We start from the raw sequence: 72089 nt of genomic DNA, 5'->3' as shown, positions 1-72089 counted from the left end.
GTGATTATTCTTGCCTCCCTGTGCAAGCTCCACATCTGGGTAGTGTCTGGGCACATCACATGAGTGAATGGGTTCATGACCCAGATTCTCTAATGGGATTTTAGGTGTCTAAGAAAATAGCTTTTCCCCCCTCCAACTATAAAATATGTTCTCCTTTGATGAACCAACAAGATGTTGGCAAAGGTACAATGTCAAAACATGGATGGAACATGTTATTTTGAATGACAAAAACAAGAAAAAATATCAATAGAAAACCCTTTTGTGATAGATTTTAACAGTAAACTCACAATTACTATTTTAATTAGTTTTTAAAAGCAGTTTTTTTTAATAGGGGAAAAAAATCCCTTGTATTTGAGTATGAACACACACATCGACACACATTGTGATGGTTGGGAAGCCAAGCTGTGCTGAGGGCAGTCTGTCTCCCCCCACCCACAACATCCATCTGTTATTAACAGAGATCAATGCAGATGATAGATGGTGGTTACTTGCTGTGCAGACAGAAGCACTGAGGCGGGAGTCCAGGCATGGCCACCACCACAGCGCATGGTCTTCACCCAGCAGGCCAACTCCCTGTTAGGGCTGAGGCTTAGAAGGTTAAAACAGCCAGGGATCGAATGTTTTTTCCAGAGGAAATCTAACAGGTTTGGAGCACTGAAAGTGTTGTGTGCATTTCATATATTGAGTTCATTAAAAGAGAGAACAGCAACTTTCTAAAGGGTTTAATGATAAACCATTGCAATGACATGATTTGACCTATCCATAACCAGATGAATTCCTATAAGTTCTGTTCTTTAGCCTTTGGTTATCTTTTAACTCCAATCCAAATTAAAATTTGAACCCCAAAATTGTATTTGTGTTTACCATGAGTTCCCTTAAAGACCCACTCTGATAATCTTTTGATCTATTTTCAAAGCGTTCTCAGTGGTCTTTTACCCGTGATTATGCCTGTTTAGCCTGATTGTTTTCAAATGTGTTGGTTTCCAGGACATGGATTTTGCAGGGCGGCAGTAATTGAAGATGTGGGCATGTGACATGCTAAATGCACCTTCTTAAACGTGTGTTTAGCATATGGTGTTTACACTGGACTGTCGCTACCCTACTAGTGCATGTCTGTCACCTACAGTTGGGAGAGCTTGGTTCGAAATGTCTAAGTGGTGCAAATCTGGTGAATCTCGCTCCAGGCTTTTTCTTTCACAGCTTAATTCCAATATATGAAAGACATCGTGTCAATTCCCTGCCTATGTCACTACAAAATCTGAATCCCTCATTGGTCAAAGTTTAACTAATTTAACTTTCATCGTATGTTCAATGGACGCACGTTTTGCACGTAGAGCCCAAAAATCACCGTAGAAACCTGCGTGTGTATGCAGAAGTTTTAAATGCAGACTCCCGAAATGCACATATGTGCGTGTTTACATTAACTTTTCATAGATAGTTATCACTTGAACACACGTTGTCAAGGGTGAGGTGATCTTAGCTTTGGAATTTCGCCTTTGAATTGTGGGAGGGACCTTTGGCGTGGATTAAGCCTGCTCCCACTTCCCATCATGCAATTGTTTACACTCTCTCCTGCTAGCTTACAGCAATACTGGAGCTATTCACCCGCACAAATTTGAGTCGGATACAAGTTCAAGATGTCCATGGATCTAGGCGTTTACAAAGGGGATCCATCAGAATGGAGCGGAGCATGGAGCGGAGCAGGGAGCTTGTGGCCAGCCCATTGTAGTTTCCTGTCACACTTGCAAACTTCTCCCAACAGCATTTTTAATTTTGCTCCCGATTCACAACTGTTTGAATAAAGAAATACTCAGAAGTTTAATTTTAAGCTTACATTTCTTTATAAATGTCCTTTGTCATGAGAAAAATGCTACAAGAACATGTTAAAAACCCAAAAAACAACATTTTTCAATAGTGTGAGTCTTAAAAGGTTTTTTGTGGTTGACACGGCATCATATTTTTGACCATGTCTTTAAGAATTGCACCTGAAACCAGTACCTTTTGAAATGATCTGAGGGCAAAAGAGACAGAGGAAGATGACACAAAAGACCCAAAAGCAGCATGCCAATTGTGATTACTCTCTTTCTCTGATTAATCATATAATGACACAAAACCTACACAATTACCTTGATACACTCCGCTTGATGCACATGTACTGACACACTTGCACGCTACCTGTCGCACACTTACCTCTCTTCCACACCAGGGGCAGTGGGGATTGCTTCAGAAAAACAGCACCTGCTCCTCCATTTGAAAACTATTTAGGGAGGCATCAAACTCTATCAGGGCAGGTCTGATTGCGGTCGCCTCTTCACAGTCCCCCAATCACTCAGTGAGTCAATTAGCCCCCGCCCCTACATAAACAAGCTCACAGAGACACAAGAGCATACACACACGTGAAATTTGCACAACCGAATCTCATTCTCCTCCATCCGCCGCAGGTTCCACCAGGGAATGAGTCCATCGGCGGCCTCCCAGTAACACCTGAGGCCCTCCCCCACCACCGCTGCCAGCACCCCCCCCCCCCATTCCCCCCTTCTGCTCACATACTCAGCTAATAGCTGTGCTCCAAGGGCACCCGAGCCACAATGGCATTCAATTCACCCCCATTGCACCCCTTTTACCAAGCCTCATACCAGCAGCTCAACAGCTATTTAGCAGATGATAGGAAAGGAGAGAGGGGAGCTAGTGGAGTAGGAAATGAGCGGTGCAACATTAGGGGTGATGCGCTCGCTCACCTCTGCGATGATTTACTTTGTTCACTGAGGGGAAATTTGATTGTGCTGTTTGCCGTGCATATGCCGGTGTCAGTCTGAGCAGGGGCTTTAAAGTTTCGTGTGCCCGCGGGCGCCTTTCAGGAGCCGCTTTCACCTATACAAGTGTGTGGATCCCGTGATCCAGTCCGCTCTTTGGCTTAGCAGGCGGCGCTTTCTCACAATCACTTATTTATTCAGTGCCTTTTGAAATAATCGAGTTGACACATCTGTCAGATGGTGAGAGGAGGAATGCTAAAAGGTCACCGGGCGCGGTAGCAGCTGCTCCCACACCAAACCTTTCCTGCCTCCAAATAGCACAGTCATTACACCACAACAGATGGGACTCCTACCTTTCATTTCTGCCTCACTCTTACACGCACACACAATGCGCACACACGCACACACACACACAAAGTCTGCTGCGCACCCATCACACAGCAGCACCAAGGAGCAGGCACACCAGGACACTTGTCACAGACAAGACAGGCAAACAGGCAGAGACATGTACTGTACACATCTGCAGACACACAAATACACACATTTGGTCCCTTTCTCCGTCACTACCTCTCCTGCTTTCACCTGCTCTCTCTGAACTGCTTCTCTCCAAGTCGGATTTCCACCAACAAGGTCAGGGTCAGCTGTCTACAGGAAGCGTCTCTCCCTCCTTCCTCCAGTGTGACTAAAGGAGAGGCTTTCGTTTTCCGTCTGCTTCTTTGTTCGCTGCAACTTCTTTTTGTTTCACTATATTTTGCAACAAATAATCCAAAGCAGGGGTTGTCAAAGTTTTGATAGGGCCAATTTAGAAGGAAGTCAGTGTTGGTGAAAAAGCATCGTCTTTTTTTTTTTGCTTTACTTTCGCAGTCTCGCGCGAAATCACTGTCACTGAATGGCTTCCTCCGTCTGGCTATTTCTCGAGCTCCCATGAAGCTAGTTTTTGTCAGAGCTTCACTGGATTTTGACATCATCTGCTGTACAGCAGAGCCTTTTTTCAGTTCAAGTAAACTTGTGCGCTCCTGGTCAATAAATTTGTTGTTGTTTTTTATGATTTGTAATATAATGTGACTTATGTTCAAATCCCTGAGGGTTGCGTTAAACTTCTTACAGATCAGGCGTATTATTTTATTTGACCCACGAGGTACAAAAAAGTATGTGTTCGTCCGCTAAGCTTGAAAATGCCTTTTTCTCCTCGCCAACATCCTGTTTTTTTCTTTAAGGAACCAGCTCAGTATTCAACTTTGACTCCGTAGTTCCATTGTCCTTTCAATTCCAGGGGACAAAGTGATGTCATCTACCCCCCAGTGGTGACATAACAACACTGGACTGTAAACCTCCTGGATTAATTATTGCGTATTCCTATAGATATTGACAACCAACACAAATCAGAGATTTGTACTTTCCAAGCACTGCAGAGTTGCAATAATAAAACCATTTTTTATTGATTTATTTTGTTGATATTTATTTAATATATTCACACGGGCCACCATTTCCCTGCAGGCCACACTTTGGGTAACTATGATGTAAAGCTACATTCACACCGGCTCTGTGACGCGTGTTCAAGAACGCGCTAAACAACAATTCTTTAACACACTTTAGGCATATGGTGATCACACTGGACTAGCAGAGGGTGGCAGAATAACATTCTGTTCTTAAAAAGACCACATGGGGAACTAAATTCTGTTTTAAGAAAGGGGTTTCCTAATGCTGTTGCAGAGCAGAAAAGGCCGGATCTATTACAAGTGATGGGATTGTGCAGCAATCCAGAATGCATGACTATGTAAAAAGCAGTGGAAAGCAGGATCCTCTCAAGACTAATAATGCCTAAATCACATAAATGCTCCATTAGGACACAGTCTGTGATTTTCATGGCTCCGTTTACGCAGGACATTTTTCATGTGCAGCTTGTACAGCAGACTGAAGCGCTGCATTTTCATGCCTGCTCTGTTTGTGAACACTGCAGCGCCGTAAACCTCATACCTCTCCAGGCGGGCATTACACATGCTGTTGTTAACGGTTGTGTATTTTATCCTTTACATTGACTTTTTTGCACAAAGTCTGTGCGGTTTAAAAACATCTCTAAGGCCCCAGACAAAGATAAACAAACAACCTTGAAACCATAAATGTTTTACGGGAAGTTTTTGAGGAGGCAGGATAAAAATCGAACAATCTCAAATCTCTTTTTCATTTGTGAAAGGAGAATGAGGTGCACACTGCAAAAACACAAAATATCACAAAGTATTTTTTTGTCTAGTTTCTAGTGTAAATATGTTTATACACTTGACATAGGACAGAAACATGCCAGTGATTTTTCAGTAAGCTAGAACTACTTGTTTTAAGATGATTGGAATATTTTATCGAGTCATTTGATCTTGAAAACCTCTTATTTTAAGTAATATCCCATTCATTCATTCTTTCCTCTTCTATCTGGCTTGTTTGTAGGTGAACAAATACCTATTTTCCATCATAATTTACAAATAAACTCTTAAAAAATCAGACAATGTGATTTTCTTTCTTATTTTGTCTCTCATAAATGAGGTTTACCTAAGATGAAAATTAAAGCCCTCTCATTTTTTTAAGTGGGAGAACTTGCACAGTTGGTGGCTGACTAAATACTTTTTTGCCTCACTGTATACACATACCAAATTTAAAAATGCAATTTTTTGGAATAATACAGGCCTATTTTAGGATACAATATTTCTAATTACCAGATTCATATATGTAAGTATGAATGTTTATGTTCAGTGATTATATTAGGACAACACATCATTTTTTATACTTGTCACTTAGACAAACTAATATTATTCTACTATTGAAACAAAATCTAGTTTTTTTAACTAGACAGAAGATGAACTCTTTAATGAAGATTGCATTTTACATAATGTGAAAACCTGTGTTTTTCTACAGCTATGCCAAAAATGAGATCAGCCAAGAGGGTCTGTGTTAAGAAAACACATCCTATTTCTGTACTGTGTCAGCTGTGTCATTTTGACACTATTTTTTTTTGTCTGTCATGCCCATATGCGTCCTATTATGATAACTATCAGAAGCAGTCTTGGAGGGAGACTTGAGCCGCTCTCGATTCACACATGTCAAACTTCTACATGTTAAAATCATGAGAGAGTGTGTGCGTCAGAACCCCGAGGACAACAATCAAACGGGACTTGACAGATGACTGTGTGCTCCGTGTGCTTCAATGCTGTGTCTCTTTTCACGACGCTTGTAATAGGCAGCTGCCATTATTGATAATCATTGCAGGTCCCGTTTTAAGCTTCCCATTTTCACCCCCCGCGGCTGTGTATTCGTGCCCCTCATTTACATATGCAACGTGATTAATGCCCCATCCCTCACTTTCGTACTTCACCCTTTGAGATTTAGTGCTCCACTGCCCCATCCCCGCTGCAGTCCTCCCCGTAAACATAAAGCTGCCAATTTACTTTATGCCGCTTGTGCCCTGGACCTGTTTGTGGATTTATTGCAATTTTTTATTTTATTTTATTTTTTATGCATTTGCTGATACCAGAATGCAGTTATGATATAGATGGACTTGGGCAGCAGCTTGAATAAGATCAAACCAATAGAAAAAAACAGAAAATGAGATTTAATTAATTAATTTTTCCTGATCAAACTATAGTTTTGGATATGAAGGACAAGTTTTAGGATAAGCAGCGTCCTAAAATAGCTTGCATGAAAGTCGTATTCTTTGCAACCTCGTCCAAAATGTTGTGGAAGATTAATTCAGTTAGTTTGTTACAAACATCTGTTGAAATGTAGGTGTTTATGTATAGATCTTGTGCAAAAGTTTCATCAAAAAGAAAATTAAAATAGTTTAGACCTGGATATTTTTCAGACATCTTGCTGTAGACTCATATCTGGCTTTTGTTAGAAAAGTTGAACAATTCTGTGACTACCTAGTTAAAATTACAGAAGAAAACCCCAAATGATGATGTTACCATCGCCTTGCCTGACAAAAATAATCAGCTATTTGTGCTGATTTATTTGTAATGCTGCCATAGTGTTTTGTTTTCTTGCTCTTTTCAACAAAATACATTTTTTTGCAAGAGACAACTTTAAACAAGCTGTAGCTTACTGTAACAAAACTGTCAGAAACTTAGGTGTTTGCTCAAGCCTTGACCTTCATCAACTAAGTACAAAGCAAGGGAGCCTCTTATTTGAGACATGATCCCATTAGGGTTCACCATAGCCAATCACCAGCCTCCTCTTTATCTTCCATGAATCACATCAACCACCCTCATGTCCACCTTCATTGCATCCATGATCCTCCTCTTTGGTCTTTCTCTAGGTCTGTTGGCAGCTCCTACATCCTCACTGTGCCTCGTTCAAAAGACTCCAAACCATTTCAATCTGCTGCCCTGTATCTCCAAAACATCTATCATGATCTGTTCCTCTGATGGATTGATTCCTGATCCTTCTGCTATCTGTCTCTAAACCATCAATATGGCTGCTCTCAGCACAGATTTCTACAACCTTCAAACCTTCAAACCTTTCAATCATGCTGACACTCTGTCCTACAGGACATCACACCAGAAACCCTTCCTCCACCTGTTACAACCTTCTTGCACACGCCTTTTCAACTCTTTCTGACACACTGTTGTTCTGGACTGTTGACCCAAAGTACTTAAAGTCCCTTACCTCTGTTCCCTTTACCCTTACCGTTCCACTATAGATAGAGTTCCTGTCATTTACACACAGATCCTCCTTCTTGCTGCCACTGAACCTTCATAGCTCTTCTATCCAGAGCAAAAAACATTGTTTGTTTAGGATTATATCCGATTATTAACCTGGGAGCCAGTTTAGCTCGTGCTGGTTTGCAGCACCTTCCATCCATGAAACCAGGGTTCAAGTCCAGGCTGCTCCCTATTCCCTTCTCTGCTCCTGTGCCGGTTCCAAGCTCGGATAAATTGAGAGGGTTGCGTCAGGAAGGGCATCCGGTGTAAAACATTGCCAAGTTAACCATGCAACTCATCCTCGACAGAGTGGTTGATTCACTGTGGCGACCCCTGATAGGGAAAGCCAAAAGGGAATGAAGAGCTCATTCTGTTACAGGCCACAAGTGCCCCGTCAGCACCTGATTGCAAAGTAATGCCGCTTGTTTTGCACTTTTCATTGACCAAAACACCTTTAAACACTGTTTACAGGTGCAGGGTTTTTTTCTTCCACATTTAAGCTATACTAAAAAATTTCTTGTGCACTATCCTTTTCAAACTCTTAATTTAGCAACTTATTCAAATGAATCCATCAGTTTATGGTATAATTCAAACAGAAAAAGTTGGGAAGGCATCCAACATGTCTTCCTCAATCTGTGCATCATTCGTCCTTGTTGTTTTTCAAATTAAAATCAACCAAAAATCAAGCTTTGTAAATTCACTTTTTTAAAGAGTCTTTAAAAAAGTGAATTTATAAAGCTTGATTTTAATTTTTATGTTAAGAAATAAAAAATTTTATGCTCTTGCGGGCCACATAAAATGACATGGAGGGCCACATTTGGCCCCCGGGCCTTTAGTTTGACACGTGGTGTAGCAGACGATCTTAATCTTTTCCTGAAGGTCATAGAACCTCACTAAACAACTTCCGGGTGACCTTTGTGTCCCAGACAAAATCACAAAAAGCCATTTAAAGGTTCATTGCTCCTTTTATGATTAAATATAGAAATGAGAAAATCAAAAAAATGACCCAATATTTGTAGTTTAGAAATTGGTAATTAAAACGGCTGTTTTTGTTTTTTCTTATTGTTGATTTTAATTTGAAAATGAATAAAGGATACATACATTTTCCTCCTTCTTTAAACACAGATTTTGCTAAGATTTCTTAACATTTTTTGATAAAGTTATAACTCGTTCATATAGCGAAAAACCATCATTTTTAAACATTAGTCTCTCGCGATTTGAGCATATTTTGTTTTTTTCTATAATAAACAATTGTTTCAGTCGTGCTGGTCTGATCCTACAGTTTACTGTGTTTTTTTCCCTCTTTCCTTGTATGTGTTCACCGTTTTACTGAATGGTTGTAAAAGCTGTGTAGAGTTGTGACAGAGAATGGTGCTAAAATACATTTACATAATGGCTCCCTAGTGAATAATTTGGCACAGAGTGAATAAAGAATGAAAAGCTCTTTCATATTCTGCCATTTTTAATTAAAAAACCAAGTCTGATCAACCAGAACAGCATTCAGAGAGGGGATCTCTAGTCACCAGATAGATGGATGCATTGATCTATAGATGGAAAGATAATTTAGTCTTTATTGTTAAAGATAATGTTTTAAATAAAGCCTAATAGTTTAGAGTTTAAAATGGTTTTAAGTATTCCATGAAGTGCTTAGTTTCTTGTTTATCTAATACATTTAGCTTCTTACAACCTTCTGTTTCTGATGTTTAGGACTTTAGTACAAAAAAATTGTTCAGAGAGATCCAAGAAACAACTGTGTTGCTTTTTATTTTTTTTTTTTGCATTGAGAACTCAATAGTTGGTCTGGTTAAAAATTTTTAGAGACATTTTTGTGAATGATTGTTCAAATCAATTCTCAGAGATGCTGTAGGGCATGTGCCAATCTTTGCACCCATCTATGATGTTTTGATAGAAAAATACAGTTTTCTGCACTGTTGTGTTAGATAGGAGCCTGATTACTTATGTGCTTCAGGGATTAAACTCACTCCTGAGGTCTGCCACTGGTTGGAAGACTATCAGGACTTCGGGATCCTATTACGAGCAATCACTCAGGCTCGCTCTGATACACAATGACAGTTATTAAGAGCAAACTGCCTTCAGCTGTAAGTGTTTTGAACAGCAGTTTAAAGTTTACATGCTGCAGTCTCCAGCCTGTCGCCACTTGAGTTACATGAAACTGCTTTGTTGTTTGGACACATTGAATCTCTGAAGGACATCCACATATTAAAGAAATGTGTTTTTGCTCTTCACTTTTCAATTTTGACAAGTATCCTGTCAACGAAAACCGCTCCGTATGGTCTCTGTCATGCTCCCTTGTGAGTCCATTTTATTGCAATTTTTCCCTTTCACCCTGTCCTTCATGAAATCAAGACAGCGGCAATAATCCTCTCTAATAGCAGATGACAGCACCACATAACTTCTGACATTAGCTTTTAGCCATCATGTTTTTACAACCCCCCCTGGTACAGACAGCAGATTTTCCTGTCGACGTTTCAGTGCTGGCATTGGCAGTGTGGTATTGTGTCTGTGAGCACACAGATAAAATATATATATTTTTTGTGAAAATCATTTAATATCTAGTGTTTTTTCAATAGCCATCCTATCCAAAACAATCACTTTTAAGTTTTGCAATCGACTCTTTTATTTTATGTTATTACATTGTTATAAACAAATTCAGTATATAGACCTATAAAATACATATAATTCAAGATTTATGAATGTTTTTGAAGCTCAAAAAAACCTCAACACATCTTAAAAACAGTTTATCCATAAGATATTTTTCTGATTCATTTTCTGCAAGAAATTTGATTAAGCCTCCAAACTTTAAAGGTTTAACTTACCTCTATCCAAAATTTGACTTTTTTCTTCCTATTTGTTCAATCCAGCAGCTGAGCAGGCATTAAAAAATAAACGGACTGCCTTTTACACATGATTGGATTGTTGGAATTTGAACTTTGTTTGTTTCATGCTCTTTGCACAAACTGAGTGCACTTTTGTAGTTGAAGCTGAACTTTATTTTGGAGAATGACATGAGGTGCATCAGGCAAAAAAAGAGGGGGAGAATGAAGAATATTTAAGAAGAGGAGTTGAGAAAACATAGGGAGGAGAAGAGGGAGGCGGTAAAGTGAGGGTAGGGATTTTTCCAAAAACACAAAAAAATAAAACAAAATTGAGAGAAAGAGGAAAGAGAGCATCAAAATAGACGGTGAAAGTTGCTTGAGGCTAAATGTTGTTATTGTCATTAATAAAACTTCGCAGACAAATCTACACAAATGCAAACAAACACACTTATAACAAGTGTCTGTACAAACCTACACACACATGCAGATTCACATACAATGCCACACACTGAAACAAAAAGTGTGTTTGTTATACCTGAATATTATACCCTGTTTTGGAAAAGGGATTAGATGTCCGACCAAAGTGACAATGGTTGCAGGGTTGAAAACTGGTTTTAGATGAGCAAAACCCAAACCCATGGGTCAAACAAGTGATGGATAGATTCTGTAAATATTATTTTGTAAAAAGAAAAAGAAATCCCGGACCCACTGTAGGTTCTGAATAAAGCCCATTGACTATGTAAGAGAACTGGACTGAAAAAATGGCTTACTTACTCTAAGCAAATGAAGATTAATTTACTACCATATCGCCATTTTTTGCGATATGGACTCCGCTATGTTGGTGCCAGACAAGGAGTGAGCTTGTTGAAAGTTGACTACTACCAAAAAAATATGAAAACACATTAGGATTAGCAAGAAAGTTTTTTCTTTTCTTTTTTTAATTTAACCTTTATTTTATCCAGAAATCTCAATGAGAAGTTCTCTATTCCAAGGGAGACCTGGGCCAAAAGGCACCATTGCAAGAGAAACTCAGTTTAAACAATAGTATAGGAATAAAAACAATTTAAGAGTGTTAAAACGTGTTAAAAAAAGGATCAGAGCAAGATATACTCACTGAGTAATAGCTGTTTATTTCTCTATAGAAGTCTATAGGATTTTGGCGTCTTGAAACCAGCAGGTACTTCCTGTTTGGAACACCAGGGGGAAGAGGTCACTTAGTCAATGGTATAAACTGACTTGGCAGCGCACAAAGAATTCCCTTTCGAGATCCACATTTGAAACCCCTTATTCATTTGGGGTTTGAAGCCCCTTTGAGCACAATAATTCTATATCCTGATGAAATTTGAGTAGCATTTATATTTTGCTCAAATTGCTTTTTTCTGGTGTTTTTTTGTTCCGTATTGTTTGTCTCCTTCAATTTGCAAACCATTTTTTTTTTTACTGAAATCCCTTTTGTTTCTTTATTAGAAAGTTTCAATAGAACAGGTCAACCATAGTTTGAGTTTTTGTTATTTAAAATTGAATCTAGTACATTTTGAAGCATGAGTTTATGACCAATGTTGTCTCGAGGTGCTAAACAGAAGGCTGAAGAGACAAGGTTCAGATTTTCAGTTTTAGTTCAATTTAGCCTAAATAATTTAATCAAGACCAAAACATAAATGCTATATCATTTCAGAGGCATTGCAGACCTTCCCCTTACAGTTTATCTGAAGTTTTGCCCTTTACACTGTGACATGTAACACTGTTCAACCATGATAATTAAGGTATTAAAAGTATTTTTATTTACATAATTAGTGACCAAAAAGTCCACCTAAATGAGTATCTTTAATCTGTATAAGGAACTTTACTGCTCATTTTCCATCAATTAGCTTAAGTTAATGAAAGAGAATTTAGTACTCAGCGAAGTAAGTGTCTTGTGTACAGTATGTTTTTGATCCTGAAGGCTGAGAGCTGCATTTAGAGCTTTTAGTGAAACTCCAACTGGGGGGATGAAACAACAGGAAGGAGTCTGGAGGAGCGCGGGGTAGCCATATGGCTGCTGACAGCGAGAGGGGGCAAAGCTGTCAGGGCAGAGCGAGCTGGGATGGCAGGCGGGAGGTAAAAGGAGGAAATCACCCTGGAAGGACAACGCGCTTCCCTTCTGCCAAGACACAAGACAGCAGTGGCCTGTGTGTGCGTGAGTGTGTGTGTGTGTATTGTTGTCTACGTGCAGTTGACTGACAACAATGCTGATTAAATCCAACATGGAGGCTTGTGTCCTGACAGCACTGATGCCATAAGTCCGGACAGGACCTGGAGTGTTTGAGTGATGTGAGAGCTAGATGGAAGAAAGTAGTTTGTGCACTTCTTTGTTCAGTGCTTTGTGTGTGAGTGTGTATGTGTGTGTGTGCTCAGCGTGGGTGCAGGCCAGCCAGCACCCACTGTGGGTCTTTGGAGCTTCTGTACCAGCTGGGTGAACCAGGTGCTTAGCTGCCCCCTGATGCCCCCCCCGGCCCTCCCATTACTGCTGCCCCCCAGGCCCCACTCAGTCAACTGCCACTTGCTACCAGATCAATATTATGTCACACAGAGGACAACATGTCATTCCACCAGTGAGGGTCAGACCACACACACTGTCAGGCAGCATCAGGTAAAGACTGTTGGCAGAGCTTGGTGCCTCATGATAACCAGCAGACCAAAGCTCAACTTTAATTTAATTAACCACAGAAGCCTTTTTTTTTATCAGGATGATGAAAGCCTAAAAGAGGCATCCTAGTAAACTAGCTTCACTTCCTGATATTAATATAAATTTTACAGCCTTTGACACCAGAGAATCAAATTATATCCTAGTCCAGTTTAAATTTTTGTTTCTCAGCCTTTTTTGTATTTTTTTCATAAATTATTCTTCCACCAAAAGTTGTGTGATCTTCATGACAATGAAAATTACATACAAATCTAAGCTCCATATGAAATTAAAAAGTAAAGCAATAAGTAATATAAAAGTAAGTGCCATTCTATGATATTTGAAATTATATTAGAAAAGTTATATTTATTTTATTTTGTTTTGATAATCCTCTTTATTACCTAATTTCTATTTTAGTTACCTACATCACATTTGTTTTAGAAACACATTGAATGTTAGAGCAGTCGTCGTTAAGGTCAAAAACGTATACATTGTATGAACACTAGAACCCATTGTTTGATGTTTATGTAGTTCATAGAAGATTTGTTGTTGTTCAAGGTTTTGTCATTAAAAAACTAAAGATGGATGGAGAAGCAACATGTTTTTTTTAGCTTGTGTGGCAACTTCGGTAGCTGTCCAAAAGCCTGAATATTTGTGTTGTCCATATGTTTTAGGTCAAACTTAATAAGTGAGAGAAAGGAACAAGAAAAAAAAAGATTAACCTCTACAATAATTGTGCCTCCAACACACACAACCAGTCTTTATTAATGTTTAGTTTTGGTTTGATGTGAGTCTGGTAAACATTAGTAAATGGGAAATTGATTATCTTTTGAAACCAGCCTCTAGTGGTTATTTAAGGAACTGCAGAATTTGATTCTGTTCAGAAACTGTAGCCGTTGTCAAAAAAAATATGGCAAAAAAATGTAATAAGACTCAATCTAAAAATCCTAAGGCATATTGGAAAGAAAAGTATTTTTCTGTAGAATCTCATCCTTGGGTCACTAATGGAAACTAAATTCCAAGAGGAACCTGAAAATTGATTGAAAGCCATTGGACAGACCTCTGACAGATCTCAACCAAAATTTGGGGGGAAAAAAGTCAACTTTGTCTAAAACCAGAGAAGATCCTTTTTCAGAAGTCTGCTCGTGAATAACTCACTTAAAAAAAAATCAAGGCAGCCTATTTGAAAAAGAACTTTGCAGTTTTTTCAAATTGTTTTTGAAGTGTATCAAACTAGAAAATGAAACACTACTGGGTTTTTGGCCAGATTACAGTTGTGCCAGATGTATGCAGGTACATTAGACCATTTTCTCCCGTTGCTAAGCTAATGACCGTTTACTGATATATATATATATATACTGATATATACTATGATATATATATATATATATATATACAGGCTGATATAGGCTGATTTTTTTTCAAGAACTGTAAAATATTTACTGAAATAAAATTTGATAATGCACCAGTGGGCTGTGTTAATTTCCGACAAATAAAATGTGCTGTCATCAATTGGTCTGATTGTATTCCTTATGCAACTGCCAGACAGGCTTCCATAACCCACATGTTTAACCTTTGTGCTATCTTATATGACCCCACCCTTACTTTCACGTGTTATCCCTACCATGACAAAAGTGGATCAAGGTGGAAAGATTTCATGTACATGGACACCAGTGAGGTTCACAAACCATTGAAGACAAAAGGTTCAGCGCACTGTCTAGTGGGTCTAGATGACCCAACTCCCAATGTTAAAGTGCCTAGGATAGCACGAGGGTTAGGGTGATGACTGAGGCAATGACAGCTGTGTTCATGCACTACAAAACTAGTCAGGGCTTAACACAGAGCTGACGATTTATTGATTTTCAACACACATTCATAGCCAATTTGCACTTTCAATAATAGTAAACCCAATGAGAACATCCAGCGAGAAGCCATTTTGCTGACAAAGCTTGAAGGACACTGAGGAGCATGGATGCTGAGTGTGCACGCCACCAATTTTCCACTGTAATTCTGAGATTGTTTTCATTCCTGCTTAAGTAGGAGCACAAAAGTGAGATGTTGGTAATGACTTTTAATCACCTAAAATCCCACGAACATATCAACAGTAATCAATGGCCTTGGCTAATGTTTCTGAACATCTGCAGGAGGCTGATCATTTCATCTGCCTCATATTGAATGATGGCCTGTTGTACCACGGCATCCAACTCCTAATAGCGGCTCGACACCTTTTCATGTGTGGGTTGACTTTAGAGTCGTCTAATTCAAAACAGGGATTCTCAATTATGCAACATCCCATTTACATATGCTAATTAGGATCATATTAATTATCTTGAAATTGGGTAATTAGCCAATCTCAATTAAGGCATTGTTCATTACACTAAATGCACAGGAAAGGTGTTTGAAGTTTTTTCCCCATGCCTTCATTGCCTTCATTCATTTCTGCAAGTCTGTGTGTTGCGCTGTGGTGTGTGTGTGTGTGTGTGTGTGTGTGCGTGTTACAGAGAACTGGGCTGGCTGCCACATCTGAATCAAGCCTCAGTGGTGTGTTTAATAATTTAAGCATCCCAGCTCCTACAAGGGATGCACCCACAGCTTTCATCGTTACCAAGCATATGCTTCTGTAATGAGACTGCTTGCTTGTAAAAAAGTAATGCCAGGACCGAGGAGACAACAGCCAGTCCTTTTTCTCTTTGTAGCCACTCTCTCGCTCTCCGCGGTGCCAGTGGTGGCCGGCGCATTACATGAGCTTGTTTGGGTTCCCATGTTGCGAAGTTGACACCGGGGAAGGCAAATTTACGCTAAACATGAGAGGAAACAGAGTACAGTCATGGCAATTACAGAAGCAGCTAAACATATTTTTATATTACCTCAGTGGAGACAGGATTTAAATGCTGTTTTGAATTGGCAGGCGGCTGTGCCAGTTTACTGCAAAGGAAAACGTGTCATCACCGAGTGATCTTTAGTGAGCCACATGACTCGAATTTTTGGGAAATGGGGGTTAAAACATGGTATGAAATTGAATCGGTTAGTGCAAAAGGGGCCCAAGTCCAAAAGGTTTGTTTTTCCAGGAAATGAATTTAGTTGCATAGCTTAAAGGGAGGCAAAACCAAATGATTAATACTTTATCCAGATTCAGCACCAGTTCATAGCTTACAAATGCTATAATATGAAGCACCTCACTTTTATCATATCAGAGGACTAGCAAACTAAAGTCTCTGGACTTGGGCTCTTCTTTAATTAAAGAGGGTCGCTGCCATACTGGATAACTAGTGCTGCCATCTATGGGATAAAGCAAAACCCATGCAAGAGAGGCCCAAGTCCATGAATTTTGCATTACTGCATTTTAAATGTCAAGCATAGTCCATACATTACAACGGACTTGGGACTTTTTTGCACATAATCAGATAGATTGTCCCTTGAAGACCATTGAACATATAATATCTCTATTTTGAAAAATTGCTGAACTTGGGCCCCTTTTGTACTAACGGATTCAATTTCATTGTGCAGCTGCCCCCCAGCAAAAAACCTTGTCCCGTGTCTCATTTTGCCACCCTTCCAAAGTCGTCCACCCCACTCCCGCCCCCTAATATTTGTTCTAGCGTTGACACTGTTCCAGTTTCTTCGTGCCACATGATCCTAATGGGCTTCTGGAACCAGCTAGTCTGCCCAGTTTAGTTTATTCTGTTTAGTTAGTTCAGTTTAGAATTTTCCTATTGAATTCTATGTTTTCATGATCCTTATAATTTTATGTTTGCTTTACAATTACCGGTACAAAGCCCATTGAGATGACTGTTGTTGTGATTTTGGGATATGTTAACAATATTGAATTGAATAGTCTGGAAATGTTTAAATTCCGAGACATTTTGGAGACATAATTCCATCCTCTCCTAATTGGTGGGAGGCTTTTGCTTTAGTCCAGAGAGCTGCAGAGAATATTATCTTCTCAGTGCTGAGATGGTCAAAGTTCTTGAATTGCAAATGACCATTTATTTAGAAAGAAGGTTTTACTTTGGTGAAGGACACACAAATTCCTGATTTTGATCAAATCAAGTGGCTTAACCCTTGTGCTATCCTAGGCAGTTTACCATTGGGAGTTGGGTCATCTAGACCCACTAGACAGTGCGCTGAACCTTTTGTCTTCAATGATTTGTGATCTTCACTGGTGTCCATGGATTACATGAAATCTTTCCACCTTGATCCACCTTTGTCATGGTAGGGAGAACATGTCAATGTAAGGGTGGGGTCATTTAAAATAGCACAAGGGTTAGATGACATGTGACTGTTGTGATATAACTTCATGCCATTGTCAGTATTGACAATATATAGTATGTCAGTAAAGCCCAATGAGCCCTGATTAGAGCATCATAATGACAAAACATACACCCAGATGCAAAAATATTGTAATAAATGGATCATTTCTGTTTGTAAAGGAATTTTTTTCATACTAACTATTATAGTAAGGAAAACAAAAGTAATTCCAGATTTATTTACTGCTACTATTTGATTTTTATTTGGAATAACAACATAAAGCTGTTCTGTATAACCCCCCCCCCCCCACACACACACACACAAACACGCACGAACACATTCCTTTTTTTGTTTGTCAAAGCTTTCCTCTGATCAGCTGTAGCTCCTCTGTTTGTCTCTGTGTTTAGCTCCAGAACCACTTTGGTGTCACGCCCCAGGGCAGGCTGATTCCCAAGTAAAGTGGAGACGCCCGCTGGCATTTTCCACCATCTTTTGAAGAGCTCGTGTGCGGCATTTACCTCTGTAGATAAATTATTTTATTTTTTGATGAACCCGGTTAATTAAAAATGAGAATAAAGTATATTGAGACCACACAGCTTATCCTTTAGCTCATATTTTGCAAACTGTAGAGTTTGAAATCACACACTGAGGGAGAAAATGGAGTAAACCCAGTGCCTTTCAGTTTTTTTAATTCCACTAGGGGGAGCTGTGGTATACCATGTTAAATTCCTTTTGAATCTGGCATAGCAGGCAATGATGTGCTTGTGACATAACATAACACAAATGTATTGTAAATTATAGGCATGTGAAAAGTACTTAAAGATCTCTAAACGGTGCAGCATTTTACCTCAACCCCTAAATGAGGCCGTTCCCAAAGTTTCAGTTCACGGAAATGTTTGGGGCTTGTTGCTTCTTGGAAGTGGTCTTTACATTGCTTTTTCTGTAGAGCCGCACTGCAATAGTGGCCCAGTGTTTACCTCTTGATATGTGGGTTTAACAATAGAAGGGGGAATAGGTGGGGAACTCAGAGGTGGCACTTTTCAGCAGCAGTCTGTTGTTCACCTGATTGACTTCATGGAGAAAAACGACCAGTCTCCACTGGGGCGACGCTTGAGTGCCTCTGATCTTCATTTTCCAACGCCCCTGTTATTTTTTTCGTCTCTCCCTCCCTCCTTCTCTCGGTCTCTTTGTCTCCGTCTTGTCCCTCTCATTTCAGTGGACTCGGATCTCAGCACATCTCTAACCTTTCATTATGACAAGACAAAGCTTTAATATCTCACAAGCCATTTCCCCTTGTGACAGACAGTGTGGGCGCTGACAGCAGATACACACCGAGGTTGTGTACACACTATATCCACAACCGATCCCGGGTAAAGTGACACAAAGTGACAAAACAAGAAAGAGGAAGGGATGAAGACAAGGTGATGCTACTGTTGTAAGATGGCAGCAGTTGGTGTTTGTAACAACAACAACAACAAAAGCTGCTTTTGACTTTAAAGGATGATTAAAAAAAATCTAAAATATCCCACAGCAGCACAAATAAGGAATGGATATAAAAGGATATGAAAGAAGTTTTAAAATGTCTTCAAATCCTGCTTTTATTTTTGTAACCCTTGTGCTATCTTAGATGACCCCACCCTTACTTTGTTGTGTTCTCCTTACCATGACAAAGGTGGAAAAAGGTGGAAAGATTTCATGTAATCCATGGACACCAGTGAAGATCACAAATCATTGAAGAAAAAAGGTTCAGAGCACTGTCTAGTGGGTCTAGATGACCCAACTCCCAATGTTAAAGTGCCTAGGATACCACAAGGGTTAATTCATTTTAAGTCTTTGTTTTTAATCTGCAAAGCAAAAGTTAATACATTTAAAGCCTAAAAACACAGAACGCAATAAAAATTTTGATGAAAAAAAATATTGATGAACTTGGACTGAATAAACCCTTTCAAAATAAAACAGCATTACAAGAAACAAACTGTCTGTTGGAGTTTTGAAGAGGCCCTTTTAAATGAAATGGTTTTTGTTATAATTACTATAAATATTAAAAGAAAATGACTGAAATTCCAAAAAAAAAAGAGGTAACACATTACTTAACCTGAAATAAGACAACTTGGAAATTGGAAATACAGTTAAATAAACGAATGCTTACAATTCAAATGTTTTTTAAAGTATTTTTCACAAAGAAAACTCCATAGTTGAAAAGAACCCAAGTTGGGTCGTTGATATTGCTCCAAAAAGTATCCCAAACATATATCCCTGCATGAATAACCCAAGAAGTATTTTTTTCATTCTTTGCTCCTTGTTAACTTCCTTTATATATTTTTTAATTTGTTAAATTCAGTCGTGCACCCCTAAGAACATTCTCTCAGGGCAAAGGAAACTTAAGGCTTTTAGGGAAATGATTAAAATGCCCCCCCCCCCCCCCCCCCCCCCCCCCCAACTGGTTAAGTTCAAAGCGTTTTGTGGAGGGGCGGTATCTGCAGCTGTGTAACCATTACATGTGCATCTGAAACATCAAACAGGAAACGGTCAGTCTAACAGTGTGCCATCCTGTCCCCAGTCTGCCCTGCTCCTTATTTTGCATAGCAGCAATGAGAGCCACACTTCATAGGGACTTCATAATCATACCCCCTGCTGAGATGACAGCCTGATTGGATATCATAGGGGGGCACTCGCATTTATTTGCATACTAATTTACAAAAATACTCCCCCTCCCTTTCCCTTCTTATCCTTTTGTCTCCGTCTATTATTTAGAAAGTTAAATGTCAAAGCTGAGCAGGACAGGATGTCATACTCTAGTTTTATCACCAGCTGCTCAGTTTCTCTTTACTTTCTTTGAAAAAATGTATACCGTTTGGAAAGATTACAGCTGTTTCAAATCTTTCTGCCATTTTACAGGTCTGGAAAATTGAGATTTCAAAATAAATAATAAACGCTCATACCAGTCAGTTTGGAAAGTAGTTTTGGCTCATTTACAGTAATAACAATGATTCAGAAGAAGGAAATAAAGTTTCCAGAAATCTACTTCCCAGAAAGGTCAGTATGTGTCAGATTTTTCTGTATTCCGACACTTGAAGTTTTTGAAAATGCTTTTTTTGGTAAAATGCCTCCATGAAAAAGCAGTAAAACATACTTATTAAGTTCTTATAACAACAAAGACTAAAAGATTAGCTTTCAAGTCCAATGGAAATCCAGATTTTTGAGTTCTTGACATGTACGTGCGGCATTAATCTTAAAAATGAAATCAAATGTAATAAAAATTATTTAATTTTGCATTTCTGAGTATTTCTCCTTTTAAATCGCTGTCAATCAAACTGTTGCAAAGACGCTCGGTTTGAATTAATGATCTGTTGTGATGTCACAACAGCCAAAGAGCACACGCACAAGCTCCCTAATCTGCCCCGTCCAACGTGCACAAGCCCAGGTGCAAGAAAAGAGAATCTGGCATATTGCTGCATTGCCCGCATGTATTTTAAGATCATTTTTTTACACTTTAACACTTCAGTGTAAGGGTGGGGTCATCTGAGATAGCACAAGGGTTAATGTTGTTTGAGAGAAGAGTTTGTGGGCGGCAAAGAGAAATACGGTGTGACGCCAGGGCCGGATCTAGCCACTCCCCTGGGAGGTTGAGGTTTAAAATCCTTGCAAGCCCCAAAAATACATAAAAAACAATGCTAAGTGTGCTATAACTATTGCCTCCTGTGATCCACTTGACTTTTCTTCAAGGTTTTACGTGGGATCCCATTCCTGACACTACCCTTTGCATTTACCCGGGCTTGGGACCGGCACAAATATGACACTGGTGTCATGGTTTCAGTTTGTTGTGTCTTGTTTTTCGCTTTAGTTCTTGTCCTGTCTTGTTTGGTTCTGTTTCCTGTTTTATTTTGAAAGGTTTCCTGTCTTGTCATGTTTCTTGAGTTTTACTTCCTTTGGTCCCCATCCGCCCTAATCGTGTTCACCTGTGTCTTGTCTGCCCTGTCTGTATATAAGTCTTGTCTCTGCCTTCCTCCTGTGTTGGTCCATTATCCCTGTCTGGTGTTCATGTCATGCCATGTTCCTCGTTTCTTGTCCCTCGCCACGCCACAGTGAGTTTTGGTTTGTTTTTGTCATCCTGCTCTGCAGCGCCTTTTGTTTGTTCGCATTAAACCCCTTGCCCTTGAACCGTGTGCCTCCGCCTCTGCATTCTGGGTCCTACCGACTCTCAAGCCACCCCGCACACATGACAGAATGGACCAACCTTATTTTCTGGACCCAGCAGAGCGGGACATGCGGCTTTTAGAGGCCTACTGCCTGGAAGCAGAGCAGACCAGGACATTCTGGGTTTTGGACCAGGCCCAGCTCTCCTCTTATCCCTGGAGTGGGAGCCTCCAGGATTTTACTGGGAGCCGGCTTGCCCTGAGGGGGGGTCGTCGTCGCCGCCACCGTCCCCGTCCACGTCCAGTGGTGGTCCCGGACGCACTACAACTTCGTCCAGTGGTGGTCCCGGACGCACCACAACTTCGTCCAGTGGTGGTCCCGGACGCACCACAACTTCGTCCAGTGGTGGTCCCGGACGCACCACAACTTCGTCCAGTGGTGGTCCCGGACGCACCACAATCTCGTCCAGTGGTGGTCCCGGACGTTCCCCGACCCGTCCCGGCTCCCAGGGGGGTGCTGCCTGCGCCCCGACCCGTTCCTGCTCCCAGGCGGGTGCCGCCTGCGCCCCGACCCGTTCCTGCTCCCAGGGGGGTGCCGCCTGCGCCCCGACCCGTTCCTTCTCCCAGGGGGGTGCCACCTGCGCCCCGACCCGTTCCAGCTCCCAGGGGGGTGCCGCCTGCGCCCCGACCCGTTCCTGCTCCCAGGGGGGTGCCACCTGCGCCCCGACCCGTTCCAGCTCCCAGGGGAGTGCCGCCTGAACCCCGACCGGTCCCCGCTTCCACTGGCACGCCTGGCCCGCCTGAGCTCGGCTCCACGCCTTACCCGCCTGAGCTCGGCTCCACGCCTGACCCGCCTGAGCTCGGCTCCACGCCTGACCCGCCAGAGCCTGACTGCTGGCCCGACCCGCCAGAGCCTGACTGCTGGCCCGACCCGCCAGAGCCTGACTGCTGGCCCGACCCGCCAGAGCCTGACTGCTGGCCCGACCCGCCAGAGCCTGACTGCTGGCCCGACCCGCCAGAGCCTGACTGCTGGCCCGACCCGTCAGAGCCTGACTGCTGGCCCGACCCGCCAGAGCCTGACTGCTGGCCCGACTCCTCCAAGCCTGACTCCATGCCCGACTCCTCCAAGCCTGACTCCATGCCCGACTCCTCCAAGCCTGACTCCATGCCCGACTCCTCCAAGCCTGACTCCATGCCCGACTCCTCCAAGCCTGACTCCATGCCCGACTCCTCCAAGCCTGACTCCATGCCTGACTCCATGCCTGACTCCATGCCTGACTCCATGCCTGACTCCATGCCTGACTCCATCACGCCTGACGGATCCACGCCTGACGGATCCACGCCTGACGGATCCACGCCTGACGGATCCACGCCTGACGGATCCACGCCTGACGGCTCCACGCCTGACGGCTCCACGCCTGACGGCTCCACGCCTGACGACTCCACGCCTGACCTGCCTCGCCGGACCGCTCGGCCCCCCGACCGTCCTCCGGACCTGCATCGCCGGGCGGCGCGGATCCCCATCCGGACTCTGTGGACTATTATGCCCGTCGAAGTTTGTCCTCCGGGCATCCCCCCCTCAAGTGACTATTGGAACCCCTGAGCGGTTCCTTGAGGGGGGGGTACTGTCATGGTTTCAGTTTGTTGTGTCTTGTTTTTCGCTTTAGTTCTTGTCCTGTCTTGTTTGGTTCTGTTTCCTGTTTTATTTTGAAAGGTTTCCTGTCTTGTCATGTTTCTTGAGTTTTACTTCCTTTGGTCCCCATCTGCCCTAATCGTGTTCACCTGTGTCTTGTCTGCCCTGTCTGTATATAAGTCTTGTCTCTGCCTTCCTCCTGTGTTGGTCCATTATCCCTGTCTGGTGTTCATGTCATGCCATGTTCCTCGTTTCTTGTCCCTCGCCACGCCACAGTGAGTTTTGGTTTGTTTTTGTCATCCTGCTCTGCAGCGCCTTTTGTTTGTTCGCATTAAACCCCTTGCCCTTGAACCGTGTGCCTCCGCCTCTGCATTCTGGGTCCTACCGGCTCTCAAGCCACCCCGCACACATGACAACTGGTTTATGCCCTGTTGAGGCTATATATATATATATATATATATTTAATGTATTTATTTTTGAGCGAGTGATTGTTAGTTACTTTTATTTATTTATTTTAAGCATGACTGTCTGTTTATCCATCTCTGTTCTTTCTTTTATTTTTTAACATCTTGTTTATTCTTTATTACATACTTCAACTTTAGTTGAGTATTTTTTTTGTCTTTTTCAGTATTTTTTGTATTTTTGTCACTTTTTTAAAACTTATTTTAAAGTTTATCTGTCTATTCTTTTGAGTTTTTTTTGTCTTTTATTTCTTATGTTTTTTGTCACTTTAGCCACACAGCGTGGCTTATATCAGACATCACAGCATTAGTCATTTGTTTTGTTGTGCAAAATTCCTAACAAATAAGTCCATATCCAGGCTTTCTGTGAGCTAAAATGACCACATTGTATTGTCCTTCATGTAGTACGGTGCAGCGGGAAGGAGTAGGAACTCAAGACAAAGTAGAGAAAGAGCTTTGACATTATGCAGATGATACACCAATCACAATGGAGGTCACACATACGATGGAGCTGAGGAAAGGCATTCGTATACTCAATATTTTCAAATAGTGGCGAGGTCTACAAACTCTACATTGCCGCCAGCATCAGTCTTTTTGAACTATTTTTCCAAATCAATTTTTGCGACAAGAATCTCGTTGGAAAGTTTGTCTTTGTCACTTACTGCCATTTTCTGCAGAGGACTAAACAAGGCATCAAAGATGAGGAGATAGAGGTTTAAGACAATTAACTGCTATCATGAGGTAGAATTATTTTTATTTATTTACTTTTAAATCTTGTCTTCATCTCTGCAATGCCTGTGTCCAAAATGTTAAGAGCTCTCTTTAGAGCCTGGCAAGGAGTCAAGGACTCTTCTGCATGGCCTAAAGTGGACATAACAGCACTACCTGTGAGCACTGAGCTCATTGTTCTCTTTCTTTTAGCAGCTGGTGCAGGCATGCTGGCTAATGTCTCCCTCTCCTCATCCCTCATCTGCTTCAGAGCCTGCAGAGATGCACTGATTATTTCTGAAGCACCGCACAGGTCAACAGAATGAGCCAGCAGCATGGCATTTGCAGACTTTAAGAAACCCAGAGCTTTAGGATGAAACTTTTCAAAGTATCGAAGTAATTATGCCTCTTTAACATCATCAGTAACCCTGATGCTTCTGTGCAGATGTCAACAGCAGCAGCTCTGTCCTATAACCTTCAACATGATACTCATGATAGCATCCTGATACTCCACAAGGCACTTGGTCACATCATGATGGCTTGTCCACCTGATCTCCGTTTGTCCACCTGATCTCTCTCCCTAAAACCGTTGTTTCAGGGAGGGAACATCATAGTTCTCTGACACAAAATGAGTGTGGGGATCCTGATAGGTCCAAAAAGGTTTTTCCACATGGCTCTGCCTGCATTGCTTGGACCATTTCCAAATGCAGTTGGTGGTTATAGCAGTGGATATAAAGTATATCTTTCCCTACCTTCTTTTGCAATAAAGCCTGAATACCACCCCTGACCCCACTCATAACAGAAGCTCCATCTGACAATTTCAGCTCCACTATAACCTGAAACAGATAGATGCTCAATAATTAGGCTGGTAATAAATTCTGCATTTAACTGACTGAGGTCAAGCAAACCAATCAGGTGTTCCTCTGGAATCCCTTTACAGACAAATCGAATCATGACTGACAGATTCTCCACATCACATCTGTCTCTGGTTCCATCACTTTTGATGCTAAACCCAGCATAATCTGCTGTGTCATAATTATGCTTGATTTGATTTTCTACCATTTTACCAATGTTTCAATAATTTTATTTTGGATGTTGTAAGAGGTGAATTTTGAATTTTGGTGTATGTGTTTGTTTATTTCCTTAAATGTGAGGTCCTTTGTCAGTGCTTATACCATGGTCTGGGTGAATACTCCATTCTGATTGGCTGCTGGGTGTGCTTTAAAACCTGATAACCTCACGGTGAAAAAAGAAGTTCTGGTCACCTAGCTTAAATGTTTTGTATCACTTCTTTAAAACAACCTTTTGCTTCATCATTTGGACAAAAAAAAAGCGGTAAGAGGTGAACTTTCTCTATGAACTGATGCTTGATTCAACCCATCGGAAAGATCAGCATATATATATTGCCGAATCTTGACTGCAGCGGTGGTGCGGCGTGACGCGGACCATTTGTTACTATTTGTTATGCGGACTATTTGTTATGCGGCGAACAGCGATGGAGAAGCTTCCATGCACTGCTTGTAGTTTTTGTGTCTTGAAGGAGTATGTTGTGACCCTATAGGAATGTATGAGGGGAAAAAATGAGATGATTTGAACACAATAGAAGCTGTCCGAGATAATCCTGAGGCACGTTGGAATGGGAATTAAAGCAAAGGAGATGTGTAAGCAAAAAGCAAATGACATCAGGGGAGAAAGAGGGCTCATTTGGATTTTTTTCTTTTTTTTGCTGATAGAAGAACTAAAAGTATAGGGAACATATTGGGAAGGTGTTAGGACAGCAAAATAAGGCGCCCTGAGACTGGACACCAACACTCGCCCAACTGACATGCACATGTGCAGAATTCCTCTGTCCTTACACAGACAAAGGCTACACTATGAGTTTTTAACACACATTCCAGCACTTAGTGTGCTGAGCTAAATGTATAAATAGACCCAATTATAGTGTTCAGTTAGGCCCTAAATCTGTGATGCTCTGCAGCCTCTGGCATCATGATCAGAAAAATATGCAAGGAGCAAATTAGCTGTTTGACGATCTGGAGCAAGGCCGGCTTACCATTAAATGATTTTTTAATCAAGCAAGTTGCTTCAATTACAAAAACAAAGGCACTGATTGAGGAAACAATTGTCATTTTACTGGTGAGGTGTAGAATTACAGAACAATTATCGTGGTTTTATTATATTATCTTTCAAATCAAAATTGTTCATTCACTGAGGCCATACATACAACAACATGTACATTCCCTTAATTTCCAGCTTGAAAATATATGGCCACATGCTGCAAGGATCTGTGCACAATTCTCGAAAGCTTGAAAAATCCCAGGTCTTGCTTGTCAGACATGTCACCCATTGAGCATGTTTGGGATGCTCTGGATTGGCGTATACGACAGCGTGTTCCAGTTCCTGCCAACATTCAGCAACTTCGCACAGTCAAAGAACAGGAGAGAACCAATATTCCACAGGCCAAAACCACAACCTGATCAACTCTATGAAAAGGAGAAATGTTGCACTTCATGACTGGTTCTCCGAGTTCCCAGTTCTGAGTTGCACACACATATTTTAAGCGCGTCCAAGTTTAAGTGTTGTTGTTTGTCGCACCAATTAACCAAACCCCAACCTTAACCCTTCCTCCAGCTCCATGCAGCCAAGAAAAAAAGTTGTATTCAGGAAGTTACATGCAAATATTCCCTTTCTTAGCTGAATGCAAACTATTGATGACATGCCAACAGCAATGCTCAGCGTGAGCAAACTTCAGGCAAAATCAAGTCCAAAGTTTACAGCACGTGTCCCAAAACCGAGATAAAAGAGACACTTAATCCAGCCTACTGTCATCTGTGGAAGTCAACAGAAACTAAACCCTCTGTGTCATTCGATTTGTTGACTTCCATAAAGAAATGCATCTGTTACAAACCTTTGTTGTAAACAAAATCTGACGAGGGTTTTCCTTTTCTCTACTCGCATGTCTTTTGTTAGCAGTTTCACAGCTACACTGCAAATGGCCTGTTCTGTGACCATGAACGACACAACTGCTTCCGCAAGAGCCAGCATTGCACACAAATAGCCTTAAGTCGCAGACAGGCGGTGTGGAGCATTGTTTCAGGCTTTCTGCCAGCGTCCTGTTCTACTTATGAAATAGAGCTGCAAAATGGTTTGGAGCAAAGGCAAAATAAAAGAGAGTCGGAGCGAAACTTAGAGAAGATTTCATTTTTCACCACAGGCAAATGGTTATAATAAAAAAAGGCCAAAGCCTTAATGACTTCATTTAGACGTTTAATTAGTTGAGCACTTATCATTTTGGCTTCTGCCCTGCATAATCTGAGTTTCCTTTTTTCTTTCTTCCTTTTGTTAGACTTTTCTTTCTAACTTCTCCCTTTTTCTCATATCTCTCTGGCTTCATCTTTTTTCTTTTTCAAACCACATAAATAATTCCCATTGCCTTTCTAAGCATGCACACACCAATAGAGATGAAATATGTATGGATACAAGCCATGGTGCTTTTGAAAAGAACTGTTTCAAAGGTGCTGGTGCCTGTTGAAATCTTCATGAGTGCCTCCTTTCCCTCCTTCCCTGTCAGACAGAAGAATTTCCCGACAAGACTTCACCACTCTCAGCACCCTGGATAGTTAGCTGCAGGAGATAAAAAAAATAGGAGCCTGTTGTAGCTCATTTTTGCGATAAACTAGTAAAGAATTATGTGAAATGGTTCCCAGGTCTGAGAAAACTTTACTCAAAACTGTTGAAAACAAGTTTGCATGCTTTACTGTCAGGTCAAACTAAGTGAAACCGATGTTTCAAGTGACTTAAGTTTAAAAGTAAATAAAAATTGAAGAAGAAAAACAAAAAAATTAAAATCAAATAAAAATCTAAAGTAAAAATTTATTAAAGTAGATCCTATTAAATTTGAGAGAAAATGAATTTCATTGAGTAAATAAAAAATAAGAGAGGAAATGGAAGTGTAAGTCGGTGGTGGGCGAGGTGTCAATCAAAGTTCCAGCTGTGCGCACTGGAGCTGATTTGGATGAGGCACATGCGTAGCGCCAGATTAGACGGAGCTCGAAAGATTTATGATCCATTTCAATCTAGTTACAAAGCATCAAAACCACGGAGGCAGCCGTAAAGATTCTAGTGCGGGGCATGGTTATGGTAATCCACTGCGCGCTTTTCGCGTCAGCGCAAATGTTTGTTTAGCCTTTCATTGAATGTTTTTTATAAGAACTCTGCTATTTATGAAATATATTTACTTGTTGCTGTATTGTCAATTAATTCTCGTAGTTATGAAGTTAACTTTTAATAAATTAATTGTCTAAGTTCAGTTAATTATGGAGACATGAAGTTAACTCTTGATTAGTGCTACAACAGATTTATTGTCATATTTATTGTTGTAAATTGATCAAATATTGTGTCTTGCTCAGGTTTTTCACCATACGTGATCAGGTACCTCGCCATTACAAAACAGAACCAAACGGAGAAGTGTGTCTGGATGGTGTGTGGATTCCCGCTTGGAACACTCTGTGGATGCTTTCCCCTTTGAAGTGGGGCATAATAACTTCACATTTCTTAAGGTCCCAAAATGTGATTGCAGGAGATTTACTAAAACTGGTTGGAATAAAAAGCACAAACCATAGATTTAAATGAGTATTTAGTTTGTGCTACAGATAAAAATGCAGTGGAGCGTAGAAAATAAGCAAGGAAATTGCGAGCAGCTGAAGCAAATGGAAAAAACAGCGATAGAAGATGGTCAGACAGTTATTACGGACAAGGCAGCTGGTCAGCCTCTGTCTGAGCTGACGACGGCCAACAATATTGTCCTTGCAAGAGGGGTTGGAGGTGGGGTGCAAGTGAGTTTGAAGCCATCTGTCAGCAGTGGAGACACTGAGAGGAGGAGGAGCGCACCAGTGATAAAGAAGAGGAGCGCGCTGTGAACAAAAGAACATAGGTAAACATTAGGACTTCAAAAATAAAGGGAAAAATACAAAGAAATAACGCATTTTATATTTAATGGCTTGTTTAATATCAGCTCTAAATGCATTTCTAACTGTCGCCATAACTTTTATCAAGTACATCAAATTATATATGTAAAAAAACAACTTGTATTCCTGAAATTGGTTTGATAAATCACATTGCTTAAGCAAATTTTAATCAATTTGCTTATATTCAACACAAATTCTTTTTTGCATGTCGCCCAATCCTGCACTAACCCTAAACATCTAACCATAACCCTGGGTGCCTAAATCATTAGAATGTCTAAAACTGGCTTGAACCTACGTAATGCCAATCTACACAAATTCACATTCAAGTTCCACTTAAATCAACTTTTCATCCATTGTTCCCATTCATTGCGTACCCAGTGGTCTTTTAATTATGATTATACCGCTTTTTGCCCACCAGCCAACAAGGCCAAGTGGGCCGCATATGAAATGTAAGCATCAAATGAGTTTGTCCATAGTTTCCTTGGTGGCCCCACTTGTGTTTGCCCACATTGGCTTACATGTGGGCGCCGCTCTTTACTAGCCAGGCGCCTGGCGGACAGTGTAGAGCTCTGCTGGGCGGCATTATATCTTAGGTTGCTGGATAGAGTGTAGCACAGCATTCTTACATTTTCTGCCCACTTTTAAACCATCTGTGGCCCACTTGGTCTTGCTGGCTGGGTGAGCAATATTGGAGCTGTCCCAGCCATACAGTTTTGAGTCAGATGTTGGCTCAGACGAGGAAAACTAAGACTTTAATGTATCTATTTGTCTACAAGCAGATGCATCAGAATGGAGCAGGGACCTTGTGTTCTGCTGATAGCAGCTTCTACATCACAACTACAAGCTTTTTCAAATGTAATGTTTTTTTTGTCTGCTTGTGTTTCACAATGATTTAAAAGAAATACTCAAAAAGGCAATTTCAATCCTAATTTTCTATATACATGTCCTGTACCAGAACATGTATAAGAACATGAACACCAAACAGAAAATTTTCATCGGAGTGGGTCTTTAATCCTGATTTTTGTCATTGGTCGGTTTTTACACTTGCAACACTTTGGCATCAGGGGGCTTGTTACATAAGAAAGTCAATCTCCAAGTTAAATGGTCTCGGTTTGTGGCAAAAACTAAACATTTTAAAGCTTTATTTCTACATGGCCATGTTGTACATTAACAGTTGTGCTTTGGTTGTACAAATACTACATACTACACAAATACATACTAATTTAACATCAAATCTCAAATTCATTTAAGGTTTACCAAAGTCATCATTGTTACACTTGTCCTTTTATGTCTTTGTGGATCAACCAAACCCACATTCATCTGTTGACATCATTTTTCTTTCTCTATTTTATTATTATACAGCAGTAAAGTAATATTTAAAAGAAAAACACTGAAATAGTAAAAAGGTGTTGAAGCTTGATGCAGCAGTTTCTGTCTGTGCTGGGGAGTGCGGCGTCCTTGACCCGCAAACCAAAAGAGGAGACACAATCAGGAGTAGAAAAGCAACACCTTTAACAAATTTACAAAAAGCCTTTGACAAATGGACACCAGCTAAAGTAGCCAACATTTTTTGTTGTCGAAAACAGGCCTGACGGTATGGAGCGATTGGTGTAGTTGTAATGCTTGTGAGCGGAATAATAAAGATTTCCTGGGTCATAGGGGGACTTGTGGAAGCGTGATGAATTTTAATGGGGCCCTCTGACTTGGCTGCAGGTAATGCTGCAGGGCGACGTCCTATCCACATTGCTAAGATAGAATATATAGCATGTGTGTGCTTGTGTGCTTGTTTGCGTGTTTTCGTGTCAAACCTTGATCTCGGTTTTGTGTTATTCATGTCTCTAAGCAAGTTGTGGACAGTTAGGTTAAAATATTTTTATTAATGAGACATCTTCTAGCCTTCAGGATCAGCTGCATTAATATACCTGCACATTTAAATTTAGTAGATGTGACGTGTGAGGAACACAAACAAGACATTTCCAAGGAGACATGATTTCACTCCTCCGGCTCCCTATTTACCACACCGGAGGAGGTTGTAACTCTCCCAGACATAAGACACAAATTTATGAAAAAGTGATGTTTTCTTGATGCAAAACGGGTTTTATGCCACATTTCCTTCAACAATTGTCACTTAAAGACGGCTGCAGAATAATATACCATTCATAAACCAAAGTCTTTTTTAAAAGACTCAAAGATTTTTTTTAAATTGCAAATCACATTGGAGCTGCATTATCTTCTTGATTCTCAAGGAAAACATTTAGCACTCCAGCACCTTGGTCTTTGATATGTTGATATTTCAGCTGAGATAATGACTCCCATACGATGCCACAAAGGGGTCCCCAAGGTGTCTGTATACCGATGTATTCACGTTATTCTTCTCATCTAGAGGACAGAAGTCAAAAATGTTCTGAGATGAAATTTTAAGAGCTCGTTCTGCTGCAGTAACCCTGTGCTGCTAAACATCAGACGTTCATGTTAAAAAAGTTATCATATCAGAAGAGAAAGAGGAAAATGTGACAGAATATGAATTAATTCCAAAAAAAGAATCTTGTTTTTGTCACAAATAAAGAGGAATCAGTGTTAGTTTTCAACCAAATTTTGAGAGATTTATTCCAGATTTCTTTTTCTTCTTGTTATCCATTTTTGTAAGGCTTCCTTTTAAAGTACATTACTTTCAGGGCATTGACATAGTACTTTTCCAGAGGTATTTAAAAACCTAGTGTGTACTGCATTAAAGCCCAGTAGGTACCACATAAATATGAACAAAATGATACTACACAAATACACTGCAAGTACCATGTAAGTACTGAGCAGATACAAAAAAGTTCCTAGTAGGCACGATACCATCTAAATACCACCTAAATGTACTGTAAAGGGAAGCATTACCAACATTTCACAGACATAAAAGGGACAAACTAGAACTGGCTGGGTTTGCTTAAATTGTAACTCCAATTTCTATTTTCCATGAGATCCAGTGAAAAATTCATGTTAGTTTTAGGACGAGTCCACATCTCCTTTTAACTGCACTCTTGTAGAGATTTCAGAGAAACCAAACTGGTCAGACGATCCATGTCTGCAGCTTTAAGGAAGACAAATTCAGCTCAGAATGAAAGTAAAATAAGAGATGCATCAAAAAAAACAAAAAAACATGTTTTCTTTGTTTCAATTGTAGAATTAAAAAAAAAATATTAAATGCACCTGTTTTAGACTGTTTTGTGACATTGTTTTGACTTTTTGCTTATTTTTCACATCCTAAGTTGAACGAAATGTCAATTATGTGACACCGAAATGGAAAAAAAACAACTTTCTCACATCAGAGTCATAGGCGAAATTTGAGTTTAGACTGTTGAAAATAAAACAACCATCATCATTTTAATGTAACGTGTCTTTATGCAGCAGCCCAAACGTGTCACTTGAAAATGAACCTTCAACTTTAATCCCTTAACTTGTTGATGGGTCCTCTTCAGTTTCTCTCCATGAGCTTTGGTCTTCGTGTTGATTTGAAAGTGATTCACTTTTGCTATTTATGCATCTCAAATGCCCTGGGATGTGATTGGTTCCCCTCAATTGAAACAATACCTGTTATCTATGAATATTATTTGCCACTTAAACCATAAATTGCAATACATTTTTTTAAATTCTTCCAGACTATTTTAAAGTCATCCAGAGTAAAAACTTGCAGTGGAATGACACAAACATTGACATTGCTATGCTTTATTTAAATAAGAATGACTGACTAGTTAATATTTAATTTCTGATGGATGGTTTGTGCTTTCACAACAATCTAAATTATTTATGCCTTTGCTGGATTGAAAAGAAAACTATTTCTACAAGTAAAGGCGTTTTAATCGAGCCCACAATGGTAAATATCACCTCAGGCTGTAACTGTGTGAAAGAATTTAAAAGAGATGTAATTGCCTGCGTTCCTACATTGCAACAATCAGAAGCAGGGATTGGTTTCTGCAGGGATGCATACAAATAAAAACAGAAATAATAACTGGAAAATGCAGATTCCAAACCCATAAGGGCTATTTAAAAAATGGTTTCATGCAGAAATAATATCGGTATTTTACCTAACTTGCTCTTGTTAGTTTTGGTTCTGACCTTTTATAAGCAACCTTAGATTGAATAACAAAGACTTTTTAGAATACTACTTTAAAGTCCCACTCTAATTATGTTTTGAACTAATGTAAAAGCGTATGCAGTGGTCTTTTAATTACATTTATGCTGTTTTTAGCCATAATCAAAAAAACGGTGTTGTTTTCTGGGACGTAGTTTCAGCATGGCGGCTGTACTGTTGTGGGTGGGATTTCAGGTGCAGAGTAAGCCTGCCTCCATTACCTATAATCCAACTGTTTACATGTTCTCCTGCTAGATTACTGCCTCTGACAACCCTAATCTAACATTATCTGTACTGGCTATCCATCTGAACAGTTATGATCCAGATCCTCCAACGAAGATGTGCATGAATCTATTTGTCTGGGAGTGGGTGCATCAGAATGGAGAGGAGCAGGGAGCTTGTGGTCCATCAACTGTAGATTTTTGTAACAACTACAAGCTCTTTCAAACAGCATTTTATTCACAACGATTTAAATAAGGAAATACCCCGAAACGTAATTTTAAGATTAATTTCATAAGCTTACAGCCCCTCACGCTTCCAAGCTAACATAACCGGTGCAGCAAAATGGTGAGTAATAGTGGAGCTGTCCAGATGTACAGTTTTGAGCCAGATGCCAGCTCAAAAGAGGAAAACAAAGACGTACATGGATCTCTTTGTCTGCAAGTGGATGCATCAGAATGGAGCAGATCAGGGAGCTTGTGACCTGCCGATTGTAGTTTCTATGATACAACTACAAGCTTTTTCAAACAGCATCTAGAAATACTCAGAAATGCAATTTTGACCTTAATTTTCTTTCTACATATCCTCCATCATGAGAAAAATGACACAAGAACATGTTAAAAACACCCAAAACACAATTGTTATGAGTCTCTAAAGATCTGGTAAATTTTCTATAAGTTAGTTAACTTCTCAAACTCTGACTTTCCCGTCAATCCTCCCTAAGGACAAAGCCCCTCCCTCCCTTTACTCTTTAACTCCACACTTCAACCCATCGCACACACAAACCTGACATCATCTCTAACATCTTCCTCTCCTGTCTTTGTGTTTGAGTTCCAATGTGGATGAAGGCACATACATCTCCTCCTCCCTGCATTGCAAATTCACAGGCTCCATGTGATATTGTTCCCCTGCCTGGAGCTCAGGGACTCAGAGAGAGGGGAATGTGGGCTTTTGAGGGAAAAGGGTGTGTGTGTAAGGGGGGGGGGTCCACAGCAGAGGCCAACTCTCACTCATGCCCCAACACCCCCTCCCCCATGGGGGTTTCTTTTGACGCCGTCACTCATTTGAACTAGCTGTGACATCAAGCATCAGGTCACTTGTGTACAATCTCCACGCAAAGAGAAGTTGTACTAATTGGCCCACATGCACCTGAGAGACAGTCGGGACTTCAAAGTGCCTCACACCCCAGAGCCTCACGGCTTTGATGGGGTGACTTTGAGACTGCAGATTTGTGGTTTGTACACTAAATAGCTGCTGTCGTTAGCTGTTGGTTGTGTCTGGCTCTCTGTGTCATCTGCAGGAGGTAGAGGTTGGGTTTTTGTTGCTGTGAGCCTTTAATCAGCTTCACTGAAAGTAAAAAGAGACAGCAGTCTGATGCAGAGTTTTTTCTTCTGTACCTTTTTCTATTTTAATGCAAACAACTGCATTGAAAATGACAAAATATTCGTATACAAAAACAATTGTGAGACTCAAGATTTAGCTCTGCATATGGATCTTTCTGTCCTGACTTGTGTTTGTGTCTGATCTCTTCATGGTGTCTAGAGTGGACAGGTGGTGACTTCCACTGGGCCTGGAGGGTGCTGTCAACCCCTCACACTCCAGTGGCAGTCCAGACAGAAGAGACTGGACATACGGTGTGGGGGGGTGTGTGTGTGTGTGTGGGGGGGGGGGGGGGGGGGGGGGGTCAAGAAAGCCTCTTTTAAATAACAAAGACAAGAGGCAGTAGATGAGCTGGAACCAAAACCCATAGTCTTGTCTCTTTACTCTCTGCCATAGTTTTAACAGGAGGATATGTCCCCTCTTGACTTCAACAGGCGTGGCAAAGCAATTGGATTCGCCACCAGGATAATGGCTAGCCATGAATGCTGAGTCCGACTGCGGGGGACCATTAGGGCCACAATGGTCGACAAGACACTAAGCACTCCCCAGAGGTCTAAAGAGCTCTTTCATGCCTGTCCCGATGCTGTAAGGGCTACGGGGAGCTGGTGGCCAGCTGGGTCTTTGGCCTCCGTACAGCTGAATGCTGACGTAGCTATCTGGCATCTGTGAACTGCAGCCTGAACCCACTTATGTTTATGCAACAGGATACTTATACACACACACACTTGATAGCAAAGCAGTGATGCTGTAGATGCTGAAGCGGAAAGCAGACATTGGTCATTCAGCACTGCACTGTTCCTCTGCACTTCACTGACCCCCAAAAAACATTTTTTTCCCGTAACATTTTTAGTCACTATCCTACTTTAATGATTGCTCAAAGAAGTACCATATTTTTGGAGTGTTTTTTGCATAGTCTGGCAAGGGGTGCAACCTATATGATTTTTCCTAACCCTTGTGCTATCTTAAAAGACCCCACCCTTACATTGACGTGTTATACCTACCATGACAAAGGTGAAGTGGATTTCATGTAATCCATGGACACCAGTGAAGATCCCAAATCATTGAAGAAAAAAGGTTCAGTGCACTGTCTAGTGGGTCTAGATGACCCAACTCCCAATGTTACAGTGCCTAGGATAGCACAAGGGTTACACCTCATGTATTTGCTATTTTTCCCGCCAACAATCTCTTAACATCATCAGTATCTTTTGTGCGTGGTAGAAGGGATATACAGACAATGCATCCATGAAGCAATGAGGCTAAAAACTTGACTGTAGCTCCTCCCAGTTGGGAAGGAAGCATCTCGTTTATGAACACATTTTTATACACGCATCAATGAATTTGACGCCCGTAGAAAAAGAAGCATTTGCGAATTTGATGCACAAATCCTGTTTGGTATTAACACAGAATTATGCCAGGCTTGGTGGATTTGATCAGAAATGTTACACTTCTGATTGCAAAAGTGTGACTTATCCTCCAGAAAGACTTATATAAGAATTTTTGTTCTTATTTATTAAGCTTTTTTTTTTTTAAGCTTCTGTGACTTATACCCCGGAAAATTCAGTAAAAGTAATCATTCATATCTAACCTGCCGGTTTATCTTTTAAAAAAAAATCCCTAGTTTGTCTCAATGAGCCTTGTACAGAAAAAAAAAGCAGCTTCACAACAATGCAGTGACGGCTGGATCTTCCTCTTCCTCCAGGTCCTAAATAGCTCGCTATTGCAAGCAGAAAATTTGTTTTGTCCACGGACCGCTTGAAAGGCAAGCGTGATAAAAGGCTTTTCTCTTTGTGCCAGGCAGTGGCAATTTCACAGAGGCTTTTCAGAGCTGAGAGAGAAAAAAGAAAGAAAAGTTTTACTAATTAACGTGGTGGCAGAAATTTAGTCTCCGTTTCAGACAGCTGCAGTGAAAAGCCTATTAGGAGACGTATCGTCAATTACTTCAGCTTACTTTCTATATGTCGTAGCCCATTTTAGAGAAACTCATTTGTGTCTTACATACTTCCTTTGCCAACATGTTTTGCTGGCATTGCACCGCAGACAATGCCAAATTAAGGCATTCGTTTCATGGAAGGTTTTTGCAGTGTTTGAAGAAAAACAAAGTTGGCAAAGGTAACAAAAGGTTGTTGTGGCCCTTGGCACACTAACAATTTGTTGTTTTGGTTTATCGAATTTTGCCCAAAGGGTGGATGGAAATGCTCCAGAATCACCCGTAGGATTGTGCATGGTAAAAACTAATCCTTAATCTTTCACCAGAACTTTGACTAGAATTGACTCTTCCCAACACAACAAATAAAACTGAAAAATGCATGTAATGACATCCCAAATAGAAATTCACCCTTTTGCCATTTTATCTGAGAAATGCAGTTTTAAGAAAAGTGTAATAAAAGCTGTCAAAACCAATGTTAGCTCTGACTGAGCAACCTGCAGAGCCATCTGGTTCCCACATTCTTTTAATTTTAGCAGGCGCTTTTATCCGTAGAGTGATTAGGGACTATATGAGGTTGAGCGTCTTGCCCAGGGATACAATGACTTGTAGACTGGAATGAAACTACTGATTATCAGACCAGCAGGCAGCTACTCTCAGTAGCCACAGAGATATGATGATATATCTTCTTTTTTTTTTTTTTGCTTGATTCTCAGATGTAACCCAATATTTTATTAAAAAATATTTTACTGAGCTTTCACATTGAAAGTACTCTGATTTTGTTTTTGTCATTGTTTGCGTTCACTGTAGGAAACCTGCATCAGTTACAGCGAGACCCGTGCATCAGATGAAGCACTGGCAGGCACAAGTGTCTGACAAAGGTCAGCTGATGTCGAGGTACATCAGTTTTATGGACCCTCGGCTTACTCTGGAGCTCTCTGCCACTCATGTGTTAAATGTGTTTTCTAGACAGAAGAGAATGTCTTTGTGCTGCAATAAATGGTGGGAAGAGAATGGCGTTAAGATGAGTCCTGTGAAGTGCATCAACCTGCAATCGTTTGAGCTCCCTTTTCTCATTTCTCAATCAAAGGAAAAAATTAAAATGCACATTCAGTTGAAAACAGATCTCAATTTGAGAAATTAGTATTTGTAGACAAATTAGTAAACAGATTAGTGTGTAATTGTTATCCTACGTTCTCAACAGGTTTTCAAGAACGTGCCGAAAACAAGTTTTTGAATGCGCACTTAGCATATGCTGTTCACAATGGATAAGCAGGGAAGGACTTCTTTTTCTTTTTTGCTGTTCATTGTTTAACTGTCCGCTACCTACAGTTGGAAGAGGCTTGGTGAGAAAGGATGCAAATCTCGTGAATCTTGCTCCAGGCTGTCTCTTTCCCATCTCAAGACTTGGTGTCATTTGGTGTCTTTTCCATTTCTATGCCCAAGCTTTACTCCATGCATTTCTTTACTTCCTCTTCTGTTGATCTCCACAGCTTCTTCCTTTTGTTTTGTTTTTTTCTTGATAGAATTCAGTCAGGTTTTTTCCCCCCCTCCTCCTCTCCATGAATTGCAATCTTATCATGGTGGGGTATTTGAGAGCTTGATTGATTCTAGGAGCTGTGCTGTCTGAGCAAATGCAATAGGTAGGGTCTCCCATGACAGACAGGTTGTACGTGACAAGCTAGACTAAGAGGGCTTTAATACTCCGACAGAACCAGGCCTGTGGTTGGAGTTCACAGGTGAATCCTGGGGGTAGGGCTTTTTCCCAAGAAACCTAGCCAGGCTCAGCCTGAAAAGACAATGAGGGATCACCTTCCTGAAGACCCACCACCTGCAGAAAGGACCACAGAGGTGCTGACACTGTGCGATTTGCCTGGAGGTTAATGGTGGCCCTGTCCAGGAATATGGATTCTCATTGGAATATGTAATTCCCCCGACTTGGGAAGGAGTCAGAACTTGTACATGAGTACATTCAAGAGGTGGTTAAGCTTTCATTCATGAAGTTTGGACTCTAAAACCCGTCGGCAAGACTTCACTATGGAGTTGATCTTGCTAGTGTGTGTTTGCTAATAGACCTCCAGCTCAGCCCTTCACATGTTAAGGTTCACACCAGTAAACAAAAGGGTTGTTCCCCAGCGCAGTTAGGAAAACAGGTCTCTCACTTCCACTGATCAATAAAATGATACGAAAAACACTCAGATCAACCTGTGAAAAGTGTCAGATTAAGTCTGGAGTGTTATAACACACAAACACATACAAACACTTCAAGCTGTGTTTTTAAAATGTTTTTCAGTATACACAGAAAATGGAACTAAAAAACTGAAGAAAAAAAAACCTCACTCAGCACCCTGAACAAACCACCTGATTTACTGTTTTCTGACTGCACACATGCACATCACAGTAACTCACACAAACACGCCTTCTCCCACTTGGAAGAAATTGCTTTGAACTTGGTGTCAGACAGTGTGAATGCAGCTGGGAGCAACAGGGTCATGGAGCTCTAAAAGAGGTTAGATGAGGTCCAGCGTTTCCACTGTTCTATGGCCGTCTGGGCTCTGATGTGCTGATGGCCGGCAGGGTTTGGGTGGGGGTTGTGAGGTGGTGGTGGTGGGGTAGTCTAAGTTAGACCAAGCTACTTGGGAACAGGGCCTTCTTTGTTTGGGGTGGCACACTGCCTGTGGAAATGTATTTCATGCTGTTTACAGTTGTAGCAGCTCTGGAGATCCTATTTTGGTATTGTCATGCTTAAACATCTAAATAAGTAAGTATCCACAATAAGATGAAGTTTGTTGACAAAGTGATTCATTTTATCAGTTTGTATACAAGGTCTTTATGTAAGCTCTGTTTAATCAGGTAACTGAAACTATCTAGGTGGCTGATGGTGAGCATCCAGTGTGTTTTTCTGTTCTTATCCCAGGTAACGTTCTGATGTATTCTTTGATGCGTCTGGCTCAGGTGTGGCGTGACATAAGGAATGTGACATTTTGTTACCAATGTCTAGTATTTTTCTGTGTGAAGTAGTTCTTAATGAACTGCCTCAAGCCTCAGTCCGCTTCTTGTGATGATCCCATAAATCCTTGGATGGATTTCACTTTACAATCCTCTCAGTCCTTCCTGCAAGTACAGCTTCTCTCACCACACTTTGTTGCTATGTTTGGAGACAGCCTCTGTGAACTACCAGCTGGTTTGGCAATGACCTTATGTGGCTTGGCCTTCTTGTGAAGGGGGCTATTAATTGTTTTCTGAACATTTAGTAAGTTAACAGTCTGCCCCTAGACTCTGTGGCCTACTGACCCAGACTGAGAGATCAATTAACAGCTCCTTTTCACATCCTACACCATGAGTTTTCAACATTCAATTTTTCACAATATTCATATTTTCAGAGACATTACATTTTGAGGTGTCATCACCAGGAAACTGCACTACTTAGAGTCTCTAATGACTTGTTATTGGCCTCAGAAAAGGGACTACTTTCTATTCTGGTCCTGTTGGACCTCAGTGCAGCCTTTGACACTATCGACCACGGTATTTTACTCCATAGATTAGAGCAGGACATAGGGATCAGAGGATCTGCTCTCCAGTGGTTTAAATCCTATCTGTCCGATAGGTATCAGTTCGTTAATGTAAATGGCCATTCCTCTCAGTGCACTCGAGTCAACTATGGAGTCCCACAGGGCTCAGTCTTGGGACCGATCCTGTTTACGCTTTATATGCTACCCCTAGGAAACATAATCAGGAAACACAGCATTAATTTTCATTGTTATGCCGACGATACGCAGTTGTATTTATCCATGAAGCCTGACCAGAATGACCAGATAGAGAAACTGAACGCCTGCATCAGTGACATCAAGACCTGGATGACAATTAATTACCTCCTCTTGAACCCAGAAAAAACTGAGGTCATTATACTTGGTCCTAAAAACCTCAGAGATACTCTGTCTGCTCAGATAGTCTCCCTGGATGGTATAAGTATAGCCCCCAATTCCACAGTTAGAAATCTTGGGGTTTTACTTGACCAGGATTTATCATTTAAGGCTCACATATCTCAGGCGTGCAGAACTGCCTTTTTTCACCTGCGGAATATTGCTAAGATCAGAAATATACTTTCTAAGAGTGATGCTGAAAAACTCATCCATGCATTTGTTACGTCGAGGCTGGATTACTGTAACTCCTTGTTAGCAGCGTGTCCTAAGAGTTCCTTAAGAAGTCTCCAGCTTGTTCAGAACGCAGCAGCTAGATTGTTAGCTGGAACTAGCAGAAGAGATCACATCACTCCTGTGTTGGTTTCGCTCCATTGGCTCCCAGTTGATTCTAGAATAAAGTTCAAGATCCTCCTGTTAACCTATAAGGCCTTACATGGAATGGCCCCGTCCTATATTAAGGACCTCATAGTCCCTTACCATCCAATGAGAACACTTCGCTCGCAAAATGCAGGACTGCTTGTGGTTCCTAGAATTAGTAAAAGTACGGTTGGAGGTAGAGCGTTTAGCCACCAAGCCCCTGTCTTATGGAATAAACTCCCAGCTCATGTAAGAGAGGCCGACTCAGTTCCTACATTCAAAGCTAGACTGAAAACATTCCTCTTTGGACAGGCTTATTGTCAGACTAGTTAGTATTCAGAGATTATTTAACTTAATGTTAATTTGTTTAAATTAAACTTAATAATAACTATTTCTTTTAAAAGGCTGCTAGAAGTTGAAGCTGGGGTAACTATGGTGCACTGGGGTTCTGTCCTCTTTTCTTTTCTACTTCTACCCTTCCTCTCCTCTATTCTTGATCATAATTTATCATTTAGTTCTCCATGCCTCTGTTTGGTGCAGTGCGATTCATGTATTGTCCCTCTTTTCCTCTCCCCTCCTAGGGAGTGGGAGTGCTTCCTGACTCCAGTTGGCTCATCCGTGCTCCAGTTCCTGACCGTTTACCTCGCCTCTGCTCCTGCTCCTACACCTGGCTGTGGTTCCTGTCTCCGGCTCGACTCGCGCCTTTGACTGTCCCGATAACCACGGCTGGATGAAGCTCGTCTGCTGGACTTTTATATATGTAGTTGTAGATTTAGATAAGTTAATTCTTCTCTAAGATTTCTGGTAAATCGCCTGTCCGTCCTGGGGGAGGATCCCTCCTTCATGTGGGCACCCCTGAGGTTTCTTCGTTTTTTCCGGAATCCGGTTTTTTGGGAGTTTTTCCTTACCGCGAAGGGGGGTCTAAGGGCAGGGATGCCAGTATAGCTTAGTCAGTTTGTTAGTTCATTTTAGTATTTTTCTATTGAACTCTTTGTATTCGTGATCCTTTTGATTTCATGTTTTACTTCGAAGCCCATCGAGACGACTGTTGTTGTGATTTTGGGCTATACAAATAAAATTGAATTGAATTGAATTGAATTAAACCACTGTTATATGCCCCTTTTTATGTCTAGGGGAACTAGAGGAGCATAACATAAAAGTAATGTTTTTGCCCATAATTGAACAGAAACCACCAAAAGATTGTCACCATAAAAAAAAAAAATTATTCACAAATGGATAAATAACAAACAACAATAACTTTAAAGGTGAAGCAAAAAGGCTTCAGGGTGAACCAAGGCCAAAAAAAACAAAACAAAACCCCACCTAACTTAAATCTAAAATCTTACCTGTGAATGAAAGAAAAGGAAAAATCAATGACAAAACACTAAACTCCCTAGACTAACATTAACAGGAGAAAACCTGTGAAAGAAATTGGCAGTTCACCCCTACAGCTTACCTTAATCAAACTTTATCAAATCAAACTTTATTTATAAAATAGCGCTTCTCATGCACTTTGTGCAGCTCGAAGCGCTTTAACACTAAAAACAGTAAACACACAACATTACAATAAAAACCCCAACCCACCCTTCACCCTTCCCACTTCCCTCCATTAAACCACATGACCCATGGCTCCCACGTACAATGAATTATGACTATGTAACTGTAAAATAAATAAATAAATAAATAAATAAATAAACAAACAAACAAACAAGTATGGCTTGGCTCTGCTGTGAGGAAACAGTATCTGGGAATCCTTTCATACCAGGAGCCAGCCTGGCCACCGGAACATCGCCACAGTGCCCACCCAGACCGGGACAACACCGGGGTCCCCCTCACAGCCATAAAGCTGTAAAATTAGACCCCAGCCGCCCCAGCAAGGGCAACAACTGCAGCAACAACCGCTGACCAAGCCGGCAAGCCCTGGAGGAAAAGATCCCCTCAAGAAACACTGGGGCTAAAATCATAAGATGCTAAAATTAAAAACATAAAAAAGAAGAAAAAAAAAACAAAACATAAAATTGAGAATAAGATGCATAAAATTAAAATAAATACATAAAATAGCCTATACTAAAACTAATAGAATAAATTAGCAGTTAAAATCAACTAAAAGCTAAATTAAAAAGGTGAGTCTTGAGCCTCTTCTTAAAAACCTCTACAGTCTCTGCGGCCCTGAGGCTCTCCGGAAGGCCGTTCCACAGGCGAGGACCATAATGGCAGAACGAAGCCTCACCATAAGTTTTGGTCCTCACCTTGGGAACAACTAAGAGGCCAGCACCGGAGGACCTCAAGGTCCGCGAGGGCTCATATTTTAAAAGAATATCATTTAAATAAGAAGGCCCAAGACCATAAAAACATTTATAAACCATTAAAAGAATTTTAAAATCAATCCTGAAACGCACAGGGAGCCAATGCAGCGATTTTAAAACCGGTGTAATGTGTTCCCGCCCTCTGGTTCTCGTCAGAACTCGTGCCGCTGAGTTCTGTAGAAGTTGTAAATTTGAAAGAGACTTTTTGGGTAAACCAGAGAGCAGGGCATTACAATAATCTAAACGACTGAAAATAAAAGCATGCATTAGTACCTCTGTGCTGGCAAGAGAGAGGAACGGGCGGACTCTGGCAATGTTCTTAAGATGATAAAATCCTGTCTTAACGACATTTTTAATGTGTGGGATAAAATTTAGCTCAGAGTCAAAAAGTACGCCCAGGTTTCTCACACATTGAGAAGGTTTAAAATTAACAATAACTACAACCAAACAAAAGACTACACAGAGTGAGCCTGAACACACAAAACTGGTGGCGAAGAGCGCCAAGCTGCAGTGGCGCCAGGTTGCAGCAAAGCTCCCTTCTCGCAGGCTGGAGGTCCACACAGTGATTTAAAGGCTGCCTCCATCAGGTTGGGTCCAATGGGAGCAACACCTTCTCGGCACCACACCTGAAAATATTCAGAGATAGGCAAAACACACAGCTCCACAAAAAAGGTGAAGTCCCACTCGGATACAGAAATACATTATAAAAAGAATAAACAAAACTAAACACGGCCACAGCCGTAAAAACCACAATCGTCAAAACTACAAAAAATAAAGATCTTTGTCAAATCAAATCAATCTTTATTTATACAGCTCTTGGCAAACAAAATTTAACTTAAAGTGCTGTACACCATGATAAAAAAATACAATATTATAAACAACTGTGTCATAACTCCATAATATGTTTATGTTTTTGAAATGACAAAAATGAAAAAAATAAATTTCTCATTATTTTGTATTATTTTATATGTGTTTAATAACTGAAAAAAATACATTGCACTCCAGTATTTATTGATCTAGTTGCAAGAATATTGGTAAAACATGCTCCACAACCCACCAAAAAACTGAACATATAATGGAATCAAACTACAAGAAGTGAGTGCTGTTCAGTTTTACAGCTTTTCAGCAGAGCAGAAACTGCTGCCAAGATGTGTAATCATGTTAAATAAAATTGCAGCAGACAAGACTGTATCCAATTTATTAATAGGCATCTGTATCATTACAGGATGATTTTGTCTGGAAAATGTCCAACCATGGACACACATGCCCTCAACTGAGCTCAAACACAAAAGCACACAGGCTTAACTCATATACAGTAGCGGGGATGTTACACACAAGCAAAATGCAAAAATAGATTTCAGAATAAACCCTCATGCATTTTCTGTGCAAGACAGTTAGCATGCAAATCACAGATTTTAAAGAACAATGTTGTCAAATACAAACACAAGGCTGGAGATTAGCAGAGCCAAGCCAAAGGGAGAGTCAATACAGACAGAGCATGTGTGTTCATCAGCTATGACACACACGCACCCAAATGCACACACACACACACTGATTAACTGTATTCTTTAGTCATTGTGAGGCAGCCCGCTGCTAATTAGCTTAGGCATGGTTTTGCATATTGTATTTACTTAATTTCTTCATGGGCCGCACCAAAGGAAGGTGTAATTTAGGATGAGGAAGGGGTCATTTCTTGCTACAGTTTTGACACAGAAAGTGCCGGAAGTGCTGGCACTGATTACTGTTACTTTGAGGACTCTTTCTTTTGGTGCCAAATGTGAAACAAAACACAACAACATCCCACTGGTGCTTTACTGTTGAGCCTTGGCATAGAAACAATCCTACAAATCTAATGAATGTTTACAGTTGTGCTATTTTTTTTCTTTTTTTTCCCAGCAAATAGTTTTGTAAGGTTTTTTTTTTTTTAAAGATCATGCAGAAGAGAACAGTTAGCAAGCGGTTTATATCAAGGTGTATTTCAACTAGAATGATGAGATGGAGCATCAAAGACTGACAGATTGTTTTTCCTTATTTTATGGTAAATTCTCATATTTTTCTCTTACCAATATCCATTTCTGAATAACAAAGCTTGTTTGGTCAGGATGTACGAGGGAAGGCACTACCTTCTCCAGCCTTCCTGCCAAAGCTTTGCAGATTATTTCGAGGCCTGCATTATTCAGGGATATGGGTTGGTAGCTGGACGGTGATGCAGGATCCTTGCCAGGTTTCAGAAATAATGTTGGAGTTCATATTTGGAGGTAGATGATTATTTTCCTTAATTTATCTTGTCATATTTCTTTTACCCTGTGCAATAACTGATTATATGGTCATCCTGTGCAATTTTTGGAAATGCATGTGTGTATGTTGACTCTGTAGTTTTTCTTTTTTTTTATATTGCTCTCTGTACCTCTACTGCTGCCGCAACAAGGAAATTTCCCCATCGTGGGACTAATAAAGGAATGTCTTATCTTATCTTGTCATTCTAAGGAAAGTGGGAGCTAAAGTAGGCCAAAACTCTTTATAAAATACTGTTGGGAAGCTGTCTGGTCCTGGGGCTTTTTTCGCAAGGCATGTTGGTTAGTGCCTTGTTCAGTAAGAGGGTACTCCAGGGCTGTAATTTGTTCTTCCATAGGTCTGGGCAAGTCAATGCTGTTGAGAAATCTACCAATATCACTGTCAAAAGGATCAATTTGGGATGAGTAAAGAGATTGGTAAAAGTTTGCAACTGGATCATGGGTCGTGTTTCCTGTTTGATTGAACTAACTAATGAAATAGTCGTCTTTTCCTTGTTTAGTTTGAGTTGATTTGCCAAATATTTCCCAGATTTATTACTGTGAGCAAACCTCTCTAAGTGTAATCTCTGTCATAAAAATTGTGTCATTGATTAAGTATCTCATTTAGTTCAAGTCTAACTTTGCTTATTTGTTACGGAGTTTGTTCATCCGGAAAGTTGCTGTGGGCTTCAAACAATTTAATTTTATGCACTAAATTCACAGTTTTGCTTTTTTTATGGGAAAAGAAAGCGATTATTTTGTCTCTCAATTCCTGGGTGGTCGTTATGTTGTTATTATAAGGACCATTCTTTAACAAAATAGTCAATAAGGTCAGGGTCTCTAAGCAATGCTGTTTCAAACCTCCAACTCCTGAAATGGTGATGTTTTGTTTTTAGAGTCAGGGAAACCGGTGCGTAATCCCTGACAGTAATGGGGTGGATCTGTGCTTCTGTAGTTACACTCACCAAAAAGAAAGATTTTAAATGAAATTAAAACATCATCACTAATAAAACTTTTAGAATAACATATTTCTGATCCTTTGATGTGTAATGGCCTTCCACTCTGGTGTTTTGCCACCCTTCCAAAGTCTTCAACCCCCTCTCCGCCCCCACGTAAACCGTTCTAGCTCCGCTCCTGCAGAGCGCCTTTTATGTGGAATCATTCTGGTTGTGTTTACTGATGTTGAAGCGATTATGAGAGGTAGACGGCGCTCTGTCCAAATGTTTGGGCGGGTGTTATTATGAATAGGCTAACACAGCTAATGTGTAGCCATGTTGGACCTGTTTTCTTTTTTTTTTACATGTTACTTTTCCGTGTTGGGAGTTAGCATAGTCACAGTTTGATGTTCATTTTAGCGTTTCTGTCTGTTTATTTTACAGATTGCAAAGAAGCTTGCAAGGCTAACACTTCCAACATGGCTAACGTGTAGCGTGTTACAAATATGTTCTAGAGATACTGTAGTTGCAGTTTATAAAGTCTGCCAGATTGACAAACTTCTCTCTGACTCTTCAGGGTCACCTAATGTGTGTAGAATTTGACATAAATTCAAAAAGACTTTTCATTGATGTTGCGCCTCATAATGTGGAAAATACTGTTCTCTTTTTTTGCATGTCTGCATGTTTTTATTTACTGTATGTGTTTTTAGTGTTACATAGTTGTTTGCCGACATAAAAGTGTTCATACTCTCATAAAAGAAGGACATGGAAACCGTGGAACACTTAACTGAAAGCCATTTTTTCCATTCATGCTCACATCCTTTTGAAAGCAAGCAACAGTTGGCAAGATTTGGCGCCGTGGCCCATTTAGTCCAGCCATATTTGCTAGGAAGTAATTGTGCTTTAACCTGGAGAGAAACTGAATATTACAGTCATGCAGGCAAACAAATTACAGTCACTTCACTGGCCAGCAGATGACTATATTTGTCTCATGTCCAGATGGAGTTTGACGGAAATAAATTGGTCGGCGCTGCTGAATGGGTGGTATGGATGAGTGTGTGTGTGTGTGAGTTCCCATTGTTTGCAGGCTGTCTTTCTACCAGTTTATCCCCTCAACAGCTGTCTCTCTATACTTTCTCATGTATCAGCCAAATATCAGATGTTAAGATTATGAAAGTGAAGAAAAAAGAAGCTTTTTTAAGCATCAATAAACTCATTTATTGTTCCACATGTTGAATTTTCCTACGCTGCAGGAATAAAATTCTCATTTGTGAATAGTTTAGCTATAGTCTGAGCATTTATTAATACAAAAATTAACAAAACAGCTGCCATGCTGATCCCTCTTCACATTAAGTCACTTTTTTTTGTCTTTGATTTTCAGCACTGGATCTTTGAGTGAAAATATTTTCCTATGATTACTGTCAGCTCCAACTCCATGTGCCAACTGTATACATCAGTAAATCCCCTGCAATCTTTGTTTTGGCTAGCATGAGGCAGAACGTGATTACCCAGAGTGCTTTGGGAAGTTAATGCTCATGGACTGCACAGCGGGATTCGAGGAGTGATGACAGAGGAAGTGCCTGAGGGTGAGCGTCTCTTCCCTGCTGTCTCACGTTCACTGTTTCTGACAACACGTTTACCCCAACAGATGGCTTCAATGCACAGAGACGCTGCAGCTCTTTGAGCAACGCCACAGCCTGCTATGATACCAAATAAAAAAGCATCAAAATACAGAGTTGCATAATACAACTGTTTGGGTAAAATTGATAGGATTTCCAGAATGACAAATTAGTTGAATTAAAATTTAAAAAAGGGTGCGAAAAAAACTTCCAAATCAAGGAAAAAGTTTCCCCTAACTGTTTTTGTGTGTACTGCAAATTAATTGTTATATGCAAACATTTAAAACTTTGTTTTTAGACATTCAAGATATTTTATCAGGTTGTAAGTTATTTCATCTTTGCTCTACACCTTTTCAAGCTTTTCTCAAAATCAGCACAATTACCGTAAAATGTTTTGTCATTTAAAGCTAGGATCTACTAATTAAAAATGTATTTTTTTAAATCATTTTTTTCCATGGATACTTTTTACAATCGAAAAACTTGATTTTAAGTCTCAAAGAAGTCAAATTGTTGAACTGTTCGTAAGACATCTAAATGCATTTCATTAACCAAAATTACTTTATAACAGAAGCCACGTTAAATCTCCCAGACAGCGTTCAAGATTTTTTTTTATTTAAAAGTTTAATTTGTCACCTTAGAACAGTGCTTCTCAATTATTTTCTGTTACGCCCCCCCAGGAAGAAGTAAACGTTTCGCGCCCCCCAACTCTCCGCCCACCACTGTAAATCGTATCATTTTTCTATAAAATTATTATAGGTACACCTCTGCATAACATTGTATCCTTGTTAACATTAAAGGCAAGAAAAAAGAAAGTAATATAGATCAACTTACAATGAAGAATAACTTTATTAACACTGTTTTTGTCTGTAACAGAGAAGACTTAAAGTGCATCAATTTGCCAGAAACTTTTTAAAAAAATCACATCCTTATTCAAACTGTAAACACTGGATCAAGGTACATTTTTTGACCATTTGATATTGAAAAATAAAATTAAATAAAATCAATAAATAATAATAAATCAAATTCATCAGCAACATTAACTCAGGAGCACAATATGACAAACAATTTGACCAACAAAACAAAAATTAAAACAATTTGTGCTGATTTTTTTTTGTAAATCAAAATGAGGAAGTCAGGGTTAATGGCTACAATGAGCACGTTTTGCAGTGCACAGCTTTTCAAAGCGGGGTTTGAAGCATGATACTGCAACTCTCAGCTCCTGCTCAATGTTTAGCTGGGATCTGTACTTGGTCTTTAGAGCAGCAACAGCAGAGAAGCCAGTCTCACAAAGATAAGATGTTGCAAAAGGAAGAAGAATGCCCATAGCCCTCTGGCCTAAGAGTGGATACTGCCTCTCTACATTCAGCCAGAATTCACTCAGTGTCTGTGATGTGAACCTCAGTCTCAATGTGGAGTCAGACGTCATATCAATGAACTGGTCCTCTTCTGCAGAGCTGAAACTAGTTGGAGCTGGTGCGTTGAAAGGATCTCTCACCCAATCATATTGGGAACTGTTTTCAGGGAAGTACTTTTTAAAGAATCCAATCAGTGAAGAAATATGCTCCTTAATATGGGGAATCACTGAGGTGGCATCATAGTCAGTAGTGGCAACAAATTCATGCAGGTTCTCGAATGAATCAGTATTTCCTTCATCAAGTCGCCTGCCCCACATTGCTAGCTTTCGAGTGAAAGAGCTGATCTTGTCTGTGACCTGAGGGAGGTGTTTATCTTTCCCTTGAAGCTGTAGATTTAGTTCATTTAGCTTTCCAAATATGTCACTCAGGTAGGCCAGTTTTGCCAGGAAGTTCTCATCACTAAATTTTTCTGCGACTTCATGCTTGTGCTCCTGTTCCAAAAACATTCTTATCTGCTCTCTGAGCTCAAAAACTCTGGACAAGACTTTTCCTCGTGACAGCCACCTTGCTTCACTGTGAAACAGCACAGCTTGATGTTCAGCCCCCATCTCCTCACAGATAGCAGAGAAGACTCTTGTTTTTAGTGGTCTAGTCTTTATAAAATTGACAACACCTACAATGTCACTCATGACCTCACTTAATTCAGAGGAAAGTTTCCTTGATGCCAGAGCTTCTCTGTGTATAACACAGTGTGTCCACTCAACATTAGGTGATGCCTTCTTGATGAGTGCCCGAAGTCCTTTTTTCATCCCTGCCATGGTCTGTGCACCATCACTGCAAACACCAATGCAGTTCTCCCACTTAAGCCCATTCTCAGTCAGAAAGCAGTCCAGCATTTTGAATAGCTCTTCAGCTGTGGCTCTGTCCCTGACATATTTACAAAAAAGTAGATCCTCGCACAGGGAGTGTGTCATGTCAAAACGTACATAAGCAATGAACAAACAGTCTTTGTTGCTGTCAGTTGCTTCATCAAACTGTAAGGCAAAACGTTTGTCTTTGAGTTTCTCTACCAGCTGTTCTTTGAGATCGTTGGCAATGTCATTTATACGTCTGGCGACAGTGTCATTGGACAGAGGGACAGTTTTTAATTTTGCAGCGCTTGCGTCGTCCAGCATGACAGAGACCATGTCTAATGCTGCAGGCAGTATCAGCTCCTCTGCTATGGTGTGGGGTTTTTTGCACTGAGCAATTTGGTATGCCACTTTATATGATGCTAACAGTGCTCGCTGGTTTACTGAAGTAGCACTCACAAAGCGGGACGATTGTTGGCAATATTCGGCACGTTTTCGCTGAAAAAACTCAAGCGGCTTATCAGCGTGATTGGGGTGTAATGTCTTTAAGTGCCGCCTTAATTTATTTGGCTTCATGCTGTCCGCTGCCAACATTTTTAGACACAGTAAACATACCGGTCTTTCCTCGTCTCCCACCGTAGTAACAGTGAAGCCAAGCGCTACATACGCTTCGTCATATTTCCTCATCTTGGCTTTCGGGAGACTTACGTTTGTCTCATTATCTGCGTCCCTCTCCGCCTTTCTTTTCACCCCTGTCAAATATTTTTTCATTGTGTTGCTGAAGAGTTTGTTCGTTGAACTTTCACATCTCCCGCTCTGTGCTGTGTGCTCTTGTTTGGTGCAAAAATACCGTAACTCCCTGCGCGAACTCTGAAAATGAGCGCGCCACTGCCACCCACTGAGTGGATGTGCAATTACACTTCATTCTAGTACGGCGTACTAGAATGAAGGCACGCGATGATCCAGATCCAGGTGTTGGGGAACAGGCAGCCTTGCTGCTCCTCCGTGTGCCCCCTGTCACCTAGCAACCAGAGCCCACACCACCCCTCCCCTTTCCCTCTCACACACGCAGCCGCGTGTGACAGGAGACGGGAACTCGCGGCTGCAGGGATGGTGATTCACAGGTTTCAGGCTGTATTATTGCCCGTATTATTGCCTGTGCCTAAAACCGCCACTACCGCGCGCCCCCCCTGGCATCGCTCCGGGGGCGCGCCCCACTATTTGAGAAGCACTGCCTTAGAATAAGTGCTAGTTTTAGGCTTCATAAGGATGCATGGGCCAATTTTTGCACAAAGATTTCATTCACATTTTGTCCAAAAATTAAACATTTCCACTTGTTACATTTTTTTTTTTGTCACTGTAATCTAAATTAACTACGATTAAGTACATATAAACCCAAAAAAGTACAAACCATTTGCTTAAAACTAGCAAAAAATGTCTGTTATTGGGATGTATAGCATTAAGTTTGAAGTAATTCTAACAGTTATCTTTTTTTAAGGTTATTTTTTCCTTTTTTAATGCTTCTGTGGAACTCCTAAATTTTAATTTTACTATAAGATTTCTTGTAAAGTAAAATTACTTGCTGTGCGGATGATGATTTTACTATTTCCTAGTGACTTTCTCCTTCAGATTTGTCTTTCCCAGTTTTAGGCTACCTATTTATGCAGTGTAAAGGCCCGTACACACCGGGACGAATATTCGCCAGGCGTTATTCGCCAGCGTTTTTCGCCACGTCTTTTGTGTTCACACCCAGGCGATTTTCGCTGACGATGAGCCGAGCGAACATGCAATTTCATTCCCTGACATTAGATGGCGCTTAATGTAAAACAGAAATACTCCTGTACACAAGGTGGCGCTGCGCAACTTTACGATTCTTAAAGTCGCTTTTCACTCAGAAGAAGAGAGCAAGTATTTACGCGCTTGTCAGAATCATACAAAGAAAACATGAATATTTCAAGCATCAGTAGCTCCAACTGGTACTTGGTAAGGGGATATTTTAGAATGTCCATCATTATTTCTTCGCGGCAGTGTAGACGCTACTTGGCGTCTATCTTCTTCGCTGGTATGTGTGCTCAGTAAGGCAGTTTTGTGTTTGAGCGCCCCCAAGTTGTGTTTTACTGTAACTTCAGAAGCTCCAGACATGTGCAAAAGCGCCATTCTCATTGGTCGAATAGATTTCGACGCGACGCGTCAAACCAAAAAAACGAACCCGAGGCGTTTTTTTTTTTGACGCTTTGGCGCGTGGCGTTTTTCGCCTCGGTGTGCACACTCTCATTGGTGCCCTTTGTTTAGTCACGAGGCGTTAAACGTCGGCGAAAATCGCCGGCGAAATTCGTCCCGGTGTGAACAGGCCTTAAAACTCATACTGAAATAGTCATCTCTTACAGACCCAAAACACAAGTGCAAGCACTGAAACTTTTGGACCTAAATTCACAAAACGCACCATCTTTTTTTTTTTAATATGAGGGAAGGAGAGCATTTCGCTTCTTCTTGTCGATAAGAGCATCTAAGTGTTTGCGAGGGAAGGTGACATTCCTCCTGTAAGGCTGATTGAATGTTGCACTGGTGCATGAGAGTGAAAGACGGATTGACCGCGGTGGTGTGTAAAAAGGCATGTCACAACCATCAGAGTGCAGGTAATGATGCACTGTAGCAGCCCATTCCTCTGAACGTCCACTCACCTGCTCTTTCTCGTACAAACAGCACACGCACAGTTTCCCCTCGGGTTGCCTTTTCACACTAGCATGGCATCCTTTTACAGCGCCAAGAGGAGCGTGTTGGTGTGACTTGACTCTCATACTTTACTGGAGGAAGAAAGTGTTGCAGAAAAAGGGAAAGAGGTGAGATGGTGGGTGGTGTTAAAGGTTAAGGGCTGCACCAGCAGAGGCACTAGGAGGGTAATAATTGACCACTGGTATTTTTGTAGTTAGCCTGGTATGCCATATTTAGCTGGGCATATTTAAAATCACTCAATTTAAGCTTTTATTTTATTGAAAGCAAACTCTCATATTTCTTTGGAGTATAAGTCACACTGTGTAAAAGTTGCACTGGAGTATAAGTCAAAATTACATAATAAAGCTGGGAAAAAACGTACATAAGTCGCTCTGGAGTTTAGATCAGTCTAAATCTTTTAAACAAATCTGGAAAGCCTGGCGTAATACTGCGTTAACACCGAACAAGATTCACGCATCAAAAATATTGTAACCCAGTTTGATGACTTCCTGTCTGAGGCTTCTTCTTCTGCGTTGCTCCCAGTAGCAATTACTGATACACTCACCCACACCTAGTGGTTGTTTGTGGGAAAGCAACAAAAATGTGAGCCTATTTATGTTTTAAAAATCACATATAGGTCGCTCCTGAGTCACTCTCCTGGCCAAACTATGCAAAAAATGTGACATATACTCCTAAAAATTATGGCATTTGAGAAAAACCTATAGACGAAATAAGTGACAATTGACCTTTAAAGAGATATCAAAATCCAAATTTTGTTAAAAAATTCATTTAAAATGAAGTGTGAGCAGACATTTTTGAGGGGACTTTTTATTTTAATCAGCTGCCAGCAATTATCCTCCTGAGCCATGCACTCTCACAGTGCATGGCGACCACAGAAGGGCTAGTAGCAGATGTAATTGTCATACCTTCAAACCTTTGTCCTCAGCGCCATTATTGATCACGACTGTTGCTTTCTATGCAGAAATCCATGATTAGATATAAATGCAGGATTACTTTTATTTCATACCATTTTGTATGCTAGTAATGGCAAATAAAATAAAAAATCTCTGAAAAATGTAACGAGACAATGACTCTAACGCTGCAGTAACTGTCTATTGAACAACTCACTTTGATTAAATTTTATTAGCTGACAGCTGAACAGCAATTCATGTAAAGCGCGATGAAAGTCAATAAAAATCTAAAATATTCTGAAATTATTTATAGCCGCCTGCTGTTTATCGTTGAGCCACGAGATATTTTCTTGCACTGCGGTAAAATTCATGTTCTATTAGTCTCTTCAATCCTACTCATGGCATGACTAAATGAGCCTCCAAATTGGTTAACGGGGCTGAAAACATTGCCCATTAAAGTAAACAAGATTGTACTTCTCCTATCTCCCACCACTCTTCCCCTAACCGAATTAAAGCAGTCATTTGCATAAGCGAGATGGATGAGATGGGAGAGAAACACTAAAAAGAAAAAGAAAAAAAAAAAACGTTTACTGTTAGACAGGGTGGTAATCTCAGATGAGGTGTCCCAGCCCATTAGTCTAGCCCTGCTTCATCATTTTTCCCACAATAGATTCCTGTAATAACCTGTGTTTTCAGAGGGTTGGATCAGAAAGTCGGTCTTAATGTAAAGCAAAGCAGGACTAAAGTATGTGCACTGAATCTAACAGTTCACAGGCCTCCACCAGATCCGGTTCAGGCTACACCTGGAGGTTCAGGTCAGAATTACATGGACATTCCACAGCACAAGCAGCTCCAGTCACCATCAAAGGGATTTTTTTTTGTATTAGTTTGTGTCATCAACATATCTCTGAAATCAAAGGAAATGTTTTAACAACTTCCAAACTTTTTTTTTCTCTAGAAACAGTTGGCAGAAAGTTTAGACCTCTGAAAATATCTTATTACCATTCCTTTATTTTTTTAAATTTTTTTACATTTTTGGTCTAGGAGTGTCCCTGCTCTGTTTTGTTAGTTATGCTGGTTTTCAAGTTCTTTTTTGTGTTTTTTTTTATCTTTCCCTCCTAGAGTGGGGATTTTGGTAGTACTAGTTAGTATTTCTCTTATCCTTGCCTGTCTTGTCCTGCAACTGAGTTATCCTGATACACTGTAACAGCAAGTCATCCTTAATCAAAATGGAAGACATCTCATTTTTAACTATATTTCAAACCTGTAAGAAACTTTGGTGATAACTTCAGCATGCCACGCAAGGAGGTTGGAAATACCTGAAAACACTTTTGAGAAAGTTTTTAGAGCCTCACAGTGTAGTTTTTTCATTTTTCTAAAAGTTCTAAACCCTCTTGCAGTGATCTTGCACACTACTATAACTGAGCAACACTTGTTTTGACCCACACAAACTTAACAAGCTCTATAGTTGCCATATTGGATTTCATTTTTGCAATATATGACTTATCAAAAGCTTAAATACAACTCATACTAAAGTAATCATCTTGCCAAAAAACAACAATTCTTATCAGAAAATGTTGTTTTTTTCTTTATTGGCATCGTGTTGGTTGTTTTTTTCTGTCCTGCAAAAACCTGCATGGAAGACTGTAAAACCTCATTAACTCTGATCCCAACCCTAACCATTTGCAGAAATAAAAAAGCCTGTGTACAAGTTGGTGGGTCTCTCGTCAATCTCCTCTGGACTTCGCCTACTGAAGGATAATTTTTAAAGCCCACCACTGATTACAGTATTCTAGATGACAAAATTGGGAGGATGGGAGTACATTTTATTTTGTCTAAATGACGGGTGTACAACCTGGGCCACATGTGGTTCCTTGACCTAAAAAGCTTGTTAAGCAGAAACAAAACAGTCATTAAGTCAAACTTTATTTACCTCAAGAAGTACAGTCCGTATCACTCCACCAGACTACAGTACCCATAATAATCCAACAATCGATGACGGGGTGCAGCTTTGTGGTTTACAGATGGTAAACATTTTGGCAGACTTTGAGTGCCACAGTGAATCAATTTGAGGTTGGCGCACTGAATTGTAACACAAATTGTTAATTATTGAACAAAATTCCAGGATTTTGAAAAGAAAAAAACATTAAGGGTCATTTAATTAGCTCGGATTTAATTTTAGTTTGTTAGATTGACAGATTTTTGGGTAAGGTGGACAAACAACAGTAAAATAAACTGTATATACTATTTTTTTTAAATGCTGATAACACACTTCCTACTACTGCATTTTGTCTTTTATTTTGAAAGGACGTTATAAACCTCTGTCAAAAGTCAAAAACTATTTCATTATTTAAATTTTTTATGATTAGATTTTTCTTAATGTAAAAAACCAACAATACTTTGTTTGTTTAGGGTTAAATCAGGTTTTGTGGCTCCTACTGGGTTGTGGTGAGTAAGATATTAACCGGAATAGCTCTTTAGGTGTTGAAAGTTGCAGACCCAGGTCTAAATATGAAAAGCAAAGTAGACGGTACTAAAACGTCTAGCTTGTAGGATTGGAGTGTTACTGTTGTAATAGTTTGAATCCTTTTGACAACTGTTTTCTTATCATGCATTTTTAAAAAGTGCTTAATAGAGTTTATAGTAGAAACGTTATTAGATATTCTTGAAATAAACAAAAAAAATACTACTTTTAAGACTTTTAAAGTTTACTTTTGAAATTAGGCAAAATAAAAGGGAATTGGTAAAACATTGTTGACAGAAGAAAGGCATTTTTAGCTTTAAACATAAACATAAAATGTATAATAATAAAGTTAAATGCTTGATTTTAACTGAACTTATATTGTTAAATCCAAAAATAAAACAACTGATGTGGCTTTCATTTCCTGGCTTATCCCCCAGTGTGTCAACATCTTAACAACCTCCCAGAAACCCTACCTTGCACCAGCAGAGTCCCTCTCTCTGTGTTTCTTAAACCTTTTCAGTAAATGAAGTTGCAAGATTCATGGGAAGGTCTGTTTGTGTACTAAAAACAGCACCACTATTTACTGCAATCAGACACTGTGTATAGGCCGGGACACCCGGGGCGCTCTGTGTGTGCTCCCACACCGCGCTGAAATTGCTATCAACACTTTTCCCCTCACCTTTCAACAATAGCAGACTCAAATACTCAGTGTAGCTGTGTCCACTTTGCACCAGTTCCCCACAGAGAGGAACACCATGTTACATTCGCAACTTCACATTTACAACTGGCAACCAGTGAGAAAACGGGCCTGGTTTTTATCCGAATTTCCACTTACATGGTGCCTGTCAAATCGTCTTTCTCAGCTTCAAACTGGGATGCACAAAAGCAGAAGTCCGGCTGCGATTTGGTAATTCGATGTTCTTTAGTTTGCAATTAAGGTAACTAAAGAAAGGCTTGCAGACCAAGGGAACTAACCATAAATACATGATAAAAGCATATTCATGACTGGTAGATAGCTAACTTTAAGGGTTGGCTTTAATCTCAGGAATCTTAGTCCAACAAGCAGGTTAAGGCCTGATAGATGAAAACTGTCTCTTCATCTTAGGGTCATTCATTTATTCTTTGCTGTAGTTGCATGTTGAAACAGAGCAGTCTGTAAAATTAAATACATCAGGGTATTTTATAAAGAAAATGTTTGATAAACTAGTACTATATATGAAAATTGATTTGTAATAATCGAAATAAAATGTCAAAAGAATTAAATTTTATTGTGTATTTTTTAAACATTTAAGCACGTTAAGGCTTTTATTTTGATATTCCGATTAAAGACATTGTATTTAAAAAATAGTCATACTAGTGTGCTTTAGCAATTAAGCCATAGAAAATGTGCAACGGACGAATTTTGGATTTGAATTTCTTTGACTTGTTACTGAACTCTTGTTTTCATCTTTTTTATTCATCCTATTAGAGGATTTTATAAAAATAAATCCCGTTCAAAGCAATCACGACTCAGCTTCATTGGACTACCTGCAAAAACCTTTTAACACGCTGGTGTCTTCATGCCTCCACCTAAATGGTATTTGTTACATTATCTAGCATTCATACGAAGAATGTGACCACATTTTCCTTAAATAAGCCCCCTGTCCCTGGAGAGGAGAGCCTAAAAAAGCTGCTGGATAATTAATAGACAAGCTTAAAATATCATTGATCCTTTTGAGGCAGTTTAATTTGAAAATCCCTCCAATTTTACACAACAGTGTGGCTAAAATAAACCCCATCTTTTACAAATAAAAAACACTCACATGGTAAGCATTTTTGGCTATTTATAATCAAGGTATAAATTTGCAAAAACATTTAGTCTTTTATTTTTCATGTAGAACATTATCTGTTCATCCTATGGGACCAGAGTGTTTAGACTTGATTAGAACAACCTTTCACACACAGATTTGATCTGTAAAAGCCATCCAGCTTTATCCCTGTTGGGGGTACAGGGTTGCTGGAGCCTGAAGGTGGGGTACATCCTGGACAGCCCCCTGTCTATCCAGGACAATCTGGAGAAATAAACAAAACACAAATAAAAATGCTGTCCTTGGGGTTGAATGCACTTAATAGCATAAAGATATGTGTATCTTGTCTCAGCATTTTATTTCATTTCTTTTATTATCGAGCTTTTTCTATCAGTCCAGCTGCTCAAGCTTTAATCACTAGGAGCTATGGAACATTCAGAAACGAAAATGTGAATGCTGTGTTGTAGAAAAAAAAAGGAAGAGGAGGGGAAAGTGACTGCAGTTTGTGTAGCCCATCTTCTGCCTCTCTCCTCCGCGGTAATGAGGCGGTGAATGGCAGCAGGTCTACAGGCAGGAGAGCAGACGCGATGTGCAGCTGTGGACTCCTACGCGTGAAACAGAAACACATTTCTGTCTGTCCCTCGGGCTCAGGCCTAAGGGCCTGGTGCTTGCACTGCAGAGGATTGACTGTATTATTAGAAACTCTTATTTTCTTGAGTAGTGACAGCAGGGAAGAGAAAAGGAAGATGAGTTTTGACCTAAAAAAAGGAAGTTATTTTTTCTTTTTTTTTTAAATAAACCAAAGTCTAATATCTATTATTCTTGTAATACAATATAATGACGAAGTAGACTATTTTATTGCTTAACCAGCTTTCTGATACACACCCAAACTTTGATTTACTTATGATTCACTTAACATGATAGCTCCTGCAATAGCATACTTAAATTCAGAGCCACACAAACCTGTGCTGGTTGGAAGGAAATAACTTTTCTGTCATTTGCCATCACAGACTTCCTGGGTAGTCATTTGGCATGGTCACAAAACACTTTGTGCTCAACCTTCACAGCTCCTCAGTGGCCGTTGCTTTGATATTTTGCTTCTTTTTCTTTGACTCCCAGCAAAATAATATCCACTTTTTCTTCACATCCTTCACCTTTCAAGCTACTGCAGCTCGGAGATGTTTTGTAGCTCGTGGCTGTTCTGCTGCACAGCAGGAGTTCTGCCGCTGCCTTTGTCATAAGGTAGATGATGAAGGGGTCAGTAGGTCGCCGGCAAACTGAGTCTCCGAGGTCTCAGGAAAAGAAACTCTACGGTGGCATTTATGAGAAAGGAAAGTGAAGTTCAGCTGTTGTCATTTTTGACAGCAGAGGAAAAACAACCACTCTGCTGGGCTCAAAATGTCGTCACTTAATGGATGTCATAAAAAAGAAAGGAAAGCAAACTTTCCGCTCTGTCATGCAAAATATGGAAACATATAATCCAAGTGCATATAAAACATGAACTGTAAGCCTCGAAAACAGTTAAAAAATATCAAAGTATGACTACTTACAGACAACACTTGGTTGGAAATTGTGTTTTGTTGTTGCTTTTTAACATGTTCTTGTGTCATTTTTCTCATGATGGAGGATATGTAGAAAGAAAATTAAGGTCAAAATTGCATTTCTGAGTATTTCTTGATGCTGTTTGAAAAGGCTTGTAGGTGTAACATAGAAACTACAATCGGCAGGTCACAAGCTCTCTGATCTGCTCCATTCTGATGCATCCACTTGCAGACCAAGACATCCATGTACGTCTTTGTTTTCCTCGTCTGAGCTGGCATCTGGCTCAAAACTGTACGGCTTGATATCTCCATCATTGCTCACCACTTTTGTTGCACCGGTAATGTTAGGTCGGAAGTGTGAGGGGCTGTAAGCTAGAGGGAGAGATTCTTTTGAATTTTGAAATGTTAAAAGTGATTCTAGCTCATATTTGGCCAAAAAAAGGAAGGCACTATAATTTAAATTAAGGGACTTTGTTATTGTTGCCATATTGGCCATACAGTTGTTGGCAAAGTGAAACTTTTAGCAAGAAACTGTTCAAGCTGACTTAAAAATACTGGGATCCAAACCTGTTAAAGAAAGTACCTGACAGACGAAGCCAGGAGTTAAAGAGGTTGGTTCACCTGGACTCCTGACTGGACTTCCGTATACATCCAAATTAAATGGCTAATGATCTGAGCCACGGCCGCAGCGCAACATTTTGATTGCAGTTAACTCTTTTTTGCCTTTATTTGGCTCATGAAAGATAATATTCTCACTTTTATTTGTTGAAGGGGAAGCTACGTAGACAAAACTAAATTGCACAAAGTCTTGAAACAGAGGTTCAACCCTCGGTCAGACTTGAAAAAAGTGACAGAATTACCTATGTTGTTTAACCCTTGTGCTATCTTAGATGACCCCACCCTTACATTGACGTGTTCTCCCTACCATGACAAAGGTGGATAAAGGTGAAAAGATTTCATGTAATCCATGGACACCAGTGAAGATCACAAATCATTGAAGAAAAAAGGTTCAGTGCACTGTCTAGTGGGTCTAGATGACCCAACTCCCTATGTTTAAGTGCCTAGGATAGCACAAGGGTTAAAGGCAAAAATGACTAAAGATTCAGTGAAAGCCCTTAAACCCTGTGCACAAACAACCTGCTGTGCAATGGTAATGGACATACAGAGATAAGGTAAACAATGTGCACACGGATGATCAATTAACTTTAATGCTCCAAACACAAAAAAGGAGATTGAATATTTGAACAAAATCAGCTGATCTGATCCAGTTACAAAACACAAAAGCTTTTTTTTAACTTAATGTATCAGTTTCAATGATCAGAATTAAACTTTCCATAAGATTGATTTTCTTTTAAAGTGTAACAAAATCTTGAGGTTTTTTTTATGTGCAAAATCCAATATTTAACGCATTTCCACAAATCTGTATTTTGCATTGCTTTTCTCCATCGATCCGCCTATACAAACAAAACACAGCTGTACAGCAAACAGCTACTTTTTCTTTTACGTATTTGAATGTTTGCATTCTGCAGTGGGGCAACTGTCTTTTTATATAAACCCTCTGCAGCGCTCACAGTGCAGAAATAATATCAGCTGAAGCAGCACAACAGTTCATGACCTCAGAGTTTCTCTCTGTTCATGATCAAAGGGCGCAAAAAAACCCAAATGAGACATAAATTAAACAAAGTTAACTAGAAAAAGTTAAGAAGCTGCCATGCACAATAAACATATGATCATAAAACTGGTATGATGATGACTGAAGACGAGTAGCTTTGGCCAGATATCAAAATGGCAGCTTTTGTGTCTGGTTTGGGGAACTGAACCTACAGCTTTATTGAATAAATGTCACAAAATTTAACTGTCCTTCTCATTTTTTTTCCTTTTACTATTGTTTAACTTTTGTTTTGTTTTAGATAAAATTACTTGAAGTTAAACAGAAAGCTTTGTAAAAAAAACAAAAAAAACAAAACAAAAGGATATACAGTAACTCAGCATTGTGTATAGTAAAAACAATTTTATTCATTGATTTCTAAATATAGCACCTGAAGGCAAGGTTTATTAAATAAAAAAGGAAAGATTAAGGAGCAGGAGAACACTACCATATTTTGCAGACTTTAGGGCGCACCAGATTTGAAGACACATTGTCAATGAATGGTCTATTTTCGAACTTATGTCATATATAAGGTGCATTAAGCAAGACAAAGAGTCAGAAAAAAGATTGTTTATTAATTTTAATTTGTCCTGTCCAACAGCTGAGCAAACAAATATTGGACTATTTTAATGATATGGATCTTCTGACACACAAGGTGTATCTGTATAAATATGAAGTGATATTTATGCCACTACATTGCAAACAAAACTTCTAAGTTCAAAATGAAGAACTTTAATATTTGCTTTCAAATACTTTTTCTTTGCTTCAAATTTCTTTTTTCTTTTTTTGCTTTCAATTTGTGTACTTTGCTTCCAAGAACTTAATTTTTTCAAATTTTGTGTTTGCTTTCAACAATTTTTTTCTGCTTTCAAATTCTTTTTTTGGTTTGTTTTTGCTTTAAAAAGCTTTTATTTTGCTTTTAAAAAATATGTTTTCGTTTGCAACACCAATGTTGTCGCATGCATTGTATCTCATCTCGTAACCAAGGCCAGACTTTATTTGTATTCATGCCTTTAACTCCCAAATTTGTTAGTATATATTAAAAAAAAAAGAAAACACAGTCTGGCACTGCTACATGTTAGCTGCATTTGTGTATTAGAAATACTTGTGACTCCTAACCTTGTTAGTAACACGTAAAAAATATTTACAAAATTTTACAAATGTACAATAACACAAAAACTTGTTTGCAACACATTAACAAAACAGATTGACATTTTTATAGAGCGTCTCAGAATAGCTTCAACATCAGTATCCAGAAGTGATCCATATATGTCTTTTTTTTTTGATAAAGCTCTTAACAGCATCAATAAGTGTAGTATGAATGTCGCAATATTGTAAATCAAAAATAATAATACATCTAAGGGCAATATGACAAAAATGCTAATATGCATTAGTTTTCTGGGTAAATAATACTTCAAAAAATGCTCAATCAAACCTAAAAGTATTTTATTCACCATTTTGCCCTTTCACTTCTCTGAGTACCAAAAGAAATATAAGAAAAAACAGAATCCTCTCAAGGGATTCATGACGTCAAAGTAAAAACATGTTTTTGTATTTTTTCAACTTCAAAAAAGTTGATTTTAAAATTCTCATAAAATCCTTCCCATTTCTCTTTAGTGATACATAAGACCATATAGAGTTTGCTGCATTTGAAAATGTATCCCCTGTGGGCTTTTCTGGCCACTCTGAAATCCCTCAGTTACTTTCATTGTTTGTGTTGGTGTTAATATTTCATCAAGATGTTTCAATATTTATTCATCTTTGCTCTCTCCGCATAGATAACCATCCCACAAATTCCCTTGTATCATACATTTTAATGCACTGAGTGATTGCATCCCCCGAGCAGCGTGTGCAAGTTTTCTACACCTCCCTCTGCACTACAAGCAACTCCATTAATAAAAGATAATGCTTGCCTCTGCCAAGAGCCACTCCTTTTTTAACAGATACAGTGTCTGTACAATAGGCTAAGTGCTCTTATCTTTGCAAATTAAGTTGGTATACATCCTCTGGTGATGCGATCCCGCCATCACATTCATTCTTGTCCCGTAATTTCTTATGAGAAATGCAGGATAATAAAGAGTAGTTGATGTGCACACTGGAATAATAGGAGCAATACTAACATAAGTTTACTTCAAATTAACTGGAATGACTGGAGCATAGGTGTTAAACCCCAGGCCAGTGTCCTAAATGCTTTCCAACTAACCTGCCACTAATTCTTTAAATCAAACTTTATTTATAAAGCACTTTTCCCACCAAAGTAAAGCTAAGTGCTTGGTCCTTCCTTTCTGATAAGTCCCTGAGATGAAGATTCCCCCAAAGGAAAAAACACTGAAGCTCAAGCTAAATGTAAAATGAGTTAAACACATTTTTGCATAAAGAGAAATTAGAAGTGCATGTAAAGATTTAGTTTTGTTACAGAAAAAAACAAATCTGAATGTAATAAGTTAACATTCTTTGGCTGTTAGTCTCTCGGTCACTAACTTTGACTATAGTATGTATAAACTCTAGCGTCTAGACACTGATGGTGGTTAAAGGCCATACTATTCCAGAGCATCAGGGCGGACGAGGGCTGGGGAAACTGTCTACAATACAAAGAGAGACAAGCATTTATGAATTTGAAGGCCAAAAATTGATTGCGATTGGCTGAGAGGAAGGCAGGCAATTTAGCTATTGGTTCAAAGTGAAGGGCTAAATGATAACGTTGTGTCCCTGTGCGTGAGGAAGATCTTCTTTATTGAAATTACTCCAAAGCTTCACAAAAGCAGAGATCAATGAACAAAGAAGTAAGTAAGCCTTAATGGACAGGTGAAAAAAAATCACTAAAATTAGAAATAATTAGTCACAAAATAATATGGATAGAAAACACTTTAAATATCAAATGCCGGTAAATTTCAGCTGGAAGCCGGTTCTTGCTGGCAAAGCCCATCCAATCCAGATGAATGGCTGAAAATGAGGCAAAGTTTCTGAAAATCCAGCAGGATGCCACCCCTGGAGGCCTGGAATCTGATCCCCCTGGACTAAGTTGTAGCTTTGGTTGGAAAAAAAACAAAAGGTCCAACTTTTGGTCTAAGAGATTTCAATGCAACCAATTTAAAAATTGCTGGAAACAAACCCCAACTGATTATATTTTGGATTGAAATTGAATGTGAAGCTAAATATTATTACTTTTTTCTTAACATTCTGACTTGTAACTGTCTTGTAAATAAATGTTTCATATGTTCAAAATGTAATTCAATTATTTATTTAAATTCAGCGAAAAACGATTAAGTCATTAATGCCGGAAAAGTAAAGCAGCAGCAGCAAATGTAAAGTGGGCTGAAACACTTCAGTCTTTTCCGGGCTAAACTGAACAATGCCGTTTAAATCATGAAAATTGGACAAATTTTAAATTAGATCTTAATAGGGATGAAGAAATACCTGCCCGTTTCAAATGAATGGTTGTCAAGTTTGCCTAAGAACCCCTTTGATTAGTGTGCTTATTAAACCTTTTTAAGAAATCAAGTTCATAATGAGGGGCTTATTGTTAAAAATGAATCCTTTTAATGCCTAAGCACCAATCATGGAAGAAACCTTTGACACAAATGGTCACTTTCATGACACAGCGGTTACTGGACAACTGAAAGGGGCTTGACTGTCAGTGATCAAAGGCAAGCGTGGTTTAAATTAAAAAGGAGCTCAGTCAGAACCTCTGTTTTTCCAGCGTGTCGCCGCTTTCCTCGCCTCGCCATTACCCCAATGTGCTTCAGCCCCTTCCGCCGGTGAAACTTCAGGAAGCTGAAGTGTGAACATTGAAAGAGGTGTTTTCTGCCACCTGCCACTCACACAGCCTCAGTCAGAGAAGGACAAGCCCCCGGGGGGCTGCTGTGTTACCCTGCTGCTTCCTGGTCCTATGGACTGGAGGAGGACTGTTCCAGGCCAGAGAATGGTTGATTTTTTTTTTTTATGCACAATTAAACCTTTATTTATATCTTTTTAAACTGAACAATGTATTTGATAATAATTACAGTGGGGTCGGAAGTTCATAAAATGATTTTTAAAAGATCAAAGTGACTGCCTGACGATGTGAAATATTAAAATAACAAGAAATGATCATCATCGCTGTCCATTCAAAAGCTTGTTTTGTGTCAAGTTGCCTTTAGGAGAGATGTTCTTTGGGACGTAACCCACTGAAATGCAGAATTGAACAAATTTAATAAAAATAGTCAACAGTATTTCGCTCTGTCAGTCCATAATTAACCAAAGTTCAAACCAATCAAAGTGAAACCCAGTGGGGAGAAAAAAGGACATTAATATTTCAATTTTTCTCTTATTAATTTAATCACATTTCATATGCTGATTTGAATTGGCCACGCTCCACCACTCAGAGTTGACTATAATCCCAATCTAATTACTAATTATACGGTTGGAGGTTGATTGGACCAATTCCCCCAGCCAAGGCCAATTTGACTCCTCTGATGTGGAGCACCTTTCATGTGCACTGTCTCCCAGGTTTTCGCAGAGGCACTGTGTGTGCATGTGTGTGCCTGTGTTTTAATCAAATCATTATCCAGCACCCTCAGTCAATAAAACTGTTTCCCCACTGCTCAGAGTTTGAGTCAAATATTAAACAAAATAAAAGACTTTACAACAGGATGGTAAGTCAAGGTAACTAGATAGTCGAGGTTATTCAAGAAATCCCAGTTGCTCATTGGGGTTGCTGGGGCCTGTATCAGGTAGACTTCATACACATGGAGACACTCATTATTAATCATGAGAGACAACTTAGTGTTTTCAATCCACCTATGAAGTGTGTTGGAAGTTGGAAGAGGCTGTGTATGTTGTGTATGTCGCTTCAGGGTTAATAGAGGGTGAGTCAGTTGGACATAATTTAATTCCACAGGAAATTATTATGTCACTTTTCTTTTTATGCCATAGTTTCTTAACAAGCAGGGAAGATAAATAGGAATCCTAACACAAATGTTAATGTCATTTGTCAGGTTGTGTGTTTGCAGCAGATCTTTTCTAGCATATGCATCTAAAAAAAATCTGTACATTTTTCTTAACAGGTTATTAAAAAACATTTTTTTCATCTCTGTTAGATTGTTTAGGATCATAACAAAATGAGAAAACTTTACACAGATCGAGACATTGCAGTAGGGTTACAATAGTTTATAGAAACCTTGCAGCTGTGCAAAACAAGCCTCCCTCAGCACAGACTTCATTGGAAAAATAATTGTGACATTCATATGTTTTTTGGGAAAAACAACTGATTTTATTTCATTGCTTTTTGGCTCAGTATAAACCACTAAAAGAGAAAACTTTTACAAAACACGGTGAGAAAAATACTGCAGATGCACCAAGGATACACTGTTGACATAGCTTCTATTAAAAGTTTGAGATCATAGTGAGCATATTGGGCTCTGTGGATTTGTGCACAGGGTCACTGCTGCTTGTGACTCATCGCCGTCTCTGTGTTGGAAAATGTCATCTCAATTAGTTGTAGAGCCTCCACTGGTGAACGCTTTGACAGGGCAGTAATGAATAGCATCACTTTGGGACTAAAGGACACCACAGCAACTGAGAGGAATGACTGGAATACTTGATTTGCTCCCTCAACAACTTGCGGCCAAATTTACAGCATGCAACACAAAATGATAGGTGTGTGGGCAGCTTGGATGCTTGAGTCACTGGGAGACAGTGAAAGTGAGAGAGAGAGAGAGAGCAGCTGTAGGTGAAAATGTCGTAAAAGTAACTTTCATTTTGAGGAGCAGGAGCAGAAAATCCTTTGTGTTTCCAACTGTCTATCCCTGGTTTAACCTCTGTTGGTCATCTCTTTGTTTTACATTGCAGCACTGATGCCTGTAAATGCAATTCAAAGCCAAGAACAAACTGTAGTGATTTTTGATAACCCGTCTGATGAAGACTTCCTGCAGAGTCATGGTCTTGTTGATGATTCTGCCACACAATGGGCCTGATTTAAATGCACCAATCAGCCCTTATCTAAATATCTAACCTGATTATTAAATTGCTTCAGTAGCACTGATTTCATTGTAATCACTCTCCAAGGTTTTGTTTTGTTTTCCTTTGGAGGGGAGCATAGTTTAAGAAAATTCTTGCTTTTCAATATTTTCCTTTAAATTCACTGTAACTGGTTCACTTTTTTATTTACATGCAAAACATAACATGTTTTTTAAATCCAAGAATGGTATTTTTATGTTTTAAAGCTATATCTAAAAAAACGTTTAAAAGGAAATTGAATTCATTTAAATACATTTAAGCATGAACAGACTGAATACAGACTTGTTTATTCTGTTTGGCCTAATGTAAAAGTCTTTTTTTCACATCAATTCCTGCATGAACATTGATTAACGGAGTTTTTATAGCTTTGGAACTCATTGGTGCTAACAGTGTTTGAGGCTTTATACGTATTTCTGCTCCTGGTTATTGTGTTTCAAAATTAAAATCTAATACTGAATACTGGAAAATGCGATGGGTGGATGTTTCTAAGAATGATTGACACATCACAGGAAATGAAGGGTTCAAGAAACCAGTCTGAGATGATTCCAGCTTTATGACATAGCGCCTTGTCCTGCTGGAAGTAGCCATCAGAAGATGGTACATTGTGGTCATAAAGGGATGGACATAGTTAGCAACAATACTAAAGTAGGCTGTGGTGTTGTAACCATACTCAGTTGGTACTAAAGGGTCCAAGTGTGTCAAGAAAACATCCATTACCCCGTTACACCACCACCACCAGGCTGAACTGTTGACACAAGGCAGGATGAATCCATGATTTCATGGTGTAGCCAAATTCTGACCCTACCAACCAAATGTTGCAGCAGAAATTAAGATTCATCAGACCAGACAAGTTTCTTTTTTTCAATCTTCTACTGATCAGCTTTGGTGAGTGTGTGTAAATTGTGGCCTCAGTTTCCTGTTTTACCTGAGAGGAGTGGCACCCGGTGGTCTTCTGCTGCTGTAGTCCATCTGCTCCAAGGTTGGACGTGTTGGAACCAGTTATTATTTGAGGTACTGTTGTCTGTCTATCAGCTGGAACCAGTCTGGCCATTCTCCTTTGACCTCTGGCATCAGCAAGTCATATTTTATCTCTTTCGAACCATTCTCTGCAAACCCTAGAGATGGTTGTGGGTGAAAATCCCAGTAGATCAGCAGTTTCTGTCGGACACCAACAACCATGCGACCTTCAAGGTCACTTCAATCACCTTTCTTCCCCATTCTGATGCTTTGTTTGAACATCTTGATGTCTCCATGTGTAAATGCATTGAGTTGCTGCCATGTGATTGGCTGATTAGAAATTTGGGTTAAGGAACAGAACAAAGGAGACAGTGGGCAGTGAGTGTACATTCATGTGAAAAACAAAAATCCTTTAGGCGTGTTTATAAGTACAAATAGAGGAATCTGTTAAGACGAAGTAAAGGTTGTTGACAAACAAATGGAGCCAAAACAATTTAGGATTCAATCTAAAATAGTAAATGTTGATACACCTAATATATGTACTGAACGTCTGTAATGAGTAATTGGAGCTCTAGTCTTGTGATCAAACCCTCAAGGACGAATAGTCTGATGTGAACAGCCACTTAGAAACATCCGCCAGCCAAATAACGTCTTTGCTAATCTTTCCTACTCCTGTGGTTGATTTCTGCTACTTCATGCTGTGGTGGCTTCAGCAAATCAGATACAACGCCTCCAAATTGCGTAGTAATTACATTATTTCAAATTTTAATTCTCCTCCACGGGAATTATTGTTTCAGGTCATTGCTCTTCATCAACAGGACATCATTTTCATTCTGAGAAGCTTTTGTCCTCTTTCTCTTGTTATGTCAGACGTGCCCTTTAGATAACAAAAGGCTGTACGCGACACTAAACGCTGAACTCCTGTGATGCACTGAGAAACGCATGGCAGCGATCACCATCCTTTATCTACTCTTGCACTGAGATTTCATCATTATCCTGGGAGTGGGGTGTCGTTCACTTAATGAGATGAACCAAAATATTGTGTCTTGGGAAGTCTTCATTAAAAAGCAGAGTGTCAAGAATCACTTGGATACTGTGAACCCCCCCCCTGCTGTCTGCGTTTGACTACGCACAGTTGTAGTGTGACTGGCATCGTCCCAATGATCCGTGCCTGTTCCCCATTCATCTTAGCTGCTCGCTCTGTGTACAGAATGCCGCAAATTGCTAATTCTAGTGGATTCATGCTGCTCTAATCCTCAGAAAACCGTGTGAAGTTATGCGGGGATCCATGCCAGTTACCTTAGGGGGCGAATGATCTCCGCAAACTACCCTTACTCGCCCCAGTGGTTCTACTGCAACGGGAAAAGATGTGTCTGCTCATTGCTGCTCGCCCCTCCCACCGGCAGCAGACACCGTGAATCATACCTGTCAATCCCTTTCCCCAGTTCAGGCAGGCCATGTTTGTTTATATTGATCAGCAGCATATGTGGCACAGGTGTTGCTGACACTGGCAGAGATGGCTTCATGCTTTCCCTTGGAAAGATTATTTGATCAACAACAACCAATTAATGGTGAAATCTGGCAAACTGTGTTTTAATTCTGTTAAAATGTTCCTTGTTGGTTCAAAAAAGAACAACATATGCAATGCAATATTTACCTAATCATGCCAAAGTGTTTAATCCCCACATTCCACCTGTTTGGTTCCCAGATTTGCATGTTTACAGACTGAAAAGATCTGCTGCAAAAGCTGTTATGTCTACTGCCCGCTTCCAGACCACTCCAAAGAAAAACCTAAACATCTCCACAGCAAAACCCCTTAGATTGATGCTTTTTTTAAAAAAAAACATCTTCTTTGGATACTGTGCCACAGAAATTCAGTCACATTATTGGCTGGAATTTTTTATCACAATTGCAAGAAAATTCCTCAAGGAAAAACATCTGGCAAAGATTAGTGATCATTAATTGGTGTTAACTGGTGCTACTAGTGTTTACAGAGTTGAAGGATAATTAGCTGGGGTCAACTCATGGCGTAAATTAACATGTCAGAGCAATGCAGCTGTCTCATGACAAATAAGTAAAGCTGTGGTAGTGAGTAGCGAATTATGTTGGCAGGGTTCTGTTGTGAGTTATTGGGATATTTTAATTTTTTTATAGTAATTTTGTGAATGTTTTATTTTATCCCATTTCAAAAGAGTGCCTATGTGTTTGCTTTAATGTATAAAATGTGATTAAACATAGAGACCCACTCTGACTAAATGTGTGTTTTTGGTATTTTTAACATGTCCTTTTGGCTTTTCTCTGCAGGACATGTTTAAAAAATCTAAGCTGGAATTTGCATTTCTGGGTATTTTCATATTGAAATCATTGTGAATCAGGAGCAGAGGAAAAAATGCTGTTTATAAAAGATCCAATTTGTGCCGGATGGGCCACAAGCTCCTTCTCCTCTCCACTTCCATGTATCCGTTTGCAGATGACTTGATCCTCGTAAGTCTTCGTTTTCCTTGTCCGAGCTGAAATCTGGCTCAGTACTGCGTACAGCTGGATATCTCCCAGCCACAGCCTTTTCCCTGCAAAGGGGAAGCATTTCATCTGGGTTCAGAAACTGTTTTATTTCCAACCTCACAATACAACAACATCCAGTAATATTGGGAGCACCCTTTGCAGTGCTTATCATATCCTAAAAGCAATTTTTTTCTTCATTTCATGCATTAATATGCCATATAAAACTGAAACATTGCAATTAGTAATGTTTCTTGTTATTTGCTATAGTTAAAACAGGTTAACTTTAGTAAGAGAATGATGAAAAAAGCAAATTGTACCTAATAAGAGTCATACAGATATTATGAAACAGATTTTATGTGAACACAATTTTAATTTTTTCCCTCTCTGCTTTTCTAATGTTAAATGAAAAATATGTACTGTATGTAAGTTAGTTTTGATTTGATTAAACTGACATGTAAAAAAAATGGTGATGTTTTCTGTCCTAATTAAGTTTTGGAACTTTTCATATCAGAAGGCGATGTTTGCTCTTTCTTTCTCTTTGGGTTTCATAAAACCCTACATTCCTTTCACTCTGCATCTCTGCTGATTCAGTTCTTCCCTCAATGGAAGGGAGCTGTGCGGCTGGGAGATGCAGAGGGGATAGAATTCACTGCACACTGCAGACACTGCAGGAAAACTCAGATAAGAATATTAAACAGCAGAGAGAAATGTGTCTTCTCCTCCAACCAATAACACGAGGAAGGATCAGAATAAAAACAAGAGCACTGAACTCCAGGCGCAAATTTAGGAGCACAGTTTGTTTCTGGGGTTTTCTGAATTGAATTGTAACACATGGTGGTGTGGAGTTCTAATTCCAAACCGCTATTGATAGCACTGGCAATTTAGATAAGCCATGACTACAAATTCAGACTATAAAGCATATAACCACATTGGAAAAAAAGCAGCTTTGATCTATCAGAAATTAAAAAGACTTTTTAAATTGTACCATTTGAACAGTCAAGCTCAACCTACTGGTATTTTTTGGTCAAGAAACCTGGTTTTCTTGTAAAACTTTTTTAACCCTATGAAGCCATTCGTATTTTATTTGATGCATAAATTTCGAAGACCTGTATCTTATGGAGTCCTATACTGTTCATAATTAAATAAATAAATATTTAATTAAATAAATAAATATGGCCTCATGCAAATACACAATAAACCAATAAATCTCTCATAAATATA

This window comes from Oryzias latipes, chromosome 11, assembly GCF_002234675.1.
Source record: "Oryzias latipes chromosome 11, ASM223467v1".
Lineage (NCBI taxonomy): Eukaryota > Metazoa > Chordata > Actinopteri > Beloniformes > Adrianichthyidae > Oryzias > Oryzias latipes.
Note: the sequence above shows the minus strand (reverse complement) of the source record.